The sequence below is a fragment of the Mobula birostris genome, chromosome 7 (genome assembly GCF_030028105.1).
Source record: "Mobula birostris isolate sMobBir1 chromosome 7, sMobBir1.hap1, whole genome shotgun sequence".
Lineage (NCBI taxonomy): Eukaryota > Metazoa > Chordata > Chondrichthyes > Myliobatiformes > Myliobatidae > Mobula > Mobula birostris.
Window position 1 is genome coordinate 20,399,189 of NC_092376.1, and position 54,530 is coordinate 20,453,718.

Here is a 54,530-nt window from a genome sequence, read left to right on the forward strand (position 1 = left end):
CGTTTTAAGGACAGTTTCTTTCCCTTTCTAAATGGACCGTGAACAATATCTCACTTCTTTCTCATTGCAGCTTGTATTTTATGCATTGCACTGTACTGCTTTCACAAAACAACAAATTTCATGACATGTGCCAGTGATACTAAACCTGATGCTAAATCTGAATCACTTGAAAATGGTTAAACCAAAGCCAACCAGACACTCCTCAGATTTTAGTGTTGCTTCGGTGTTTAAATTTAATAAGTGCAGTGCAAGCATGCCTAGAATACACAAAAGAACTAAAGAGCATTTTGTGCATTGTTTTTGCTATTTTTAATCAGAAAACTACCTGTAAAAGAGAATGTCCTGGAAAAAATGTCAGTGACAAAACTCCAGAATTTTCAATATATAAAACAATTGAAGTACATAAACACAAAATTCAGGTAACAAAGATTCATACTTTAAAGAGAACAGTGAATCTGAACACATGAACCATCATACACATTGAGGACAGCCCAGTTTCTTTCATTTCTTCAATTATTTAGAATGACTTGTGCTAACATTTTACAGTACTCCATTTCTAGAGAAGGATGAAAGATTCTCTTCAAAAATAAGTAGCCTCATTTGAAGGCAAAAGACAGCACCAATAGCTCTATGGTGTTTAACTTGCAGTATTTATTATGGTAGCACCACAAAACGTTCCATGCATATTATTCACCAGAGGAAGCAAAAAAAATTATACAACTGCTTCTGCTACTGAGAGCATCTAAAATCTGCTATATATAAAAACTACTGCTTCTTTAATCTATGACATTTTGCATATGAATCACAGCTCTGGAATTTTAAAAAAATCTCAGCATATGAAATTTAAAATGAACAGATTGGTTTACGAAGAAAATTTATTTGAAGAGGAACTGTTTTAAAGTCAAAGTCAAATTCACTATCAAACACACAGGTGCAATGATAAGCTAGGTATCAAGTGGGGAAGACATGAAGGGAGCTGTTTAACAATTCTTTAGTTCCAGCAATGATTTCTACCCCTGGAAAAAGAAAACTAAACAGCAATGAAAAGATTTTAAAAAGTTTGAGCACAGTAAAGTATTAAAATAGATCCTTACAGAAAAATGGGAGAAATTATAAAAATATGGAAAAGGCTGAGATATTAATTATTTATATTATCTTTGCAGCAGAAGACACAAAGAAAACACTATGATTGTGGAGAACTACAGGTCTAATAAGGGTTAGAGATGTAAAAGTCATTTGCATTAAGATTAATAAATAAAAGGAAAGCACTGGTGAAATTAAGGCAATTAAAAACTGACTCCCCCCAACCCCCTTAACCCAAAGGTCTACATATCAGAATTTTTTTTAAAAAGGTGACTGCAGAGATAACATCAGGATTAACTATTCATTTCCAAAATACTCTAGATTTTTAAACAGTCAAAAAGAGGAAATAAAGTATTACAGATCAGTAGATCTGGCATAGTTGTTGAGAAAACAGTGGAAATCCATTATTAAGAATATGGTCCGAGGGCACTTGGAAAATCAATGATCTTGGCAGAGTCAACAATATTATGTAAAAGAAATTGGTAGACCCAACAGATTTTTTTGAGAATATAGCTAACATGGGAAACAGTGAATATTAATCTGGATGTTCAAAAAGTTTTTGATAATTTGCCAAAGGGCTGTTAAATGAAATAAGAGATCATGGGCTTGGGAGTAAAATATTCATATAGGCAAATGATTAGACTGAAAACAGTAGGAATAAATGGGTCATTTTCAAGCTTGATACTTTAACTATTGAGGTGCGGTGTGTCACAAGGATTAGTGCTATATATAAACTTACATTAATGACTAAAATGAAGGGCAGGGTGTTATATATTCACGTTTCTTGACAATACAAAGACAGATTGGAAAGTAAACTGAAGATGATTCAATCTCCAAAAGGATATAGTCTGGATGAGTAACAGGGCAAAGTGAGGACAGATGGAATGTAATTTTGACAGGTTAATGATTTTTGTCACAATAGATATAAACTAATTTGTGTACAGTGAGATTTGAAATGAAAAACTTGAGACTTCAAAAGGCATTGATCGTATCAAATTTGGTGTATGGTGGGCAGTTTTAGACCCCATATCTAAGAAAAGATGTGCTGGCATTTGAGCGGATCCAGAAGAAGTTCACAAGAATGATCTGAGAATCAACTAAGAAAGATAGTTGCTGGCTCTGGTGTTTGATGGCTCTGCACCTATACGCACTGAAGTTTAGAAAATGAGGGGCAAATCTCATTTCAACATTCATTAGTTTCAAGGCATAGGTGGAGAACACAGAGGATGTTTCAAATAGTGAAAGAGTCTCAGACCAAAGGGCTCAGCCTCAATAGAAAGGCAGGTGAGGATTAATTTCTTTAGCTAGAGGATGGTGAATCTGTTGAATTCATTGCCTCAGATGACTGTGGAGGCCAAATTATTGGATATACTTAAAACGGAGATTGCTAGGTTCTTGATTAATAAGTTGTTAAAGGTTGGAGGGAGAAGGCAGGAGAATAGGGTTGAGAGGGATGATGAATTAGCCATGACTGAATGACAAGGCAGACTCAGTAAGCCAAATGTCCTAATTTTTTCAAGTCTTATGGAGTTAAAACATGCAAGTATTGACAGAAATTAGAAATGCAAGCTGGCCTAAACAGAAAGTGGGTTAGAGTACAAGTATAAAAGTGAATTTTTTCTAAATTATTATAGGGCTTTTGGTGAGGCCACGGGGTTTGATTTGTTTTGATCTGGGAGGACATGCCCATTGCAGGGCAGTGCTGTCACTACTGATTCTTGTTATGAGGGCACTGTCACACATGGGAGGTAAATAAGAATGACCTTTCACTGACAGAGTTCGGGAAAATGAGTCAAGGTCATTGAAACTGATGGGATAAAAGTTAACTAGTTGTTTCCTCAGGATGAGAGCTTTGAATATGGAAGCAGAATCCAAGGATAAAGGATCAGTAACAAAGGAATTATTTCTTCAATCAGAGGGTTAAATACACTAGAGTTCTTTATCCCAGAGGGCTATGGATCTCAGTCATCATGCATGCTAAAATGTTGAGATTTTGTGGACGTTAAAGAAGCCAAAGGATATTGGGATCAAGGGAGTTAAGTGGGCAAGTGAAGTTAAGGTCCTGCTGAGCAATTTGCAGGACAAGGGACCATTTGGCATACTCCTGCGACAACTTATGATGCTATGACTGAAACAATTCAGTCACAACGTCAAAATGGGGTGAACCTGTGACGAGAAATTGCCTTTTCAAATTTAAATATGTCACTCTACACGGCAAAAACAACAACAGTGGCTGTTGAAAAGGGAGGAAGGAGGAAAGGAGAAAGATTTATTATTTCTGAATTAAATAGCTTGTGCAAATTCAGTGTAGTTTAGTGCTTAAATAGAAAAACTAAATTAGCATTTCCCAACATCAATATTAAGACTATTAAATGGATTTATTACTGGGCTCTCCCATCGCGTACTGTTTTTGGTAAACTTTGAACTTTTGGTTGTACAAATCCAATACAAATACTGATGACAGAGGAACATGGTGCTAAAAAAAAATCTTGTTTTCCCTGGTTACAGTTGCAAGCAGGCAAGGCAAGACATATTCTCCATGATAAAGTGTTTTTAAAAAAAGATTTAGTACATGAACATGACAAAAAGCTGTGAACATACTAGTAAATCACATGATTATAAAATCCAAGAGCCAACACTGAAAAAAGCTGCAAATTTGAGGTAATGTTTCATGTAGTTAAAAAAACATGGCAGCAGGAATTACGTGCACGACCATTGTGCTAGGTCGGATGTGATACAGATGTAATGAATTGCCATAATACTCTCCAAAGCAAGGACATCCCAAATCTTATCCCGTAATTTAAAAGATGTCTGCTTCCTTTCCATGGGGGAGGGGAGAAAAAAATCAACGCTTTCACTTCCACCCTCTCATCTTAGAGATTTCTTAGACAAGGAAGCAATTAATTGCAACTACTTGGTTAGTCTGAGACAATTGAAGCATGGCAACTTAACCTTGGCAGAAGATTTTAATGAGAGCACAAGGTGTTTTTAAGTTGTGGAGGCTTAAAATTGTAATTGCTTGTAACTAGCAAAAAGATTAGGCGAGTTCAAAGCTGGCCAGAACAACTCAATGAGGAGAGGGTGTTGAAATACCATTGTACCTCAGTGGAAGAGGCCTAGGATGTAGGAGATGAATGAGAAAAATCAGCTTATTCAAAGAAGAAACAGCAGTGAAAGACTTTATACAGCACAATAACTAAAGATTAGATGGCAATGCAAAACCTTTCATGAAAAACATACTTTCTATGCAATTTCCAATTGCAAGACACTAAGCCAAGTGCTTTCAGTTTGGGAAAACCTTTACACTTTTTTTTTGGAAGCAATTATTAGCAGAATCATTTTTCCCCCAACAAGATTATCAAAAACTTTCAGTACAGCCTGTTGTGTCTGAAAACATGCTGCACATAAAACAATGCTAGTCAGGAAAAAAAATTAAGAGGTTCCTTAATAGTTTAATTAAAATGCCCCAGAGCACTACAAGGCATTCAATTAAAGAAAACTTGCATCTTTAAAATCTTTGATAAAAACATGTTGTCATTCTTCTGTTCATGGGCCAGGTCATTCTTGAGTGCAATTTGCAGTTAGTTCAAAATTCCCTTCCCATGGAGAGCATTTAAAAAAAAGTGGAATAGTATTGGCTCAATTACATATAGCACAAAATCCTCATTCAAGTATTGATCACCTCTGCACTGAACTGATGTGACAAAGCATGTTTAACTTGGTTCTGCTCTCCTTGTTATGCTGATGTGACCGAGAATCTCTCCCATAGTCTTGGCCTGGACTTTCTTCATCAGAGTTTCTTTTCCTTAGCCTGGTCCTTTCTTGTCTAATGTCAGTTTCTGTCTCTGAGTCGCTCAACTCAACATCGGGGCAATACCCATCATTGTCCTGATAGGCCGCCTTCGCCTGATGCTCAGAAAGCTGCTTGCTCCACAGGCGATCCTTAGCGGACGACCTCCGTATAGGCTTTTCACAGTTTCGGAAATCTTCCGAAGTCCTCACTAAATTGTCCAATCTATCTTTACAAGACTGGCCAAATTCTCCCAATTTTGATTTTCTGAAAGTACCCTGATTGGCAAAATGATTTGTAAGAGTTGTCACTTTATCATAGGTTTGACTAGAACAGTCTCTCTGAATTACAATGCCCGACCTGCCCGATAAGCCATTTGATTTATGCAAATCTGGATTATTGCTGTCTCGAGTCTTTCCGTTGGAATTAGATGATTGTCCACGTAGTGGTATATGAAGTGCTGATGGCTTACCAGATGTCTGCTCCACATGACATTCAGTGGACAGTAAAGAATTACCTGCTTGAAGATCCTGTTTGTGGTGGATACCTGTCAATAATAGTCCATTGCTTCTTTCCTCGTGTTTATGCCAGTGATGAGACTGTAACTTCTTTTCACTAGTTCTGGAGCCTTGTGGCATTGCCAAATTGTTTTTACTGTACAAGCTACTTTCAACATTGAGGGACAGTGGACCATTGACAGCAGCAGCGGAACTACTGTTGACACTTCGTGAAGATTTTGGCGTTGCTTTTAACTTTATCGTGATTCTTGGAGGGTCATGGAACATCAGTCCTTCCCGCGGGAATGGCAAAGGCAACCCTTAAAATAAGAAAGTGCATTGAAACTTGAAACTGGTTTCACAAAGTAAATCCACCCCGTGCCTTCCTCCCAAAACACAGAAAACAGCAAAATATTAATGACCAAGAAACACAGTAGAAATAAATTAATATTCAATCAACTCTGGATTTCTATTTATCTATTACAAAGCCAAAATGCAAGTATGCACCAAAAACGACCTCAGTATTAAAAGATTACAGCATTCAGTATATACAAATGCTGCATAATAGTATCCAATACAAAATGGACTAATACAATATACTCCAAGTACTTTTGGTCAACCTTTACTCCCAGTTAAGGAAGGTTAGCGAGCTACTGGTGGGCAAAGAAAATACTTCAAAGACAACATCAGAATCAACCTGAAAAAAATTTAACATTGCATCTAAAAACAGGTAAGATATTGCACTCAAAGAATCACCTGGAGGAAATCTGTTCCAGAGGGGCATGTGCTACATGAGACTGACCTCTGCTGTGCGGCAGACAATAAACAGCAGTTGCAAAAGGAGAGACTAAACCACTAAAAGACCCAACCCCGAACCAAAAGGCACTAGTTACTCTTGCCCACATTGCACCAGAAAAAGTGGATCCTTATCTGCCTCTACAAGCAAATAGAGACCCCCCCCCCCACCCTCTCCCCAATAGAGCAACCTCTTGGGTTGACTAAAGTGATTGCATTATCACTACTAGTCACACCATCATGAGATGGTACCAGATGCGAAAAGGGAGAAGAACATCAGCTCTTGTTCAACTCCCCAAGATAAAGGTGACGTTAAAGAATTGTGACAAAGTCATTTGCTAGCTAGGCTACAAGTGGTGTTGGTTGACAGGGACAGGAACAGGAATAGAAAAAAGTTGCAACTGCAAGCATAGATGTTAACCTTTTTTTAAAAAAAAAAAGGGGTACAATACTGACACTTGTCTATATGAAAATTTATGAATAAAGAACTTAAGGCACTGCATAAAACTGCTTTACTTCTTATTTGTGGTGTCAACATCTTTGGTAACAGCCATCACTACATTTCAACCAATTCTGTTCTGCGTGCATTGTCGTTGTAAAGATTTTGGTTTATCATCACATGTACCGAGATACAGTGAAAAGCTTTTCCTTGCAAGCCACCAACTCAGTTCATGCCATACTTCATTGTAGTGAAATGAAACAATGTAGAACATAGTGTTGCAACTATGGAGAAAGCAAAGTGCAGGTAAACATATAAAGTGAAAGGGCCAAGGTGAGGTGGACTGCAAGATCAAGAATTCAGTTCTATAATTTGCTTCCCAAAAGCCAGATTCCAATAAAACACATGGTCTCAAACTTTGTTTATACCAGGGGCTAAGGATCCCAGAAGTTGTGAAAATGTTTCATTGACCAGCCTTATCTGCAATGACTTAACAGTCCCAATGTACAAGCATCAACTTAGAGCTAATGTGGGGTAAATTTCTTCAACTTTGTGCCCATTTGCAGTTGTCTAGGAACTAATGAAACATTAAGAGACCTGGCCAAAATAGCTCAGTTGCCCGATTTAACAAACAAGCAGGTTGGAGCTACCAAGCTACCACAAGACCATAAGACATGGGAGCAGAATTTGGCCATTTGGCCCATCAAGTCTGCTCCACCATATCATGGCTGATTTACTATCACTTTCAGCCCCAAATTCCTGCCTTCTCCCTGTAACCTTTGATGCCCTTCCTAATCAAGAACCTATCAACCTCCGCTTTAAATATAGCCAATGACTTGGCCCCTACTGCCAACTGTGGCAATGGATTCCTCAAATTCACCACCACGATACAAGATCATCAAAATTTACTCCAAGCCCTCTATAAAAAAAAACCACCACTCTGTCTTTGACTAGTACTTTTTTTTAAAACCCAAAGTTAGCTCAAATATAAAAATTTGTTAATTATATATACATTATGTCAATAGAACAAACTGTTAAAACAGTGAATGTCAATTCTTTGCAGACAATGAAGCAAATTTCAATAGATGCAATGGCTGACAGAAGGAAATGCTATTTAAAAAAACTGGAAAATTCAAAATTAAAGTTAAATAAATTTGTAAACAGAAGATGAAACATTCATAGCTCACAGAAAGTTAAAGATAACAATAAATAGGAGAACGCATAATACAGAGTGTGACAATATATGAAACAAAATTGTTTTGAGCCAGCATTTTGCAATAATTGAGACACAGATGCATCTGAAGTATGGATGAAAATAATTCTTTAAAATGTTGTATTTAAAACCTGAGAAAGAATCACCAGTTATTGTGATGAAAGAAAGTACCATCAACCTCACCTGTGACAACAACCCACTCACAGTACCTTAATATAGTAAATTCCATATAGGATTTGTGCAATGATTTCATGTTAGTTTAAGGTACTTCTTTTTAAAAAAAAATGAAAATCTAGCTGTGTAATCTCTATAATCCTCAATTTTCCTCAAAAATCAATCTTAAAAAAATGATATCCATCTCTTCTACCCCACCCTCCCATTTCATATATTTTCCCCCAGTCCAGATAACACTAAAATGACAACTAGCTTTTCTCGCCACACAAATACTGCTTTAACTGTTGTGTATTTTTAGTTTTCAACTCCAATTTCCAGCAATTGCAGAATTTTGGCTTTGTGCTCTGGAACTTGGAATTTGCTCTCCAAATTTTACTACAAATACTTTATACACTGCCTAGCCTACAATTTTATCCTAAGCAACACAAATCTCTGAATTGCAACAGCAATCAGTAAGGATGAGAATGCACAAGTAACGATATATATTTACCTGCAGCAGCATGCTGATTCATAACTTGAATATGCAAATTGAAAAGTTGTTCTTGCACTTTACTTTGTGACAATTTCAATTTCTCTCTTCTGCTGACCATGTAACAAAGATTCCTCACCTAAAGGGAATGGATAGGAACATCAGTTCAAGCATTTTCTTAGAATTCATAAAGCAAATTATTAGCTTTTATTACAGAAAAGATTTTAAAAAAAGCATGAATCCAAACCCTTTCTAAGTCTTGGCGTAGATGCATGAACATCTTCATTCTGGAATGAATTCTGTCCTCCTTTTGCTGGCCCAAGCAATTTTCTTCATCTTCCTTTGGAGGTAGTAATGGTTTACTGAAGTTGCTTTTCCTTTTCAGTTTCCAATACTCAAAAATAAATTCCACCACCTGCTCAGAGAAATGCAGTTCACTGGCTACATCGGTAACCCTCACTAAGGTATAAAATTCTTCCTCCAGCTCCTGAAGCTTCTGCGCACGCAGGCCTTTCTTCTCTGTTTCACTTTGCTTCTGTTTTTGCTCACTGATCTTCGCACTTGGCTCAGAGTCATCTTCTTGACTCTGCCTGTTCTTACTATGTTTGAGGCAGTAGGACTTGAACTTCACCTCATCACCATCATCCAGGATTGTCTTCATCTCCAGACTGTGTTCAAAAGCACAAGTTACGTGAAAGGCTGTGATGCAGCTCTTCACTGAGCACTGAGGATTAAAACATGAAAAAAAAATTAAAGAATGTGATAAATACATTTACCTATTGAGTATTCAGGTGAAACAATATTTGTTTTCCAATTCCATGTGCCAATGTTAATCCACAAGATATACAGTACTGTGCAAAAGTCTTAGACACCCCAGATTTTTTGTATGGTTTCAGATGGTACGGCCTCTAGACCCCTGATCTCAACATGAGCTTTCTCGTTTGCTTCTGTCTCTGCAGGTAGTCTCAGACAGCTTCAAAGTTGGCAGAACTGTGACAAGTTCCCCAAAATGCTTGGAACAACCTACCAGCTGATTTTCTTATAAAACTGCAGGAGAGTGTACCCAAGAATTGATGCAGTTTTAAAGACCAGACCAAATATTAATTTGATTGTGTTTTTAAAAAAAACTGTTTATAGCTCTTAAGGTGCTATTTTTTGATATTTGGGAACTTTTCAATTCATTATTTTTGAAAGCACTTTGCCTTCCGTTGTTTTTTTTTTAAACGTAAAAGACTTTTGCACAGTATTATAAAAGCAGAACTAGGTCACTGAGCCCGACCCTGTTCCGCTATTCCATTACGTCTGATTTATTATCCCATTTTCCCCACCTTCTCCGTGTAACATTAGACGCCCTTAATAGTCAATAACCTGTCAACCTTCACTTTAAATATTCTCAACTGCCTGTGGCAATAAACTTCTGTCCTAAAGGGACGTCCTTCCATTCAGAGGCTGTACCCTCTGGCTTTTTTATTTATTGTTGTCATTACCTCAAAAAATATTAAATTGTTACTGTAAAAGAGAAGGCAACTTCCAACATTAACGATAAGGCCACTCTCTGGTTGGAGAAGCAACACCTCATTCTGTCTGGAAAGCCTCCAACCCGACAGAATAAAAGTTGATTTCTCTAACTTCTGGCAATACCTATTGCCTCCCCTTCTCTCTTTTCCATACCCATGTCGGTTCCTCTCTCACCTCTTCCCCTCTCCTCACCTGCCTCTGGCACCATTCACTTTTGCCCATGGTCCGCTTTCCTCTCATATCAGATTTCTCTTTTGCAGCCTTTTACATTTTCAACCTTATCACCTATCAGCTTACCACTTCATCCCTCCTCCCCCAGCCATGTACCTTCCCACTTATCACCCACCAGCTTGTACTCCTTCCCTTCCCCCCCACCACCTTATTCTGGCTTCTACCACCCCCCAACCCACCTTCCTTTCCAATCCTGATGAAGGGTCTCAGCCTGAAACATCAACCTCTCCACAGATGCTGCCTGACCTGCTGAGTTCATCCAACATTTTTTGTTTGCAGCTCTGGATTTCCAACATCTGCAGAATCTTGTGTTTATGCCGTATCTTTCTTGTGCTGCTAGTATTTAATAGGATCTAGTGTGAATCTCCATCAAGTACGTTTGAGTCTACAAATCCCTGTATATACATTCTGTGCAAAGTTACAGTACAGGAATTTTAATGCACTACGTTCCACAATGTTAACATTTTATGAACAGGCTAAGGAAATCTTGAGAACTGCAAAGCATATTGTGACTTCTCATTATTTCTATTGCAGCTGGCTGGAAAACAAATTATACTACATTTAAAAATGAACAGCTGATAGTAGAACAAGTAGGGTCTCGTCTGCCAAGTACTCTAAAGCAACTCAGTGGCCGCAACTTTACTGAATTACCCAAATACATTATGATTTATTCAAAAGTATCTACTCCTCTGCCGAAAAACAAAAGCAGGATTTAAATACACGCAGCCTATTGTCTCCTAGAATGCCTTGCTCTCTTCTCTGAGCATCAAAGACAACTGACAACAACGATTTCGTCAATGTTACAATTGTTTGATATGTACACTCACTGGCCACTTTATTAGGCGCACTTGATCATTAATGCAGGTTTCTGACCAGCCAATCATATGGCAGCAACTCTGCACAAATTCTAAATTTTCGACTAATATTTGTATATCTGTGCACTTGTAATGGTACTGTAACACTGAAATTTCCTTGGAATCAATAAGGTATCTACAGGCATGCAGACACAGATAAGTTATTGTTTAGACAAACATCAGAAAGGGGAAGAAATGTGATCCAAGTGACTTTGACCGTGAAATGATTGTTGGTGCCAGACGGGGTGGTTTGAGCATCTCAGAAACTGCTGATCTCCTGGGATTTTCACACACAACAGTCTCCAGAATTTACAGAGAATGGTGCAAGAAACAAAAAAAAAAACAACATCCAGTGAGTGGCAGTCCTAGGGCAAAAAAGCCTAGCTAATGAGAGGTAAGAGGAGAACAGCCAGACTGGTTCAAGGCATCAGGAAGGCAACAGTAACTCAAATAACCACACATTGCAACAGCAGTGTACAGAAGAGAATGCACAATACACTGAACCTTGAAGTGGATGGACTACAAAAACAAAAGATCGCATCAAGTTCTTTAGGTGTACTTAATAAAGTGGCCTTTGAGAGTATATTCAAATATAAGCATACAAGGGCAGAAAGGAAGTCTCATTTCACCTAGAAGCAATCATATCTGTTATTCACCCAGTTTAATAAAAGGAGCATACCTGAATACAAGCACCAGTCTTCAATTTGCAAAGGTTACAGACTAACGACCATCGGCTTGGAGGAATGTGAGACACCTTAGTAATTGGTTCCATTCTTTCTGGGCAGGCAATACTGACCTATAACCATGTTAAAAGGAAGTTACATAATTTTTCAGTTTGAAATTAAGATCACCATCACATGGCTAATAATGATTTGCTAGGGATCAAACTGAATTCATGTATGCAGATCAGCATGTTAGTCTCTTAACTGGAGCAGCTTAATAGCTCTTGAAAATAATTAGCAGCTCAAAGTCTCTTCGGGATTGACACGTGTGAACACTTGTCAGGGGATTGTACTAATTCTCAGTAAGGAGGCATCTTAAATACAACAGAACTTCTAACAAAATAGTTAAGAGTCAATAACAGCATATCTGATATTCCATTAGGTGAAACACGACAGAATTGCTTCCATAATCACATTATACTTATCATTCACAAATGATTAAATATTACCCTCATGCACAACTTGATGCTTTGTATTTTTCAAAAGTGCAAGAATACTCTCAAGTACAAATTCATAATCATTAAAATAATCACAACTTGGTTAACTTTCTCTCTCGATAGTCAAATCTCACAACAGCACCATTAATCACAAATTTGCCATATCAGCAGTTTCCTCCTTCTGCAGCTGTTTAAAATACGAGCTGAAGTGAGTGCTTCCAGCACATCAGCACGATTTTTAAAAATCTGCAAAGTACCCAAAAGGGTCAATCAAATCTTTCATCCTAAATGGGTAGTGTTTAACATAACTACGATTCAGTTTCAAATAGGACGGAAACTTCTCTTCAGAATTCAACCCATTTGTGAGAGGAATAAGTCCAGGCTTTTCAATGTTAGGAAATTAGGGCCAGCAGAGAAAGGCAGGAGGTGTATTCTTTTTCTATTGTTTAATTAGCCCTTCTGAAAGGCTAACCAAGCTGGAGTAACAACAATGGATTAGGAGAATGAAATGCATAACAGCGATCTAGAAATTTATTAGCCCATCAAGAGCTAAAAAGCCACAGTAAGAGAGACTCAGTCTGCTTTATACCCTTCATACCTGATTTTCCTGCTTACATTCAGCACTTTACAGGGATCCCTGCAAGTACAAAATAACTGAAAGATTCATAACCCTTGCTGAAAACTGAGCAGAAATTAGCAGCTCAAAGTAGCTTCGGGATTGACACGTGTGAACACTTGTCAGGGGACTGTACTAACAGTCTGCAACTGATGACTCTGCAACTGATTTCATAGAGTCATAGAACATTACAGCACAGAAACAGGCCTTTAACCTCAACTAGTCTGGGTCAAACCATTAATCTGTCCCATCGACCTGAACCTGGAGCATAGCACTCCACACCACACCCATCCATGAAGCTATCCAAATTTCACTTAAATGTTGAAATTGACCCTGCATCCACCACTAGCACTGGCAGCATGGTCCACACTCATGACTTTCTTAGTGATGGACTTCTCCATGTTCCCCTCAAACATTTCACCTGTCACTCTTAATCCATGACCTTGAGGTGTAGTCTTACCAACTTCACTGGAAAAAGCCTGCTTGCACTTACCCTATCCATACCGCTATCAAATTTCCCCTCAATCTTCTATATTCTAGGAAATAAAGTCCTAACCCATTCAATCTTTACCTCCAACTCGAGTCCGCAAGTCCCAGCAATATCCTCGTAATTTTTCTTTGTACTCTTTCAATCTTATTTACATTAGATTATGAGGACATGCAGTCCTTTGTCATTTAGTAATGCATGCATTAAGAAATGATACAATATTCCTCCAATGTGATATCACAGAAACACAAGACAGACCAAGACTAAAAAATCTGACAAAAAAAACATAATTATAACATAGTTACAACAGTGCAAGCAATACAGTAATTTGATAGAAGACAACCATGGGCACAGTTAAAAAAAAAAAGTCTCAGTCTCTCAAAAGTCCCAACATCTCACGTAGACAGAAGAAGGAAGAAAAACTCTCCCTGCCATGAGCTTCCAGCGCCGCAAACTTGCCGATGCAGCATCCTGGAAGCACCCGACCACAGTAGGACTCTCAGTCCGTCCGAAAACTTCGAGCCTCCGACCAGCCCTCCAACACCAAGCACCATCTCTGCCAAGTGCTTCAACCCCAGCCCCGGCCGCCAGCAACAGGCAAAGCCAAGGATTTGGGGCCTTCCCCTCCGGAGATTCTCAATTGCACAGTAGCAGCGGCAGCGAACCAGGCATTTCAGAAGTTTCTCCGGATGTTCCTCTGTGCTTCTCACGACTGTCTCCATCAAATCAGATTGTGCACGACCCCTATTTAACAAATATGATATAATTTCACGGAGAGGCCGTGCGTGCTGCGTCGCACCGCCATCTTCTCCTCACTACACATTTCCTGTAGGAAGGTAACCAAAACTGGATACAATACACTAGATTAGGCCTCACCAATGCCTTCTACAATTTCAACATCCAAACTCCTGTACTCAGTACATGAATTTATGAAGGCCAATGTGCCAAAAGTTTTCTTTACAACCTTATCTATCTGTGACATCACCTTCAAGGAATTATGGAGCTGGTGTTGAGGGACCAGGTGAGATTCTCCGCCAGGTGAACACCCCCCAAGAAATTTGGTGCTCTTAACGATCTCAACAGAGGAGCCACCAATGTCCAGTGGAGGGTGGTCACTCCATGCTCTCCTGAAGTCAACCACCATCTCTTTTGTTTTGTTCACATTCAGAGACAGTTTGTTGGCCCTGCACCAGTCCGTTAGCCGCCACACCTCCTCTCTGTATGCTGACTTCTTGTATTCTTGCTGATGAGACCCACCACTGTCGTGTGATCGGCAAACTTGATGATGTGATTCAAGCTGTGTGTTGCTGCACAGTCATGGGTCAGCAGAGTGAACAGCAGTGGACTGAGCACACAGCTCTGGGGGGCCCCCATGCTCAGTATGATGGTGTTGGAGATGCTGCTCCCCATCTGGACTGACTGAGGTCTCCCAGTCAGGAAGTCTAGGAATCAGTTGCAGAGGGAGGTGCTCAGGCCCAGCAGTTTCAGCTTTCCAATCAGGTGCCGAGGAATGATTGTGTTGAATGCTGAACTGAAGTCTATGAACAGCATTCGAACGTATATGTCTTTTTTGTCCAGGTGGGTGAGGGCCAGGTGGAGGGTGGTGGCAATGGCGTCATCTGCTCAGCGGTTGGGACGACATGTGAACTGCAGGGGGTCCAGTGAGGGGGGCAGCAGGGTCTTTATGTGCTTTATGACAAGCCTCTCGAAACATTTCATGATGATGGATGTGAGAGCAACAGGATAGTAGTCATCGAGGCAGGAAGATTTCTTCAGCCCAGGGACGATGGTGGCGGCCTTGAAGCACGTTGGAATGGCGGCACTGCCCAGGGAGATGTTGAGGATGTCAGTGAGAACATCTGCCAGCTGGTCTGCACATCCTCTGAGTACTCTGCCAGGAATATTGTCTGGTCCAGCAGCATTCTGTGTGCTGACCTTGCATAGAGGTTTCCTCACAGCCAGAGAATAGTAAACCTATGGAATGCTCTGCCACAAACTGTGGTGGAGGCCAAGTCCGTGGGTATATTTAAAGCGGAAGATGATCGTTTCATGATCGGTCAGGGCATCAAAAGTTATGGCAAAAGGATAGGTATATGAGGTAGCGTGGGATCCAGGATCAGCCATGGTGGAGCAGACCCGATGGGCTGAATGGCCTATTTCTGCTCCCATGTCTAATTGTCCTATGGTCTTCTACCCATAAAGCCTCACTAGAAGAACTCTCCAATCTGTCATGACAGAGCAATGCTGTGACATTTTCCTTCACTAGTAATGCCACCACTCCCCCTTCAATCCTTCCAGCTCTATCGCTTCTAAAACAGGAACCCCTGGAACATTGAGCTATCTGTCCTGCCCCTTCAGCAACCAAGTCTCATTAATGGCTACAATGTCATAATTTCACTTGTTATTCCATACCAAGCTCATCCACCTTTCCTACAATACTCTTCGCATTTAAATATGTACAACTCAGAACATTAGTCCAACATGCTCCACGTTTCAATTCCTGACTTTGTGTGTAGGCTTAACAACATCTTTCTCCACAACCACTCCACTATCCATTCTGGCACACTGGTTTTCATCCATATGCAATTCTAGTTTAACAACAGCTTCCCCCCCCCCCACCCCCGTGCAGCATTCGCAAACCTTTCTGTGGATACTAATACCCCTCCAGTTCACGTAAAAACCATCCCTTCTATACAGGTCCCATCTTCCCTGGAAGAGAGCCCAATGATCCAAACATCAGAAGCCTTCCCTCCTGGGCCAATTCCTTAGCCACGTGTAAAGCAATATAATCTTCCAAGGTCTGTCCTCACTAGTGTGTGGCATGGGTAGCAATCCTGAAATCACAACCCTAGAGATCCTGTCCTTTAACTTAGCGCCCAACTCCCTGAGCACACATTGTAGGATTTCATCACCCATCCTACCCACGTCATGAGTACCAATCTGGACCATGACCTTTGGCAGCTCATCCTCCCACAAGAACATCTGTACCTTCTTCTTAAAAAAAAAAAAAAAAAAAAAAAAATGTGGGGGGGGGTGAAAGAGGGGGAATGTGTGGAAGGCGTTCAGTCTAGAAATCACTGTGGAGGTTGGGATATATTCAGAGGCTTGGGGGACAGGTATCAAAAACTGGGAGAACCCTGGGGAGAAGATGGACACCTTCAAAAAGTTTCAACACACCACTGTCAGGTGGTGGTCAGACAGATCAATGCCTATAGCAATACCAAAGGACTTGGTACCAGATGTTCCAAGTTCAAAAAAAAAAATCTCAATTATAATCAAGATTTATAGAAACAGCAATAAATCATATCACACACTCTCTATTCCTACAACACAAGTTTATATGTTTACAACACAAGTTTATATGCTACAACCTTACATGTTTATAGCTTTTTAACATTCCAACCAAATACCCCTCTTGCAGAGAGAGCAAGCTCATTCACTGAATGCAATAGCAGAATGGAAGAGATCCCTAAATCATGCTGATAGACAGAGCTCTCTTTTTTTTTTTTTTTAAAAAAAACAGAAGAGTGTGCCAAGGAACATAACACAACAGCCAAAGCCACTGACCAGTGGATCAGGGATGACCAAAGATTCTCTCTCCAATCCTCTTTACATCCCCAGTCTCAATTACAAAATTTCTTCTGTATTTTTTTTGTCCAGATCAGGGGTTCCCAACTTGGGATCCATGGACCCTCTTGCTTAATGGTATTGGTTCATGGCATAAGTTGGGAACTCAGTCTAGATGGATCAAAAGATGTTCTATTAATATTCCTCCTCCACTCACAATGCCCAAACTCTCTCATTTCAGATACTCATATAAACACATCTTGGTCTCACACAGCAAGCGCTATACATCACCCTAAACTTTCAAAAGTTTTCATCAGCAGCAGTCAGTTGAGCCAAAGGGCCCATTTCTGTGCTGTATTATTTATACTGTCATCTAATGTTCTCCTTCAACTCATATCTCCAATAATCAGATACATTATCAACTTGGATTATGTGAAATTGTGAAATTTGGTTCTTTTGGGCAGCAGTACAATTACAAAAAAAAACTTTTGGATGCCGCAGCAGCTATTACGGCTCGGGGCATTCTGCAGGTTGGAGTTCAATTCTGGCACCATTCTGTAAGGCAGTAGTCCCCAACCACCGGGCCGCAAGGAAACAATATGATTTGGTGATACGAGTCAGCTGCACCTTTCCTCATTCCCTGTCACACCCACTGTTGAACTTGAACGCACACGAGGTCATTTCACACGCGTCATCCATGTCAGCGTGGGAAGGAGATCAACTCCTCGAGCTTGCAAATGACGGTGGGCTGAAAAGTATGTTTGACATAACATCTCAGTCGGCATTCTGGATCAAAGTCAAGGCTAAATATCCTGAGATAGCCACGAAAGCACTGATGTTGCTTTCATTTCCAACATATCTCTGCGAAGCAGGGTTTTCGGCAATGAATGCAATGAAAACTAAATTGCGGAATAGACTGGACATAAGGAACCCCCTTCGAGTATCGCTGTCTCCTCTCACCCCTCAATGGGACCATCTTGTTGCAGGGAAACAAGCCCAGGGCTCCCTCTGATTCAGTGATATTGGTGTGGTGCAATCATTTTATATGTTCATACAGGGAAAATATGAGCTGTGTGTTTAATATCCAAACGTTACTTAAAATGTTATGATGCAATTGACTTATAAGTGACTTATAATTGACATCACTATATTCATGCGAGGAAAATATGTGCTGTGTTTAATATTAAATTCGTTAGATAAACCCTTTTAGAAATGAAATTCAGTGTATTAGCCACTTACAAGTGACTTATAGTTGATTTATCACCTATATTCTGGTCGTGATTAACACCCCCTCCACCCCAGGGTTGCCAACTGTCCTGTATTAGCTGGGACATTCCATATATTGGGCTAAATTGGTTTGTCCCATATGGGACCACCCTTGCCCCGTATTTCCCCCGCTAAGGTAGAGCGTTTCTATGAAACTTTTCGTGCTGAAATGGTGTAAAGCGAAGAAGCAATTACCATTAATTTATATGGGAAAAATTTTTGAGCGTTCCCAGACCCAAAAAATAACCTACCAAATCATACCAAATAACACATAAAACCTAAAATAACACTAACATATAGTAAAGGCAGGAATGATATGATAAATACACAGCCTATATAAAGTAGAAATAATGTATGTACAGTGTAGTTTCACTGAACAGAATGGCCAAAAATGATTTGTAGAGAAAAAAAAATCGGCACGTACACACATGCGCACACAGGTGCCTGTGCAAGGCTTCATGGTCATGGTAGTCTTTCTCGGGGTAAACACAATGTATTTGATTGATAGTCTTGTCCATTGGCAACCCTACTCCCCCCCCCCCCCCCCATGGTCAGCCGGTCCGCAAGAATATTGTCAATATTAAACCGGTCCACGGTGCAAAAAAGGTTGGGGACCCCTGCTGGAAGGAGTCTCTGTATGTCCTCACAGTGAAATGTCTGGGTTTTTCCCCCCGGGTGCTCCAGTTTCCTCCCACAGTCCAAGGACATAGCAGATAGATTAACTGGTCATTGTAAATTGCCCCATGATTAGGCTCAGGTTAATCTGGATTATGGGGTTGCTGGGGCAGCGTGACTCAAAGCGCCTAAATAAATAAAAGTAAATGATGCAAAATATGAGTTAGTGTTTATGAATCATTTCAGGAATCTTGTGGAAGAGGTGAAGAAGCAGTTTTTGAATAGTTGTGTGGGTCAATCAACCTACGAACAATAGATTATCCCTTTAAATAGTATAGATCTAGGACTTGCCCTTGCTGTTAAGAGTTTTGTTGTGTATTAGGCACAAAGGGTTATTTAACTGCATAATTCAACTTCACAAGCAGCAACCAACTGGGGATTTCATAAGGATTGAAATGATCTGTACACACTGCATGTTTCAAGTGCTGGTATGTTACAAGCAGAAAAACAACAAATCTTATACATTCAGCATGATTACAAAAGCATTTAATATTACAGTATACTAGAAATTAATTACATGTTAGAAACTTGCACTACAAAACTGAATTTCTAGATGAGTGCATTTTGCTAGCCTTAGAGACCAAATAAATTCCAGTTCAATGAAATAAAGAATGTCTATTTCAGAACCAGTCATAATACTTCATTTTCAAACCATCCTGCATTAATATACTCCTTCATCAAGCTTTATTTAACCATTTTGTCTTACTCCACTTGCACTTCAGTGACACGTGGTCCATTTCCCATATTCTCTTCTAAAGTAATCACTTTTGCTATTTCAGGCAACAACAGAAAGGGATTTCTATCAAAACACTTCCGAAACTCCATTTACCTCAGGAATCCACAAGGCACAGCTAACGTGTGCCCACTTGGTTCCGGCACGTGTGGCTTTCATTGCTCCGCCTTGCTTTGGACACAAAAGACACTGCGGATAAATTCCAAGGACACAAGTACGACACAACCAGCTCCCTTCAGGCACTTTTAGAATCCCATAGCAAGCCTAAATGTAATGGAAAATGTGAAAGTAGTGAATTAAAACAAACTTTGCATAAATTGGATACTGCATCAATACACAACTTAAAATACAAGATCTTTGCCAATTCTGATCTCCAATATATTCCTCTATTCAAAACATTCCAACCATGTTGGCTATGATTTTAGCTGCCAAGTACACAATCTCTGGCATTTCACTCCTAGTCCTGTCTCTTCCTCCCACTTGTATGTTTAGTACCTCTTCAACTGAGCATGTCATCTATTCTGATACCCCTTTATTTCAATGCCCAATGCACTTTTCCTGTAAAGTGTATTCAGAGGAAACACACTGTCACATGAATGCATGACACAGGAAAAGTTCCATATTGTAAGTTTTGTTGCTTCCGTGAAAATTAAAACAGACCTGTTCATGATTTGAGCTAATCATTCCAAGTGAACTTGCAAGCAAAAACGCAAACAGGAATTCTGCAGATGCTGGAAATTCAAGCAACACACATCAAAGTTGCTGGTGAATGCAGCAGGCCAGGCAGCATCTCTGACGAAGGGTCTCGGCCTGAAACGTTGACTGTACCCCTTCCTAGAGATGCTGCCTGGCCTGCTGCGTTCACCAGCAACTTTGATGTGTGTTGCTTGCAAGCAAAAACACCAACTTTACATCACTCATCAAAAGATACAATGGAAGTTATAGCCTTACTATTGGTTGAAAGATAAACATGCTTGAAGCTTGCCAAATTTCAAAGATTAAGGACAGATGCATTAAAAATACATTGTAATTATAGTTCTGAGCTCTAGCTCTCCCCAAGATATCAAGTATTAACCAAACCACTTCAATTCAACAACTGAGGTGTCAGATAAAACCGAACCTCCTGCAATACCGATAATGAACTGTAGGGCAAGTGCAGTTAAATCACCAGTTAGATTATTGATCCCAAGACATTGTTGATAAATTGTATAGATCTTAATTTTATTGATTTTTTTAAAAAACATGAACAGTCAAGAGAAACAAACATTACAGGGACAAGCAAAATTCACAGGTGACTGACTGTTCGCAATAAGATCACTGGAACAAGGAATCAAGACCTTCTGTGGGCAAGTTAATGTACAGCACACCAACCTCATTAGGAATTATTTATATACGATCAAAGATGAGCTTTATTTCTCACATGTACATCAAAACATAGTGAAATGCATTGTTTGCGTCCATAAACACCACAGTCCAAGGATGTGCTGGGGGCAGCCTACAAGCATCGCCACGCTTCCCATGCCAACATAGCATGCCCACGACTTACTAACCTTAGCCTGTACACAGAACTGAAGCAAATCAGAAATAATCTGACAGGAGAGGAGAGTGGACCATGGGACACAGAGAAGTAGGTAATCAAACATTTTAATTCCAACTCCCATTCCTGTTCTAATGTGTCAACCCATGCTTCTCATGCCAAGATGAGGCCATGCTCAGCGTGGAGGAGCAACATCTTATATTCTGTCTGGGTACCCTCCATTATGATGGTATGAATACAGATTTCTCCTTCTGGTGAACATATTTCTCCCCTCCTCTTGTTCCCTACTCTGATCTTTCACCTCTTCTCTATTACTTCCCCCTGGGTTCCCCCACCCCCCCACCATCCTTTTTCTCCTATGGTCCACTCTCCTCTATTAGATGCTTTCTTCTCCAGACCTTGACCTTTCCCACTCACCTGGCTTCACCTATCACCTACCAGCTAGTCTCTTCCCCTCCCGCCCACATCTTTTCACTCTGGCATCTTCCCCCTTCCTTCTTAGTCCAAAAGGGTCCCAAAACATTGACTGCTTATTCTTTTCCACAGATGCTGCTTGACCTGCTGAGTTCCTCCAGCAGAGTGAGTGTGAGTGTGTGTGTGTGTGTGTGTGTGTGTGTGTGTGTGTGCGCGCGCGCGTGTGCGCGCTTCTCTGGATTTCCGGAATCTTCGGCCTATTGCATGTTTGTTGATAAAAGTTTCAAGTTCCCACTGTAAGATCCTGGAGGTGGATTTATATGTATTTTTCTTTATTTCTGGGTTGTTGGCATTACTAGCTAACCCAGCATTTATTGCTCAACCTTGGTCACCATGATTAGTCCAATCTAAGTAAACAGTTTACCAGCGCATGGCAAAAGCAGTTTTAAAAGTGGTCAGGATAATGTGGAATTGGAATTAGACTTGCATACCAGACGAGAGTAGCAAACTTAATTCATTGAAGTAAATTAATTAGGTTTTGACAAAAGCTGAAGGAACTTGGCAAGTCAGGTCATATCCACACACGCTGCCTGAACTGTTGAATTCCTCCAGCGTTTTGCATGTGTTGTTTTAAATTATCTATTTATTGTATTTCTGAAACCTTTTTGTATGAAACTGATCTCTTTATTCATTACTCACAGCTAACCATGCAACTATATCATTTAGCCAACGGTACAATATAAAGTCTACATTCTTTTAGATACAAAGCTAAACATTTTATATGGATTTCACTCTAAACATCAAACCTTTAAATCAGTATTATTTAAACACAAGGTAGATATTTTACATTAGTTTAGCAAATATGATTTTTCTGTACTGTTTTGCTCTTTGACAATGACAAAGTCACTGGAATTTGAATTATTCATTTATACTTTGATTAAATACATCTCTTACTTGATGGACACAGATATTACACCTGTCACAGAAGACCATCTCATTTCCTTCTTCACTATCAGGAGAACGACATACGTCACAGATAACATCTTCATCATACTCGATCCCAAGCCCTTCCTCAGTCTCTATGGCATGGTTCATATTTTCATAGCAATGACGTTCCAGTGCTTCTATAGTTCTCTCCATAGTGTTTTCAGGAATCAAGCTACAGCCTGAATAAAAAAGTTAAGTTTGTTTGTTTGTTTTTTTTTACAAAACCCTAATTCATCATTCAGTTCAGTTTTTTCCAGTTTATTCTGCAACAAGAAACCACTTAAAACTTACAATTTTAAACTCTTATGTGAACAGCAATGCTTTTTGGTTTTCAAAATACTTCAAATGTTTTAATATGTAATTGCCTCATCAGCCACCAAAATCTATCTCTACAGTGAAGTTAACTAAATGACACTGGTTCCAGTTTGAAGGGAAAGAATGTGCTTTAAACCCAGTTCCTCATTTTCCTCACTCAAGCCAAATACCAAAACTCAAGTGGGTACGATAATGATCTTTCCTTGACTGCTGATACGTTTTTCAAGGTACTGCCATGCTCTATTGAATCATATTATATATTTAAAAAAGCACAAACCTTGCAATGAGTACAGAGCATCAACTGCAAAATAAACAAAAAGCTATTTTTATTTATCTCCCATGAGTGAATTTATATTCTGTTGCAAGGCTTTCTGTAGATCATGCTTAATTGAATAAAAAGATTGACCATCAACACTACTATACACAAAATTAGATGCAATGTAGCTTTAAAATATCACAATACCACATCCTGCAATCTTGGGACAAATTAATAACTTCAATTTTCAAATTAAATTTCGCTTGATTTGCCACAAATCATTCCAATTAAATGCTGGATTATTCACACAGATTATTGCTTATTTAGTAAAGAGCATTTGGAATATTGCACAAAATAATCTTGACTTACCCATTTCTCTCAGTTCTTCATTTGCTGCTTGCAACCAGTAAATGTCCATATCATCCAAGTCATAGCGGCATACGCTATCTGCAAGTTCCAACATATTAACATATCCAGGATCTGTGGACTCTGTGCTGGAGCATCGAATATACTTCCGTGGCTTAGTAAATAAAATGTCCTTCACTTTTTCTAAAATAACCCTAAAACAGCCAAACGCAGAAGACAAATGCAGGACTACAATTAACTCAATGAAAGTATTGTCAATTCATTTAAACTTCACACCAAAAAACATAGCACAAAAGATTTAGATCTTCCTGTGCCACATTCTGCAGGCAATCTGCTCATTTTCTTTGCAATTCCATTAACTCTGAATGAGAACAAAAATGGGAAAAAAACTGTATGGAATTCTGCACCAACTCTCCACAATATAAAATCAATCTCTACCAGGCAATTAAAGGCAGAAAGGATATTTTTGTCCTCTTTAAAGTATCTGTACTATATGAGAATAGTTACAGAATTTGAATCACTTATTTACATTGGGAATGTGCATAGATTTTTTTCCTCTCTCAAAATGGTTATGAATTTTCGAAATTCTCAGCGCCAATGGTTGCTTAGTCAGTGAAGATATTTCAAGCAGAAGCTAAAAGATTATTTTTTGCACTACACTGGAGCCAAGGCTTATAAAAATTGGGTAAAAAATGTGGCCACCATTAGCTGTAATCTCAATGAACAGTGGAGCAGATTTCTTGAAACAAGCAATGCATTATTATCATCATCCCCAATTTCTAATCCTCTCAGTTGTTAACCTGCAAGTTGCTGAATACTTACTCAACAGAATGGATAAAGAATTTAATAGAGTTATCAAAGGAAATAGACAGTAAATAAGCAACCCCAACATACGGCCATTTAGCAGAAGTTGGCCCTTAAACAATTCACAAGTTATTTCTCAAAAAAAATAGAAATACAGAACAAAATTTGCTCTAATGCAACTTAGTGAAAAAAGAAAAAAAATATTTTTCAATGCCCATTTCTTGATGCCTGCAGATATAGATAAATGCTAAATAAGCTTCTTTCTCAGAATTCAATACACCCCTGATCCCTCCCCCAACCCCTATATCACAGGGGTTACTTATAAAAAGAATGATAACGATGTTCTAAGATGTATTTTAACATTTGGCAATAATCAAGTGGAAAGATGCATTTATTTTGCAAAACATCCTTTACCTGACAGATGAACTTGGAATTGTTTCTGGACTGGCTGGAACCTGTACTCCCTTTTCCCACTCCTGTTTCCATTGATCAGCCAAGAGATAGTATTCATCCGGGTTCACATGATGGGAATCTGGAATTTTCATGGCACTGATGAGATCCTTCCTGAATACCTATAAAATCAAACTTAAATATTTAAACGAACATTAAAGGCGGCGACCACAACACATTTCAGTGGTCATGCACTGTATTACTCCAAGGCAAAATCCATGGTGGTTCAAATCCACAGTTCCTCACAGCAAGGCAACAGAAGGGTACTGTCTAAGCGAGCTCCAGTAGATTATCTAGTAATTAAAATGAAGAATTTGGAGATCATAGAAACATAGAAAACCTACAGTACAATACAGGCCCTTTGGTCCACAAAGCTATGCTGAACATGTCCCTACCTTAGAACTACCTAGGCTTACCCATAGCCCTCTATTTTTCTAAGCTCCATGTACCTGTCGGGAGTCTCTTAAAAGACCCTATTGTTTCCGCCTCCACCACCACTGCCGGTAGCCCATTCCACGCACTCACCACTCCACGTAAAAAAAAACTTATCCCTGACATCTCCTCTGTACCCACTTCCAAGCACTCTAAAACTATGCCCTCATGCTAGCCATTTCTACCCTGGGAAAAAGCTTCTGACTATCCACACGATCAATGCCTCTCACCATCTTGTACACCTCTATCAGGTCACTTCTCATCCTCCATCACTCCAAGGAGAAAAAGCCAAATTCACTCAACTTATTCTCATAAGGCATGCTCCCCAATCCAGGCAATATCCTTGTAAATCTCCTCTGCACCCTTTCTATGGTTTGCATGTCCTTCCTGTAGTAGGCGACCAGAATTGAGCACAGTACTCCAAGTGGGGCTTGACCAGGGTCCTATATAGCTGCAACATTACCTCTCAGCTCTTAAACTCAATCCCATGGTTGATGAAGACCAATGCACCACATGCCTTCTTAACCAGAGTCAACCTGTGTAGCAGCTGTGAGTGTCCTATGGACTCTGACCCCAAGATCCCTTTGCTCCTCCACACTACCAAGAGTCTTACCATTAATGAAATATTCTATCATATTTGACATACCAAAATAAACCACCTCACACTTATCTGTGTTGAACTCCATCAGCCCAGTCCTATCAATGTCCCACCGTAGCCTCTGACAGCCCTCCACACTATCCACAACATCCCCAACCTTCGTGTCATCAGCAAATTTACTAACCCATCCCTCCACTTCCTCATCCAGGTCGTTTATAAAAATCACAAAGAGTAGGGATCCCAGAACAGATCCCTGAGGCACACCATTTGTCACCGACCTCCATGCAGAACATGACCCGTCTAAAATCACTCTTTGCCTTCTGTGGACAAGCCAATTAAATCAAAATTGGTACTTGGTATTGTTCTTTTTCAACATTTAATTGTTAATCAAGAATGACACATAGAAAAGACAGATAAAAGAAAATATTAACATGTATTGTACAACTTGTAACGAATGACAAAGTGAATAATGACTAGATTAAAACATACAATCCTGAGAGGTCTTGACAGAACAGAAATAGAGAGGACACTTCTGCACGGGAGACTCTAGAGCTAAAAGTCAGTTTTAAAATAAGTGATGGCCCATTTGAGACATCGGTCTTTTAATCATTCAAGGTTGAGTCATTGGAACTTTCCTCCTCAAGGGATGGCGGAAGCAGTCTTTGAATATCTTTCGGTCAGAAAGGACATACACTTGATCAGCAAAAGGATGAAAGAAACTACTTCACTTGGACAGGGATGCAAAATTGGAATTACAATCAGATTAATCGTTCTTAGTACATGGCAGAGGAGACCTGAGGGGCAAAGTGACCTACTCCTGTCCTCCATTCATACACAAGAAATTTTCTAAATTTCTGATTTGAACTTTCAGAGGTAAAGGAAAAAATACTTTTTACAAGCTGCAAAAACTTTCAGCAACATGTGGCAGCACAGTAGTGTAGTGTTTAGTGTAATGCTATTACAGCCCTAATGATCTGGGTGCAATTCCTGACACTGTCCATACATTCTCCCTGTAAGCATGTGGATTTCAAGGTGTCCAGTTTCATCCCACATTTCAAAGACATACCGGTAAGTAGGTCAATTGGCACATGGATATAATTGGGTGGCATGGGATTGATGGACCAGAAAGGCCTGTTACAATAGACAATAGGTGCAGGAGTAGGCCATTCAGCCCCTCAAGCCAGGACCACCATTCACTGTGATCATGGCTGATCACCCACAATCAGTACCCCGTTCCTGCCTTATCCCCATATCCCTTGACTCCGCTATCTTTAAGGGCTGTATCTAACGCTCTCTTGAAAGCATCCAGAGAATTAGCCTCCACTGCCCGCTGAGGCAGAGCATTCCACAGATCCACAACCCTCTGGGTGAAAAAGTTTTTCCTCAACTCCGTTCTAAATAGCCTACCCCTTATTCTTGAACTGTGACCTCTAGTTCTGGACTCCCCCAACATCAGGAACATGCTTCCTGCCTCTAGCGTGTCCAATCCCTTAATAATCTCATATGTTTCAATCAGATACCCTCTCATCCTTCTAAATTCCAGTGTATACAAGTCCAGTCGCTCCAATCTTTCAACATATGACAGTCCCGCCATCCCAGGAATTAACCTTGTGAACCTACGCTGCACTCCTTCAATAGCAAGAATATCCTTCCTCAAATTTGGAGTCCGAAACTGCATGCAGTACTCCAGGTGTGGTCTCACCAGGGCCTTGTACAGCTGCAGAAGGACCTCTTTGCTCCTATACTCAAATCCCCTTGTATGAAGGCCAACATGCCATTAGCTTTCTTCACTGCCTGCTATACCTGCATGCTTACTTTCAGTGACTGAGGAACAAGGACACCTAGATCTTTTTGTACTTTCCCTTTTCCTAACTTGACACCATTCAGATAATAATCTGCCTTCCTGTTCTTGCCACCAAAGTGGATAACCTCACATTTATCCACATTAAACTGCATCTGCCCACTCACCCAGCCTATCCAAGTCACCCTGCATTCTCATAACATCCTCCTCACATTTAACACTGCACCCAGCTTTGTGTCATCTGCAAATTTGCTAATCTTACTTTTAATCCCTTTATCTAAATTATTAATTACATTGTAAATAGCTGCGGTCCCAGCACCGAGCCTTGTGGCACCCCACTGGTTACTGCCTGCTATTCTGAAACGGACCCGTTAATCCCTACTCTGTTTCCTGTCAGCCAACCAATTTTCTATCCTTGTCAGTACCCTTACCCCAATACCACGCGCTCTAATTTTGCGCGCTGATCTCTTATGTGGGACCTTATCAAAGGTTTTCTGAAAGCCCAGGTACACTACATCCACTGGCTCTCCCTTGTATATTTTCATAGTTACATCCTCAAAAAATTCCAGAAGATTAGTCAAGCACGATTTCCCCTTCGTAAATCCATGCTAACTTGGACCAATCCTGTTACTACTATCCAGATGTGTCGTAATTTCATCTTTTATAATTGACTCCAGCATCTTCCCCACCACTGATGTCAGGCTAACTGGTCTATAATTCCCTGTTTTCTCTCTCTCCCACCTTTCTTAAAAGGTGGGATAACATTAGCTACCCTCTAATCCACAGGAACTGATCCTGAATCTATAGAACATTGAAAAGTGATCACCAATGCATCCACGATTTCTAGAGCCACCTCCTTAAGTACCCTTGAAGGCAGACCATCTGGCCCTGGGGATTTATCAGCCTTCAGTCCCATCAGTCTACCCAACACCATATTCTCCCTAATGTGAATTTCCTACAGTTCCTTCATTACCCTAGGTCCTCTGGCCACTATTACATCTGGCAGATTGTTTGTGTCTTCCCTAGTGAAGACAGATCCAAAGTACCTGTTCAACTCGTCTGCCATTTCATTGTTCCGCATAATAAGTTCACCCGTTTCTATCCTCAAGGGCCCAACTTTGGTCTTAACTAATTTTGTCCCCTTCACATATCTAAAGAAGCTTTTACTATCCCCCTTTATATTTCCTGGCTAGCTTACCTTCGTACCTCATCTTTTCTCCCCGTATTGCCCTTTTAGTTTCCCAATCCTCTGGCTTCCTGCTCATCTTTGCTACATTATACTTCTTTTATTTTTATACTGTCCTTGACTTCCCTTGTCAGCCACAGTCGCCCCTTACTCTCCTTAGAATCTTTCTTCCTCTTTGGAATGAACTGATCCTGCACCTTCTGTATTATTCCCAGAAATACCTGCCATTGTTGTTCCACTGTCATCCCTGCTAGGGTATCTTTCCAGACAACTTTGGCCAGCTCCTCCCTCATGGCTCCATAGTCCCCTTTGTTCAACTGCAATACTGTCACTGCCGATTTTCCCTTCTCCCTCTCAAACTGTAGATTAAAGCTTATCATATTATGATCACTACCCCCTAATGGCTCCTTTACCTCAAGTCCCCTTATCAAATCCGGTTCATTACACAACACTAAATCCAGAATTGCCTTCTCCCTGGTAGGCTCCAGTACAAGCTGCTCTTAGAATCCATCTCAGAGGCACTCCATAAACTCCCTTTCTTGGGGTCCAGTACCAACCTGGTTTTCCCAGTCTACCTGCATGTTGAAATCCCCCATAGCAACCGTGCTGTATCTCTAAATAAAATACGATAATACAGATATACTGCAAGTAGCTTGTGAAGAACTACTCTCTGAAACAACTAATTTTCACTTGAAGTAATTTCCAGGCCTCAGTCTCAGCTGGAATACACACAGAATAAGGAATGTACATAATCTATTTGTCATGGAGTGAAAAATCCAGTAATGTTTAGCTTTCACAAACAAGAATGTTTAATGACATTCTTCTTGTAAGGTAGACTTTTTAAAACTGAAGTCAGACTAACCTCAGCAGGCTTCTTCTTTCCACTAGTTGAGGCATGCCTGTCACCTCGATACTTGGAATGGGATGACCATGATGTTGAAGGACCTATGCAGGAAGTTACAAAAACAATAATGAGAATATGTGCAACGCATACAAAATGCTGGAGGAACTCAGCAAGGCCAGGCAGCATCTATGGAAGACAGTACAGTCAATATTGCAGGCCGAGACCCTGGCCTACTGAGTTTCTCCAGCACTTTGTGTGTGTTTCTTGGATTTCCAGATTCTGCAGATTTATCTTGCTTGAGAATGAGAATATGTGGACATTCAGACACACTGAACAACGGACCACCCAAACCAGTAGTCAACTGTATTGTTATAATAACAAAATTATGGTGGTCTGACAATACAGTAGCAGAGACCAACATAATCAAGTAGTGAACAATATTGACAAAGACATTCAGCAAAATTTTAGAAAATTTAATTTAGTATATTAGGCTCCTTAAATACTACATGTAATCATTAAAATTCTTCAAGAAGGGAACATGCTAGGTTTACCTGATCTGGGCTAAAATGGAACTTAAGCCCAAAGTATATGATTGACCCAATTCCCTCACAGCTACAAGTACCTGGGGCTCACCTGGATAACAAGCTAGTGCAGCACCAACATGAGGGCTGTGTACAAGGGCCAGAGTCACCTCTAGTTCCAGAGGAGACCGAGATCCTTTAGAGTATGCTACACCATGTTCTACCAGTCTGCTCTCACCAGTGCAATCTTCTATGCAGTGGTGTGCTGGGGCAATGGCATCAATACAGGTGATGCCAACAGGCTCAATAAACTGATTAGAAAGACTGGCTCTGTTATATGAGTCAAACTGGAGGCTGTGGTAAGGTCCACAGTCCCTTATCCGAAATTCTGAAATCCGAAAAGCTCCAAAAAATCGAAGGTTTTTTTGTGCAGCGCGTCGTAACAAGGCTTGTTTGGTGCACCAACAGCTGACATCACTCAGGTGTGACGTGGCAGCACTAGCAGAGGCCGCCAGACGCCAGCTGTGGCTCAGGGCCCGTACCAGTTACACGTGCATTTGCTGTTCGTTGATATTTTGTGTTCATTGTTGACTTTGTGTTTAATTTCACTGTGAAAATGTCAAAAAGAGCTGTAGATACCCCTATGGGTAACAATGAGAAAAAGAGAAGGAAGCATTTATCATTACTAATAATGCAGAAAATATTCCGAGGGTTGGCTGCAGAAATTTAAGAAGCGTCATATCTGAAAATCTGTGGTGAAAAAGCTTCTGCTGATCATGCAGCAGCTGAAAATTACATTGACGAATTTGCCAAGATAATATCTGATGAAAACCTTAGCCCTGAACAAATTTACAATGCTGACGAAACAGCTTTGTATTGGCACTACGTTCCTAGAAAAACATTAACAATGGCTGATGATGATAAAGTGAAAATATGTGATCAGTTAATTGCTGGCCTTGAACAACGTGCATTTATCAGCAAGCAAGAGATTATGGCAGTTTACTCAGTTAAAGAGAGATTACTTAAATATAAACCTATGTTAATGAGGCAGATGACACTTGAAGTCGTCTTTAAAAATGCCGTCTGTCGTAGTGCTGCTTCATAACTTGAGAATCCTGTTCCTGGCCCATCAGGTACCTGTAGAGTATTTAGCTTTGTTTGCCAGACGTAATGCAACTTAACTGGAGGTACCTGTACGTACTTAGCTTCGTTTGAACCTGAATATGTCCTAAAGTATTTACGTTCTACATTTATTCCAATAAGTCATTTATCATGTGTTTGATTCGGTTCGTTTGAAGCTGTATATTTTTGTTTTACTGAATGCTTTTGTTGGAAATAAAATGTACTAGTATATTTATGGCCTATAGTTATCCCACTATTTCATTTATCAGTATATTACTCTACAAATAAACTGTAATAGTATTTGTAAAAGAGTGCGAATTGAGAAAACCCAGAAGTTCTCTCCAGCACTGGTTGTTTGAGCAGGTACAGACTTTTTTCTTGTCATTATTCCCTAAACAAAACAGTATAAAAATTATTTACATAGCATTTACATTGTATTAGGTATTATAAGTAATCTAGAGATGATTTAAAGTATACGGGAGAATGTGCGTAGGTCCGGAGCTCTCCCAGGTCCTAAAGTCCACCACACTGAAAATGGTTAATTATCAATAAAATTATCAATTTTCTGAAATCCGAAAAATTCTGAATTCCGAAATGCAACTGGCCCCAAGGATTTCGGATAAGAGATTGTGTACCTGTAGAACAAACGACCCTATGGAAAACCTTGGCAATTCTGGACAATGTTTCTCACCTTCTGCATGCCACCTTGGCTGAACAGAGGAGCACTTTTAGTAATAGACCAAGACAATTGCACTGCTCCAAAGAGCACTCTTTGAGGTCATTTATACCCACAGCCATTCAGCTCTATGATGAGTCAACCTATTGTCAGAAAAACGATAACTGTTTGTGGTAACTTTTTTATGCTTTCTACTTCTCTTCTAATATTTCTATCTGTGCATTTGTAATGCTGTGACACTGTAATTTCCTTTGGGATCAATTAACCATCTCTATCTAAAGACAGGCAATTGATGCTGCCTTATCATTATAACTTACATCCCAAGAACAAAGTGTGTGGGGGGGGGGGTGGAGAGACGGAATTCCTGACCGGAGGGACTGAATGTCAAGTCAAGGTGTGACTGGTATTTAGAGGTGTAGAGACTGCATTTTAATAGTCTAGGGTAGTCATCCGCAGGAGACAGAAAACAGTGGTGACAAGGACAGTTGTTTCTTAAATGTGTTCCCTGGATGATCAGCTAGAGATGTGCACAGCCCAGACAAGCCAGTCACCAGATTTTGTTTGAAGAACAGGAGACAAGATTTTGTCTTTTCAACATCATAAATCCTCCTTTGAGCATTATTTCTTCAGAGCATTTGCTCAATTAAAACCCATTTTAAACTGGTACTCAAGGGACTTTTGGAAATACTTGGGAAAACTAATAATATTCTGCAATTACTGAAAACCAGAATCTCCCAATGTAACATTTCAACTTCTGAACAATTACATTAAGTGATTCACTAACTTGCATTGATGCAAATAAGAGTCAGAGTTTGAAAAGGGTGTTTACTTTGAGGGTGAACTAAATGAAAACCCAACTCACATCAGTTGACAGGCATAATAAATATTCAATATCTAAAGAAATCTTAGGCGGATGAAAAACATGCATTCATAGCAACACAAGAATAAATAGCCAAAACACATTAGTTTACTTACTCTCATTGTCTGAACTGTCACTGCTGCTCAGATGTCTGTTGCGTTTCATCCTGTCATCTCCTTTAAGGCAAGGAAGAGGTTCAGGCTTTCCAATTCAGAATATCAAATATGATTTTAAAAATAATCTCAGGGATTAGTAGATATTTAAAATAGATGAATTGAACTTACCCTAAATTCTACGTATATGCACATATTAATTCAATATTGGCAAGCTGTCAATGAATCCATCATCCACATAAATCAGCTCTAGGAGGAAAAGATTAATAATTGTAGAAAAGATTTTTTAATATTATGTTTCAGAAATGCACCTTTACTTAAAAGACTATTGTAATTCAGCCATTGCTAGCACAGTGTTCAGCACATTTTGTCAGTATTGAAACACTGCCATTGCTCAAGTGGATTTTATCCACAAAAGTAATATTAGAGTTGACAAACTTTTCCAACACTAGGATTTTCCTCATATTGAGGTCAGTTGTGAACTTCTAAACAATAGCAAAAGAAAAGTTAATTTTTCGTGTACATAACTGTTTGCTTATAGGGTAAACTACAATTGTTTCTGATGAACCTAAAATTAAGCTATCAGCTATCAACTCTCAATATAATTGAGAAAAGAACCAGGTATGTGCATAGTATTGATAAATGCAGAAAATACTGGATAGAGTCAGGTTAAAGGGCAGCATCCAAGGGCAGAACTTTGCAAGTCTAAGAGAGAATCTAATTGGAGAAGTCCATCTTCTAGTCATTAGAACTAAAGGTGAGCAAGTAAGTGCTTGGAAAGAACTAATAGGGCAGTCTGGAAAGACTGAATTTCAGGAGTGACTGAATAATACAAGCAATGTTGACTGCTGACAGCAGGCGATAAAGGAAAATTAATTTAGAAGAAAATTAAGCACAAGAGATGTGTATAGCAGATGGCAAAAAGAATTAAAGCAACAAGTGAAAACTCAATTATCCTTACAGATTATCAGAGGTGACCTATGAAGTTACCAATGTGTATCTGGTTTCCCCTACACAATTTTTGGAGCCTTGGACAACAAGAAATAAAAGCTCTCTTAAAATGTTATCAACCTGATGCATACCAAGTTTTTTTGCAGTTTTATTCAGATTTTATTTCAGCGTTCCAGCATCTGCAGTATTTTACTTTTGTACAGCATTCCATAGTCATAGTTGGGAGAAAATATAGTGAATGTTGGGTTAACCCTTTATATCTGACAGTGTAATTATATTATGTATTAGTCTATACAGATGGTGGTCCAAATAAATGTGCCACACACCTGAACACATTTTCTTGCCCCGTATCTATGTTATTTACATACAAATGGAATCCCTCTAATGACCTTGGTAACTAGCAGCAATGTAAATGAGAAATAGGAGGGAGCCAAATATAGTTGATTTAAACACCAGGAGGCAAAAGAATGGGCCCAGCTAGAGAAAAGTTACAAATGATTTGCTGACTCCAATTAAATACAGTATGAGTACATCCAACTGGACAAGAGGATAACTAATTGACCATATTAAAATTAGGTCATTTTAATAATAGGTATATAACTCTTAATAGGTTAGGAGTTCAAAGTTCCAAGTAAATTATCAAAGTACATACATGTCACCATATACAACCCTGAGACTGATTGTCACGTGGGCATACTCAGAGCTATAGAAATAACAACCGTAACAGAATCAATGAAAGACCGCCCAACTAGAGCATTCAACCAGAGTGCACAAGACAAACTGTGCAAATACAAAAATTAATAATAAGCAATAAATATCAAGAACATGAGATGAAGAGTGTTTGTTTGTTTGTTTGTTTTTTTTTTAAAGTGAGCCCATCAGTTGTGGGACCATTTCAATGATAGGGCAAGTGAAGTTGAGTGAAATTATCCCCTCTGGCTCAAGAGCATGATGGTTCAGGGGTAATAACTGTTCCTGAACCTGGTGGCGAGTCCTGAAGCTCTTGTAAATTCCTCCTGATGGCAGCAGCGAGAAGACAGCATGTCCTGGGTAGTGGGGGCTCCTGATGGTGGACGCTGCTTTCCTGCAAGAGCATTTCAACTACATATGCTCAATAGTTGGGAGGGTTTTACCCGTGATGCACAGGGCCATATCCACTACTTTTTGTAGTATTTTCCATTCAAGGACATTAGTGTTTCCACACCAGGCTGTGATGCGGCCAGTCAATATACTCTCCACTGCACTCCTATAGAAGTTTGCCAGTTTTAGATGTCATAAATTGTTTTAAATTCTCGCTACCACTTTCATTTGGGCAACAGTAAGGGACTATTAGCACCACCTAATAGACTGCACTCAATATTTGGAATTCTATGAAAGACAAAATCTTGCCTATTTGATCTACAGGTGTCTCCCGCTTTTCGAACGTTCACTTTACGAGACCTCACTGTTACGAAAGACCTACATTAGTTCCCTGTTTTCACTAACAGGTGTTTTCACTGTTATGAAAAAAGCAGCGCACGCCCTGAGCAGCCGCTCTCCCCAGATTCGGAACGGCATTCTTGCCAGCATTGCTTAAACACGTGCCTGTGAGCAGCCGTTAGCAAGATAAGTTCTATGGTATCAGAAAAGCCTAAAAGAGCTCGTAAGGGTGTTACACTTAGCGTAAAACTAGACATAACTAAACGTTTCAATCGTGGTGAACGAAGTAAGGACAAAGTGAGCTTGGCTTGTGGAAGTTGATGAAGATGATGTTGAAGAGGTTTTGGCATCCCATGACCAAGAACTAATAGATGAAGAGCTGATGCAGTTGGAAGAGGAAAGGATAACAATAGAAACCGAATGCAGTAGCGAACGGACCGAAAGTGACATCGAGGCAGGCAGACATAGAAGATGACCTGCATGCCCTAATGGAAACAGACGACAATGAGATGACACCCCAGGGTCCCACCACCCCAACCCCCAGGTGGCGGACAGATACCGATTCGCGGAGAATGCAGCGGTAGCTGGGAGGCATCCAGCACATCTTTAAGAAAAAAGCCAAAATAAACATGCTAATTAATTAGGTGCCGCCCGGCACGTAAATGTCTGCCCAGATCAGAGGCGATGCGATCGGCAATCGCCTCTGACCTGGGCCGACAATTACGTGCTGGGCAGCACCTAATTAATTAGCATGTTTATTTCCGCTTTATTCTTAAAGATGTGCTGTGTGCCTCCCAGCTACTGCTGCATTTTTCGCGGATCACTATCGGTTCGCTGCCTGGAGGGTGGGGACCACTGCACCACCCCAACCTCCGACGACTCAGTCTAACACGCCATCATCAGTGTGCTCGACACTATCTTCCCGATTCCAGTAAGTGATACTACACTGTACATACATTTCTACTTTATATAGGCTGTGTGTTTTTACGTGTTATTTGGTATGATTTGGCAGCTTCATAGCTTAAAGGTTACTGGAGAGACTGTTTCTGCCAACAGCGCTTGCGTGAGATTTTTTGCTGAAAGCGCTTGCACCGTGTTTTTACCGACGGTGCTTGTGTGAGATTTTCGCTACAGTGGACAGTGCAGGCAATGATTGTGGAAAGGTATTTCTACTTGATATAGGCTGTGTATTTATCATATCATTCCTGCTTTTACTATATGTTACTGTTATTTTAGGTTTTGTGTTATTTGGCATGATTTGGTAGGTTATTTTTGGGTCTGCGAACGCTCACAAAATTTCCCCATATAAATAAATAGTAGTTGCTTCTTCACTTTACGACATTCCACTTACGAACCATTTCAAAGGAACGCTCTACGACATTCCACTTACGAACCATTTCATAGGAACGCTCTACCTTCGGATGGCAGGGGAAACCTGTATATAGTTCACTTTTCACTTGCAAATTAAAGGTTGCTATGCATAAGTGCGTAAAAGCAGTTTATATTTCTCCACCAGGTGAATAATAACTTTAAAATAAAGACGGCCAAAATAACCCTCACTATTTTTTTTTAATACTATGATCAGCATTCTTCAGTTTTTTGTAGGAGGCTAGTGTCTCAAGCTTGCACAAGAGCTTTGCACAATCAACAACTCAAAAGTAAACAATTTGTTACAGCCAGTATCCAGACAGTTCCATTCCCCATACCCATCCAAAACTAGGTTTTAGAAGCCACCAACCCTAGTATTTCCAATCTTCTGACACAGCTAAATGCAAAAGATTTGCATTTTACATTGTGGTAGTCTATTAAACTTACAAGTTACACTAAAATGGGTCAGTGTTTAAAGCAACAGAGAGCAGGAGAGAGACAACACAAAAGAGATGTACCTAGTTAAAAAGGTGCATATGGAGTAGAAGTTTAGTTTTCAGATTAAAAATTAATTGGCTCTAGCCAGGATGATAAATCACGAGACAACTTCATTGCACTGATAGGAAGCTCAAAAAAATATGTATAATCATAGTAATGGGAGCTGTGCAACTTGGGAATTAGAGCAGGAAAACAGAGTGATTCCATACAAATTACAAGTATAATCACATCTGGAATGGTTTGTACAATATTTATAACATCAAGGAAGGAGCTTAATTGTTAACTAATTAACATTTTTCTTAAGCTATGGGGAAACATCACTGCTATTTCTCTCTAGGGAAGAGACAGTTCAGGGAATATTTATTCATGTAGATTTATATTATTTGAACAATATGCAGAATCACGATTTTAATCTAAACTATGGTTGTGTGCACTTGTGTGCAAGAGAAGGTGCCGAGATAATTCATATTTCACAGAGATCATGAACAAATGCATTGAATAACGCTGAGAAAAATGGTGTGTTGATGTTTAATAATAAATTGAAAAAACAGGAAATGGTGGCAGTGCAACAATCAATGATGAACACTAAGTTACCAGATGGCTTTAAGAACTCATCTAGTTCAATGATGTTCTCAAGAGGAGGAAATTTACCATTATTCCTCCATTCTGGACTCAGACTTCAGATTCACTGACATGGCTACACCTTACACATCCATCAAAACAATGAAACATCCCAGTTAGATAATATATTGAAATAGTTCTAAGATTTTAAAAAAATGGCTTCAACATATACACAAAATTCAGTCAAAGAAATATTTCCCCTAACATTATTGACCTCGCAAGCATGTGGTGACTGGTGTCCCATAGTACAGCCAAGCAGCAATCGAACATAGTTGTTAAACAGGTGACAAGAATTTGGCAATTCATTTTGTTCAATAGAGATATACTCTGATTTGACCAGCAGATCTATTTCAAAATACAGTGGACTCCAGTTCATTGGGGCAGTCGCAGTTTGCTCAACTTTTAACAAATAAAAACTAATAGAGAAAATAGCCAGGATTGCCTTTGTTTATTTGGGACACTATGCCACTTAACTGGGACAGGGGACTGTTGCAAACAGTTGCTAACTAGCATCAGTCGAGTGCACTTGTGCAGTCATTAGACACTACACCATGCTTAGAGCGAACACTTTTTACATAGAGTCAGCTACATCTATTTGTGTTCAAAATGCTGTGATTTTTGTCACTAATAGTTGGCAAGAAATAAGCAGAACAATTCAGAATGGTTTTGCTCACTGCAGTTTCAAGCAAGAAACAGCTAGGAGTGAAAATGACACTATCTCACTACTTCAAGTTAGAAACTACAAAGAATTAAGGTATTAACAATCATCTTAAATGATACAATGAAAATTAAGACTGAGGATGCAATTGTCAAAAGCATTGTATGAAGGCAATCCAATATCTGCACGTGTCTGTGCTGATTTTGCTCATTTATAATCAAAACAACTTGGCCACATACACTGGATGACTTCTCTGTCGATAACTATTATGAACTAATAGTTTTATAGTACTGCAATAGTATTGGTAGTGTTCTAATCGCTGTATTTCATTTAAATACATATTTTGTTACTCAGTTAAATGATAGTTGGAATTTAATCTTTTTAACTATTTCCATGAAACTTTTGCTAATTGGGACTGCTTAATGGGGCCAAAATGTATTGGTCCCAATGTGTCCCAATTAACCAGAATCCACAGTATACAGAATTCTACTAAAGACTAACATTTATGAAAATTTACATCCTAAGAACACAAGTTTAATAATCAGCAAAACATTACTTGCAAAGAAACATTTAGCTTTCTTGCTGTAGAAAAGCTCATGTTCAGTATGACATGAAAATTATCAACTCCTTCCAGGCTGGCTTCATAGAATTATATACTCTCTCTCATGATTGCTCTTTCTCATTAATATGCAAAAACAAATTAAATAGAGGATGATGTTGGTTTCCTACCTCCTTCAGCAGGAAATCACAATGACCAGGTTTAAATTACCTTGCATTTTACCTACACAAAACTTGTTCTCACTTCACCTCCTACCACCTTCCCCCATCACCTGCCAGCTTGTACTTCCCCTCCACCCACCACCTTATTCTGGCTTCTTCCCCCTTCCTTTCCCGATGAAGGGTCCCAGTCCGAAATATCAGTTGTTTAATTCCTTTCCATAGTTGCTGCCTGACCTGCTGAGTTTCTCCAGTACTGTATGTGTTTATTCTTTGGCCTAGCCTTTGTGTTATGCTCGGCAGAAAACTGGCAGAGTAAACAATCGTGAGTCAGACACCGCTTTCCAACATACTATATTCTCAGAACAATAAAAGCATGAAGATCTAGCCCCCAACTATAAACTTGCAAAATTCCAGCACTGAATCTTATTTAATAATCACAATGATTTGCCAAAGGAATAAAGCCAATTCTTTGATAATTACGCAGCACCCTTTGATTTCAGAAAACAATGCCTTGTTCATTAAATCTTGCAAACAGTAAACTAAACTATAGCTTTCTTGGAGAGAGAGAGAGAGAGAGAAAAAAAGCATTTTACAAAGCAAGAGCCATGTTGGAGAGGTTAGTTTGACCTTTGTAGATAGACATGGAAGATATAACTAATTCTTACTACATAGCCAGAATGGCAAAAGCAATATGGGTACAAAACCAACATCTCAAATATTGTAACTATTTTTCATACTGCCACGAACATCACATTACTAACATACAGAAAACTACTGCTATAGTAACCATGCCCATAGAAAGATCACCTCGTGTTCACAAATAAACAATTCACAATAAGTCTCCAGAACGGGTTACTTGGTATACATCTATACCATCCGATGCAAGGAAAGAACATTGAAAAGTGTTATGAAACCAAAACAACTTATTTTTTCCTAAAACCCTATTATGTCATTCTACCTAATGCTAAAGCAGCCAAAGATCGACTCCCAAAAACAGTCCAAAACATTAGGACAAAAATCTATAACTGCACTCCTTTCCATTTCTCACATTTTTAATAAGCAAATTATCACGTGTGTTGAGTACTTTACCAAAAGCTTAACAACAATTATATTTAAAAGCAGGTAATAAAAGCAGGTCGCATTCAGTTTAATTCAAATTCCGACAGAACCATGAATATACACTTGATCGATTGCTATCATCAAACCCATTTAAGGCAAATCAATTACAAGAGGGATGATTTGACCGCCTGTTACTTCGCAGAGTCATGGATTATTACAACAGATGGAAGTTCATTGTGCCCGTAGAACATTCCAATCGGTCCCACTCCACTGCTTTTCTTCCATGGCCTTTTTCCTTTTTCACTTTTCAAAACAGGGTGTTAGGTTAAGGATATAGATTAGCTATACCAGAACCAAACGAGTAGAATCAGTCAGATTTATTATCACTGATATATTTGTTTGGTGTCAACAGTACAAGACATAAAATAACTAAGTTACAAAAATAAACAGTGTAAACGACAAAAAGTGCAAAAGCGATTTTTAAAAAAACTTGAATAACTGAATAGCCTACTCATCTTTCCAGTTCTTCTTTGAAAGCCAATACTGAATCTGTTTCCAACAGCCTTTAAGAGAGTGCATTAAGCAAGAACTTACTGTACAAAAACAAAATTATCCTCATCTCACCTCTGGCATCTTTCCAAAAATGGTAAAGAAATGTTCTCAAATTCTCACTCCGACTTGATTTTGAATGCTTCTATTAAATAGGCCTATTATCTATCCTCCAAGAATAATTCTGGTTTTGCTAATTTTTACAGCTAAATGAAGACCCTAGTCCATGACAACATTCCAGTAAACTTCCTTTGGCCTCATCCCTGACTTCCTTTCAAACGTGCAATGCACAGAAATGAATACAGCCGAGATCTAATCTGTGCCTTTGAAAGTTCAGTTTACTTCCTTATGCCCATATCATATGAAACCAAATTAGCAATTTAACAAGCTAGTCAAAAAACAAACAAACAATAATGCAGCATAGTATCTCAGAAATGACCTGGCTTATCAAGCTAACTTCAGCGATCCTCTTTTGAACCAGTAATCAGTTCCTTGAATTCCTCGTTTTCACAAGAAACTTAATTCTCTAATACATACAGCAAGTTTAATTTAATCCTTGTAAACGTAGACAAAATGTAATTATGGTCATAGAACACTGCAACACAGAAGCAGACCCTTCAGCCCAACTATTCCATACTGAACTATTAGTCTCCCTATTGATCAGCACTTGGACTATAACCCTCCATACCCCTCCCATCCATGTACCTATCCAAATTTCTTGTAAAATGATGAAATCGAACCCGCATCCACTTTCGCCAGCAGCTGGTTCTACACTCTCACCACTTTGAATGAAGTTTCCTTTCATGTTCCCCTTAAACATTTAACTTTTCACCCTTAAACCATGACCTCTAGTTCTAGGCTCACCCCTCAGTGAAAAAAAGCCTGCTTCCCCTCCCTCCCAATCTATACCCCTCAATTTTGTATACCTCTAATCCTACTCCAAAGAGATTCTCTCCCATTATTCACTTACTCTGCCATTTTCTTCTTCCGTGCTAATAAACCTGATACTCAGTTTGTAGAGATTCTCAGTTTTTCCTCCACTAGGCTTTTTACTTTTAGATGCAAACCTTGCCAGTGACATCCCCACCCTATGAACCAATAAATTTAAAATGTTTCTGCAGATGGTGAAAAGTCATAGGACAGTGAATTTCTGTCTCTGACTTCCACAGCAGCTAAAGCATTTGTGGTTTGGTTTACTTTTTGTCAATGATGACCTCCAGGATATTGATAGTTCAGGATTCAGTGAAAGTGACTACTGAGCCCCTTCAGGCTCCTTACTTCTATCATATTGTTGACAGCTCCCTTTCCCCTCACTCACTCTTAGCACAACCCCCACCCCAACAAATCCCACTCCCTCAGTGTCTGTTTATACTCTCTTTGCCCCCCCCCGCCAGTTTTCTGTGACTACCTCTGCTTCTCAAATTCACCCAGTCATAGCAATCAAATCATTCAAAGCCTGTAGCCTGGTCACAATGCCCAAACCTTTCCTAATAAACCTTGAGAGAATCTTCAGCCACTCACAGATCAGTCTCCTAGTACTCAGTAGTTACTGAGATAGGTCCATGCATGTAATTTCCCAGAAAGAGAAAGAATTCTACTGCAGGAGTATCACAGTCATCTGCTATAGATACTGAGCACAAAGCAATAGAAGGGAAGGCCCTGAAAGTACCTATCCCAGTGTATATTTTTTCTTTCCATTACACTCCCTAGCATAAAGGGGCAGAGGTCCTCAGAGCATAGAGAGGTAGGCAAAGCTGAAGGGTAAAAGAAAAGTGGATGGAAGGAGAAGACAACTATGGGAATTTAGGAAGTGGTGAGAAAAAAAGATTCAGCTAGAAGGATCACCAATGAAAAGGGCTAGCAAGAGAACAATAAGAAAGCAATATGCAAGGTCCTCCAAGCCTAAACTCACCCTTAAAGAGTTGCATGCCAATAGGCATCCATGTTCATGCCCTCCATAGCTGTCTTGTATGCCATTGCTATTGGACCAAGCCTTTGCACCGTTGAGTTCACATGATAGCTGGTTTGTTTCAGCCAGCTCACAGCAATAGAAGTCTACAGCTCAACTTCTGCTCCTCAGCCTAAAGGCCCAGGACACTAGGACCATTCCAGTTGAGAGGGATCTAACCACTATTCCACTTTCACAGCTCAGGAATTAGAAAACTGGTCAGTGGCACTGAATTTGTTCAGCCGCTCTCCTCAAACGCTGACAGAAGTTTTCGGTCTTCTGAGATTTATGTGATTATTAGACTATATATTGGTTTCCTTCCATTTTTGGAGGTTCCTTTCTTGTTGCTGACTGACAAGTTGGGCGATATATTACCTTTTGTGAGAGGGAGGAATTGGGGATTTGGGGACTGGCACTCCTGTTGGTGTTTTTCCTGTGTGGGCAATCTGTTAGCTTTTTTTGTGTGCGAGAGAGGGGATTGGGGACTTTGATGCTATTGTTACTGTCCTTTTCTACGAGGGTCTGATGCTATTGTCGCTATCCTTGGATGGATAATGGAGGGGCAAGGAAAGCTAACCCCAACATTTTGTCAGAGATAATGGTACAAGGAAAGCTTTGCAGCAATGTGCCTAAATCAGGCACTGACAGCTCTTTAACCATTACCTGAGCAAAAACCTCCTGGGATGTCCACATCACCCTGGTTGTGACAGGTAGCGAAGATTATTGGCACTGATCATTTGCTAATCTGTTGCCATCTCCATCAGGATACCACCAAACAGTGCAAGATAATGACTGTTAAAGATCAACGCCGTACAAAAGGCATATCCTCAGACAATCTGACTACCCGCTACAAACAAAAGGCACAGAATGTCCACTGTACCTAAAATGTCCTTAAGTTTACCATAATTAGCTCCTGCAAAGGGACTCACCCATTTTTCCAGAAAACAACTCAAGCTAAATAACTCCAGATGCAAGATATTGTTAGATTAGAAATTCAATATCTCAAAGGAAAACAAAGTCCTGCAAACACCAAAAGACTGATATCCAACAGAAAACTAGTGACTCAAAGAAAGGTGGTGGCAGAAATTAAACAAGCTGCATTTGACACCTTTATTCACTGAGATTTATTCTTTTGTAGACCCTTTGTTTAATATTACATCTTGCATTTGCCGAGGCTGCATCATTGCTCAACACTTCAACAGCTTTTTGCTGCAGTCTTCAAAACAATGGGGAAGCTGTTCAACCTGGGGCAAATACACAAGTATAGTTGCAGTGTGCTAACAACAGTGTGCACTGTAGACAGTAGTGGGGTTCGTCACCACAACACGGAGACAGCCTACTGAGAGGAGACGGAAGACCTCAAAGCTTGGTGTCAGGCAAATAACCTCTTCCTTAATGTTGAGAAGACAAAGAAGATGGTTATCGACTTTAGGAAAACTTGCACCACTCTTTATACCAGTGGCACAGCAGTGGAAACTGTGAGCAGTTTCAAAGTCCTGGGAGTGTACATCTCATACAACTTCTCATGGTCCTACAACACAATACTACTACTTTCTGAGGCCGAAGACAGCTGGACTCTGCACATTCATACTCATCATTTTACAGTAGAGAGCATCCCAACAAGCTACATCTCTGCATAATATAGAAACTACACTGCAGCAGACATAAAGGCTCTACAATGGGAAGTCAAAACTGCTCAATGCATCACCAGCACCAGTCTACCTGTCAAAACAGACATACAGAAAGATGCCAGCACAGGGGCCGTATCATCATGAAGGATCCCACCCACCCTGCTCATGAAGTACTTGTCCCACTCCCATCAAGGAGAATATGCAGGCTAAGAGGTTAATTAACCACTGTAAATTACTGAATGTATGGACAAATGGCAGAATCACAAGGGGAAAGGAAGAAAATTAAATTGGGCTGGGGTAGGATTAGTATAAATGGGTGTGTAACAGTTGATCCAGACTCAGTGGGCCAAAGTTTTGGTGTTTCATTGTTCATCTTGCAGACTTGTTCTTTTCTGTGAAAGCTTCAACATACTCTACACCTCATAAGGCAGCACAGTCCTCAAACCCAACAAATCGCCTAAGGTAGTTGTTTAGCCTCCTCACCAGGTATGGGACATGTAGCATCCAAACCAGCACCACCAGACTCAAAAATATTACTTCCCCTAAGTAGCAAGGCTGATCAGTACCTCCATCCCCACCCAACCCCCGAAACACTATCATTTCTTGTCAGTCACCTTATGTACATCACTTTGTGGACATACTATATAAGCAATCTTATTTACGCTTGTGCTTTTTAAAAATTTACTTTTGTGTTCTTTCTCTTTGTGTTTTTGTGCTACATCAGATCTGGAGTAACTGAAGCAACAATTTTGTTCTCCTTTACACTTGTGTAGTGGAAATGACATTAAACATTCTTGATTAAAAATGCAAGAGATGTTTATCAATTAATTTCTGAATGACATTCACAGATTGTTCAAAGCTAGCAAAACCACCTATTGCACAAGCCCAAATGCCCACTTTGCTGAGAACCAAGATTAGAAGGATGCCCGTCAACAATAGAGAGGCAGTCAGAGCCCACAGATAAGAATATTTTGATGAAGCCAAAACTGATCATCACCCTAATACTGCTCTGTATTCCTCCTGTCTCAATATTGCACCTTTCTTCCATTAAACTCCCAACTGAAAAGGGAATTAATGGAACAAATGGGAAACTATTCAACCTGCATTGCCTTTACCCAAGAATCAAAGTCACTCCAATGTCAGTTAAAGATGCAATGTGGAAATTATGCCTGCATATAATCCATATTTAGAGGCTGCACTTAGTTATTGTCAACTCCTCACTGAAATAAACCAGAATAGGCTTTATACTAAACATCTACAAAGCAAATGTCCTTTTGCAACTGAACCTTTCGGCAAAACACAAGCCAAAATGGCCCCATCAATAAACTGGCAATGATTAAATGTAATCATTTACAGAGCACTATCACGATCTTTGGGCAGTCGTTTGTCACTTGAAGAAAACAGTATTGGAACATTCCTCAAATCCACCATAATATGTTCATGTCTATTGTATAGCCATAATCCATTCACTCCTGTAGACTTCTGAGACATGTGCTACCTACAGAAATCATTTCAAAGCACTGTGGAGGTACCACAGTGCCATGTCTGCAAAATCATCCAAATCCATTCCCAAATAAGTCAACCAATGTCAGTGGCCACTACCAGGTCAACATTTCCAACGGGAGTTTTAATTAAACTTAAGCTCTAAAGGGCAGAGCAATCATTCACATGCACAACATCAGATGGCCAAGGCCACCACTCAATCACACAAAGATTAACATGAGGAAACAATTCATGGAACATCTCAAAGCTTCCTCAAATATGTCTTTAACTTGAGGAAAACATCAAGTCCATTACCACTAAGAGAGAAGAGCAATTCATCACATCACAGAGCAGAATTCCTTTGTTGGGAGCATACAAAACCCCAGTACAAAAAGTATTAAGTACCACTTCCCATACTACCAGGTGACTCCATGAAGCATCTCTTGTCCATTTGTGGCACAGTCTGATCTCACATGATCCTCATCAGCCAATTCAGAACCCACAGAAATTGATTGGAAGTCAGCCTTAACTGTAGCAACATACACAAAATACTGGAGGAACTCAGGAAGTTAGGGAGCATCTATAGAAGGGAACAATTGACATTTTGGGCTGAGACTCTTCATTGGGACTCCTTAATATACATTGACTGTATATTATTTCATTATCTGAGGACCTGCAAATGAATTGCAAAGGTGCAAGTCATCGGAGAACAAAGTTCAAAGTAAATTTATTATCAAAGTATACATATGTCACCATACACAACCATGAGATTCATTTTCCTGCAGGCATACTCAATAAATCCATAATAGAATCAATTATTAAATTATAGAAGCTTTTCAGAGTTTTAGATGGCATGCCAAATCTTCACAAACTCCTAAGAGACACTGCTGTGCTTTCATTGTAAATGCACTCAAGTGCAGGGCCCAGGGCAGGTCCTCCAATATGATAACAGAGGAATTTAAAGTTGCTGACTGTCTCCACCTCTGATGACAATTGACTCATGGGCCTCTGGTTTCCTCCTCTTGAAGTCAATAATCAGCTCTTTGGTCTTGTTTATATTGAATAAGTAGTATCTATACCGCCACTCAGCCAGATTTTCCAATCCCTCCTATATGCTGATTCGTCACCACCTTTGATTCAGCCTACAATAGTGGTGTTGTCAGCAAACTTGAATATGGCAGCCACACAGTGACAAGTATAAAGCAAGTAGAGCAGGGGGCTAGACACACAGCCTTGTGGTCGAGATTGTGGAGAGGTTGCCAATCCAAACTGACTAGGGCCTGCAAGTACAAAAATAAAGGATTCAGTTGTAATTGAGATATTGCAGCCAAGGTCTTCAAGACTACTGATTAGATTTGAGGTGATGATAGTATTGAATGCAGAACTGTCAATAAAGAACATCCCGATCTATGCATCTTTGTCGTCCAAATGTCCCAGGTTTGAGTGAAGAGCTAATGAGCTACCTGCTGTGGACCTGCGGCACTGGTAGGCAAATAGGAGCAGATCCAAAACTCCTCAAAAGCAGGAATTGATACGTTTCATCATCATCCTCTCAAAACACTTCATCGCTGAGGATGTACGTGCTACTATACGATAGTCATTGAGGCAGATTACCATGCTCTTCATACACATCTGTATAATTGAAGCGTGCTTGAAGCAGGTGGATACCAGAGACTGCAAGAGGTTAAAGATCTTAGTGAACACTCCAGGCAGTTGATCAGCACAGGTCTTTAGTACCTGGTCAGGTACCCTGTCTTGGTCAGGTGCTTTCTGTGGGTTCACCCTCCTGAAGGATGCTTATACATCAGCCTCAGAGACTGAAATCACAGGGTCATTGGGAGCTGAAGGAGTTCACGATGGTTCCTTTGTGTTTTGACAGTCAAGCCAAATATACAGCTCATCTGGAAGCAAAACTCTGTTGTCATCTATGCAATTTGATTTGACTTTGAGGGGTGATAGCGTTCAATCCTTGCCACAATGGTTGAGCACCCTTGATTTAAGTTTAGTCCTGAATTGCCACCGCCTGTGAGATGGCTTTCCAGAGAATGTACCTGGAACTCTTGTAACTTTCTTGGTCACCAGACTTGAACGCCTCTGATTCGGCCCTCAGATTGCAGATTTCATGGTTCATCCAGGGTTTCTGGTTGGGGAAGACTTTGAATGATTTTGTGGGGACACATTTGTCTACACTATTTTTATAAAGTCTGTGACAACCAGTGGATTTTTACCTGGCAACAGCCATGCCACATGAACTTTTACATTGCAGTTTCAATGACTACAATTTTACCAGAAGTTCTTGGTGCCACACTAAAGCAAATGTTCCTTTCATATACTTCAGCGTGACTCCTGGCAGGTATAACAATCTTATACAAAAGTCATGAAGCCCATGAATAAGCTGGCTGTAAGCATTTAAAAAACAATAATCAGAATAAGAAGTCACTGATCTGCCCAAAGTCCGCATAAGAATATTTTTCCAGCAGCAGTTTCAAGCTCAAGCCCTGTCCAATAATACACTACCTCTTCAGCTTATAGTTGCTGAGGTCAATTGTAAGCTCATCAATCCTGTGGCTAAGATCTAGTTTAGCAGAGCTTAAAGACATATTGCACCTATGCATAAGGCGATTACAGTACACAAGACTACTGGTGGGGGGCAGGGGGTGGGACGGGTTTGAGAAAGACGAAAAGATTGAAACCTGTTGAACTTGAATCAAAAACTTGAGCAAATAACCTTAGCCAACACTCTAATACTTCAGGTTCACAGCGCTGCCAGAAATGCCACCTTAAAGCAAGATGTAAGTGGAGCTCCTGCTATCTCCCTCTCAGGGCAAATGCAAAAAAAAAAAATTATTGGGCAAGGTATAGAATTCTCTGAAGCCTTGACCAACGTATACTGCTTAATTAACACCAAGTGGACAGCTTACCTATCACATAAAATTTGAAAACACTCGAAATACTCAGTTGATTTGATAGTTACTATGAGCTGTTTCTCTCTTCACAGATATTGCCTGCCCCGAGTATTTCTAGCTTTTTCTATATTTTGTTGGGTTTTTTTTTTGCTTTCGCGATTATCTTATCGAACTTCCTTCATTATGAATGAGAACATACTTTCAAAGCACTTCGATTTATGCAAAGAACATTGAGGCATCCAGAAATTGCATTTACTTTTGATCAATATAAACAACTAATGAAGTCTATTGAGAGAGTAGAAATTCTTGGCTGAAGATCATCCTTAAGTCACTTCAGCCAATTATCTAATACAGGAGTGTCAGTTTTGGAATATAGCAAATGTTGCTGACAATCTGTAACAGAATAGCAATAAACACCAACAGTAACATGACATTGACTGACAGCACCTCACTTTTTTGCATTTATTGTAAATTATAGGAATTTTTACATAAAGCATCAATTTAGACACCACTACTTAAAGGCAATTTAAAGGCCAACATTTTTTTAAAGACAAAAGTTGTAGGCGCATAGAACTCACTGCCGGGGGGAAGTTGCTGAAAGCAGATATGATAGCAACATTTAAGAGGCATGTGAATAGGCAGGGAATATAGACCATGTGAAGGCTGATGTGTAATTCAAACTGGCAGTAACACTGTAGACCAAAGGGCCTGTTGCTGTGCTGCACAGTTCTATTATTTTCCCTTCTTTTGAAATTGCAGAAAGCAACTGAGCATTAGATTTATTAACGCAAACAACCTGACGAAGGGTCTCGGCCTGAAACGTCGACTGCACCTCTTCCTAGAGATGCTGCCTGGCCTGCTGCGTTCACCAGCAACTTTTATGTGTGTTATTAGATTTATTAACATTGATGTATATCATGAAATTTGTTGTGTGCAGCAGTACAGTGCAATACATAAAATTACTACATTTACAACAAGTTTTAAAAAAGTAAGAGTGCAAAAGGAGCAAAATAGTGAGGTAATGTTCATGGACCCTTCAGAAATCTGATGGCGGAGGGGAAGCAGTTCCTAAAACAGTAACATTACTATCGTTAAGGGAAAAGATATGGGGCTTGAAGCTCTTGTATCTTATCCCTGACGGTAGTAAGGAGAAGGTGGTTTGTCCTGGTTGGTGAGTCTTTAACGATGGATGCCACCTTCTCGAGACCACCATCTTTCTGAAGATGTCCTCAAAAGATAAGGAGGTGGTTAGTACACATAGGAGCCGGCCAAGTTTATAACCCTCTGCAGGAATTTCCGATCCGATGTGACGATGCAACCAGACAGAATGCTCTCTATTGTACATCAGCAGAAATTTATGTTACCAAGAGTAACAAAACTTCTCAAACTCCTAATGAAACATAGCAGCTTGCATGCCTTCATCATTGATGGCATCAGTGTGTTAGACCCAGGATAGATCCTCCAAGATGTTGATGCCCAGGAACTTGAAGCTGTTCATCCTCCCCAACCCCCTCCACACCGATGAGTATTGGTGTATGTTCCCCTTCCTGAAATCCACAATCAATTCTTTGGTCTTAGGGACATTGAGTGCAAGGTTGTTATTGTACCACCACTCAACAAGTCAATCTATCCTGACAATAACCATGTCAGAGTGCTATTATAGTCAATAAATAGCAGCCTGACATAGGTATTGCTATTGTCCAAGTAGTCCAATGCCAAGGTGAGCCAGTGAAATTTGCTTTGGCATCCAAGGCAACAAATGAGGCTTTAATTCCAACACCCAGTTCAACAAATGAAACCAGAGGCAGTCCAGAACGCCCTCACTAGACCAACTGCACCTGGATCCACTGAGCAGAATATAAATGCATAACTTTCTGATTCAGAGGCTCCTTACCATTGATGACAGCACAATGCACGTATTGAAACCCTTGATTAATACAAAAAGAAATCGTGCAATATTACTTAACAATTGATAACCTATCAACAAATAGGAACAGACTTAAACAATTTAATAAAACTGAAGTTTACGTTTTTATGAAAGAAAAGGAACTGAAAAAGTTTTAAAGACTTCTTCCATGCAAATTTCTTCCATCTGGAGAGCGGAAGGAAGGCCGAGTTGGCAGATGTAGTAGTGATTCGAGAGCTGGAAGGAGGCAGGCTGGGGCCTTGGCGCCAAAGCTCAATGTAAAGCAGTCCTCCCCCTGCTCAACAAAACGCTGAAAGACAGACACACACACACACGTATATACGTATACACACACACACAAACACGCGCGAAGCCAGCACCGCCGCCGTGTGGCAGCTAGCAATGCAATAACGCGCCACTCAGAAAGAGAGAAAAAGAAACTTGCACAACTTTCCGTTCAATATTCACGCCTTCAGACGTAAGTGAAGGCGTCGGGGTGGGAGCCTGCCCTTGGCCGAGCCGTGCATGCAGGATGGGGGGAAGGCCGAGGGAGCCGCCGCGGCCTCGGCTCAAAGACACTCTCACCCTCCCCTTCACCCCACACACACACACAGAGACAGACAGACACTATCTCTCTCTCTCTCACACACAAAGGAAACGCTGCAGGACCGCATGCACTCACCGAGCGTTCGGGCTCGGCACGCTGGAGAACGCCAGACCCGGTGGCCCACCGTTCCATCACAGCCAGAACCACCACCCCCTCAGCCGAAATGACTAACAACGGGTCCTATTATGCGGCTCCACGACGTCGCCGCAACTGCTGCTTCTCTGTTTTTTTTTAAGCTCTCACCGCCTCCTGTTCGTGTTGACAGAAGCCAGTGCGCATGCGCCCTCCGCCGCCGCCGCAAAGCATGGCGGGCGCCAACGGTTGCTTTCCCCTGGTAGGGGCAACTTGGCGGCCGAGAGCGGAGGTGGAGATCGGGCCTTGGGTGGGCAGGGGTTTCCGCACGTCCCGGAGCGACCGGTGAAGTCTACCCGACCCACCCTCTGGTAAATCGAATAGATAGTTCTGATGGAGGATCTCGGCCCTAAATGTCGATCGCTCATTTCCCTCCATAGATGCCATCTGACCCGATGAGTTCCTCCGGCACTTTGTGCGTGTTGAATAGTATGTTGTGATTCTGTTAACTGAGTCAAAGCCAGGTTTATTTTCACATGCACAGGTGCAATTAAAAATTTAGTTACAGCAGCATCGCAAATATAGAGCATCAGATAAGCTGCATTCACAAGAGAACAAATTGTACTCAACTTCTGCAAGAAAGAACACAAATAGGACAAAAGTTCGCTTTAGTGCCAAGTGGTAAGAATGTTGCTATACTGTTGTGTTTAGTTCAAGTTTGAATTTGTCATCTGAATGTACATGCATACAACCAAGCCAAACAACATTCTTCCAGACCATGATACACCCACAAAACATATATCACACTTAGCTAATAAAACAGAATATTACCACAAATAAGTTAATAAAGTATACTTCAAAATGTGTGTGCAGTGCACATAATGAGTAAATGATAAAAAGCTCGCTGTCTAGGGACAAGACCTTAGTGGTAGCAGGGTATTTATTCAGCTCATAACCTGGGGGAAGAATTTGTTACCCAGTCTGGAGGTCCTGTACCCACTTCCTGATGGTAGTGGGTCAAAGAGATTGTGGGAAGAGTGGTAGGGATCCTCAGCAATACTTTGGGCCCTTCATATACAATGTTCCTCGTCACAAATAGAGGGGAGGGAGACCCCTAAGTTTTTACTATCCTCTGTAAGTTCTCGTGGTCCGATACTTTGCAGCACATGATAATCCAGTCAGACGGGATACTTGATGGTGCTGCTGTACAAAGTTGTTAGAATGGGAGGCAGGGAGTCTTGCAGGCCTCAGTCTCCTCAGACAGTGTAAATGCTACTATACCTTCTTGACTAATGAGGATCCAGGTTAGATCAAACATTATGTGCACACCAACTTTGTGCTCCTCACTGTCTCCACGGCAGAGCCATTGCTGTGCAATAGAGAGTGGTCAGGCTACACCTTCCACAATCATCTCTTTATTCTTGTCCACTTTGAGAGTCCGGTTGTTCTCGCAGCATTTGACAAGCCTCTTCACCTCCTCTCTTTATGCTGACTTATTGTTGCTGATGAGGTGAAATCATTAGTAAACTTCACAATGCAGTTTAAACTGGATCTGACAATACCGTCATGCATCAGCAGCAGCGTGAACAGCAGAGATCTGAGCACACAGTCCTGGGAGGCATCAGTGCTCAGTGTGCTGGAGCTTGAGATGTTGCTGCCACCTCAGACTGACTAGGATCTTTCCATCAAGAAGTCCAGGATCCAGTTACAGCGTCCCAATGAGGACAGTTTACCCGCCAGACTCTAAGGGAGGATTGTGTTGAACGCCAAGCTGAAGTCAATGCTCAACATCCTGGCGCGTGGGGCATCGTTTTTTTTAAAGGTGAGACAGCACAGATTGAAGGACTGAGGATCCGGCATCATCTGTAGACGGATTTGAGTGGTAGGCAAACTGGAAAGGCTCCAATGTAGCTAGAAAGTAGGATCTTACATGATTGTTGAGGTCAGTACAACTGGGTGGTAATTGGTTAGGCCAGTTACTTTTGCTGTTTTGGGCACCAGAATGATGGCGGCTGCCTTGAAGCCTGCAGAGACAGTGGACTGAACTGTTGCAATGAGATGTTGAAGATAGGGTTGCATCAGATGGGTGAAGGGAATTAGCTGTTCTTAAACTTGGTGGTGTGGGACTTCACACCTCTTGTCAGATGGTACCTGTGAGATGAGATGGCCCAGATGGTGGGGATCTTTGAGGATGAATGTTACCTACTTGAGGCAATGCCTCCTGTAGATGCTACTGATGGTGGTGAGGGATGGGCCCATAATATGTGTCCATTGCTCTCTACAACATTCCTGTACATTTGAATGCTGTAACAGACCATGATGCAACCAGTCAGGATACTTTCAGCTGAATATTGGTATTGGTTTATTGTCAAATGTACCAAGATACAGTGAAAAGTTCATCTTGCATACTGTTTATATAAATCATTACTCAATGCATTGAACTAAAATAATAACAATGCAGAAATAAGTGTAAAGACCACAGAAAGAGTGCAGTGCAGATAAACGATAAAGTGCAAGATCGTAACAACTAGACTGTGAGGCCAGGAGTCCATCTTTTTGTACAAAAGGTCCATTCAAGAGTGATAACTGTGGGATAGAAGCTGTCATTAAGCCTAGTGACATGTGCTTTCAAGCTTTGTGTCTCCTGCCCGATAGGAGAGGAGAAAAGGGAGAAAGTCCAGGGTGGGTTGGTCTTTGATATACTAGCTGTTTGCTGAGGCAGCAAGAAGTATAGGCTACTGAGGGGAGGCTGATTTCTCTGCAGTTTCTTGTGGTCACGTGCAGAACAGTTGCCATTGTATATCCAGACAGAATGTTTTCTGTGGTGCATTGTAAAAGTTGATGGGGACATGTTGAATTTCTTTAGCCTCCTAAGGAAGTAGAAGAGTTGTGAACAAATTTGGCTGTGACATCAACATGGTTGACCCAGGCCAGGCTGTTGATGTTCACATCAAGGAACTTGAAGCTCTCAGTTTTCTCAACCTCAATAACCTTTCTGAAATTGATGACCAACTCTTTTGTTGACATTAAGGGAAAGGTTGTTGTCATGAAGGCATATCACTAAGCTCTCTATCTCTCTCATTCTTGCCATCATTATTTGAGATGCGACCTACTACAGTGGTATCATTTGTAAACTTGGAGATGCATTTAGAGCAGAATCTGGCCATACAGTCATGAGTGTACAGTTAGTAGAACAGGGGGCTAAGAACGCTATCTTGGGGAGCATCAGTGTTTAGAATAATCATGGCAGCGTTGGATACTTTTAACGGGTTAACTACAGAGTTCTTA

General features: G+C 40.3%; 1 protein-coding gene across 1 annotated transcript; it reads right to left on the minus strand.

Moving 5' to 3' along the window:
* Positions 1-295: 295 nt before the first annotated feature.
* On the minus strand, positions 296-51,425 carry jade3 (jade family PHD finger 3). Its single transcript, XM_072262707.1, has 12 exons — positions 51,246-51,425; positions 33,019-33,096; positions 32,851-32,910; positions 29,575-29,657; positions 24,660-24,817; positions 23,445-23,635; positions 22,472-22,683; positions 19,663-19,830; positions 11,743-11,859; positions 8,708-9,184; positions 8,482-8,599; positions 296-5,690 (listed from the first exon to the last, which is right to left on the minus strand). Exons 3-12 carry the CDS (start codon positions 32,897-32,899, stop codon positions 4,762-4,764), a joined length of 2,502 nt encoding a protein of 833 aa, XP_072118808.1. The 5' UTR covers positions 32,900-32,910; positions 33,019-33,096; positions 51,246-51,425; the 3' UTR covers positions 296-4,761.
* Positions 51,426-54,530: the final 3,105 nt, after the last annotated feature.

Bases quoted from the DNA above. Each gene is read 5' to 3' on its own strand.
- jade3 (XM_072262707.1), bottom strand. From the start codon at position 32,899: ATGAAACGCAACAGACATCTGAGCAGCAGTGACAGTTCAGACAATGAG. The intron at 24,818-29,574 runs GTTAGTCTGACT...TTGATTTTATAG, and splicing joins GAAAGAAGAAGCCTGCTGAG to GTATTCAGGAAGGATCTCAT. The intron at 8,600-8,707 runs GTTTGGATTCAT...CATTCCCTTTAG, and splicing joins TACGCCAAGACTTAGAAAGG to GTGAGGAATCTTTGTTACAT.